General features: G+C 43.2%; 3 protein-coding genes across 3 annotated transcripts; 2 read left to right on the top strand and 1 right to left on the bottom strand.

The window, feature by feature from the left end:
* The first annotated feature begins 5,705 nt into the window (after positions 1-5,705).
* LOC311147535 (tumor necrosis factor receptor superfamily member 9-like) lies at positions 5,706-10,022 on the top strand. Its single transcript, XM_084184285.1, has 7 exons — positions 5,706-6,039; positions 6,706-6,825; positions 6,949-7,092; positions 7,227-7,299; positions 7,512-7,636; positions 7,726-7,881; positions 8,083-10,022. Exons 1-7 carry the CDS (start codon positions 5,898-5,900, stop codon positions 8,193-8,195), a joined length of 873 nt encoding a protein of 290 aa, XP_084040411.1. The 5' UTR covers positions 5,706-5,897; the 3' UTR covers positions 8,196-10,022.
* Positions 10,023-13,165: 3,143 nt separating this feature from the next.
* Positions 13,166-61,060, bottom strand: LOC311147509 (uncharacterized protein). Its single transcript, XM_084184261.1, has 12 exons — positions 60,733-61,060; positions 59,460-59,572; positions 34,972-35,034; positions 34,735-34,870; positions 34,351-34,444; positions 24,242-24,320; positions 19,100-19,218; positions 18,721-18,804; positions 16,539-16,673; positions 16,295-16,389; positions 15,240-15,340; positions 13,166-15,148 (listed from the first exon to the last, which is right to left on the bottom strand). The coding sequence occupies exons 2-12, from the start codon at positions 59,506-59,508 to the stop codon at positions 14,997-14,999; spliced, it is 1,107 nt and encodes a 368-aa protein (XP_084040387.1). The 5' UTR covers positions 59,509-59,572; positions 60,733-61,060; the 3' UTR covers positions 13,166-14,996.
* Positions 61,061-64,191: 3,131 nt separating this feature from the next.
* Positions 64,192-65,511, top strand: LOC311148256 (urotensin-2-like). The gene is made up of 4 exons (XM_084185157.1): positions 64,192-64,315; positions 64,814-64,939; positions 65,063-65,106; positions 65,227-65,511. Exons 1-4 carry the CDS (start codon positions 64,210-64,212, stop codon positions 65,338-65,340), a joined length of 390 nt encoding a protein of 129 aa, XP_084041283.1. The 5' UTR covers positions 64,192-64,209; the 3' UTR covers positions 65,341-65,511.
* The last annotated feature ends 6,578 nt before the right edge of the window (positions 65,512-72,089 follow it).

Here is a 72,089-nt window from a genome sequence, read left to right as displayed (position 1 = left end):
CCCGGTACGTCACCTCCCCCACTCTCTCTATCACCAGGCACGTTCCCACCCAGGCACTGTCCAGCTTTGGGCACTGCCCCTTCTTGCGCGTGAGGTTGTGAAGCCACACGCGTTCTCCCACTCCAAAGTGCCTCCCCCAGTCATAGTGGCGCTTTTGGCGCATTCCTGCATTCTCGAGTTGCTCTCTTGCGAAGGTGTGAACCGCTTCTAACCGGTTCTGCAGACGACGAACATAGTTCGGGCCAGGCAAAACCCCGTCATCGTTATCAGGAGGGTGGCCAAACGTCAGTTCGGCTGGGGTGCGCAACTCACGACCTAACATTAGTAGCGCTGGGGAGCACGCAGTCGATTCTTGAACAGCCGACCTACATGCCATAAGAATAAACGGTAAGTGGGTGTCCCAATCTCTCTGGTGTTTTGAGGTAACGATAGCCAGCTGTTGTGCTAATGTTCTGTTAAATCTTTCCACCAGCCCATCACTCTGGGGGTGAAGTGGAGTAGTGCGCGTCTTCTCCGCGCCTAACCGTCTACACAACTCTGAGAACACCCGTGACTCAAAGTTTCTCCCCTTGTCGCTGTGTATAGACTGTGGCACCCCAAACCGACTGATTATTCCCCCTACCAACGCATCAGCTACTGTTTCTGCCTCCTGGTCTGGGAGAGCGTAAGCCTCTGGCCACTTGGTGAAGTAGTCCATAGCAGTTAGAATCCAACTGTTACCGCTGTCTGTGGTTGGAAACGGTCCAACTATGTCTACCCCTGTCTCTCCATGGGCTCCCCTACTGGGAATTGTTGTAGGAGGGCGTGTGACTGACCTGGAGGTCCTTTCTTAGCAGCACACTCGTCGCACTGCCTGCAAAAGTCCTCGACATCCCTCCTGTGCCTGGCCCAATAGAAGCCTTTACGTACGCGCTTTAACGTTTTGGAGACCCCAAAATGCCCTGCGCCTACTCCCCCGTGAAGCTGCTGTATCACGCTCCCTTGCAGCCTTTTGGGAACCACTACCTGCCACGTAATTTCTCCAGTAGCTGGCTTTTTCCACCCCCTCTGGAGCACTCACCAGTCCTTTGGTGACTGGTGATAGAGAGGCTACTTCCCCCCACGGCGGTCGTCTTCTCTCTTCCACCCACCCCAGCACAGGACGCAGCTCTGCGTCCTCCTCCTGGCGACGCCTCCACTCCCCGACGTCCACAGCCTCAAGCTCCCGGCACTCTGTCACCCTCAGCTGACTCACCGTGGCGGTGACTCCCTCCTCCATGCACAGTTCCCTCTCTCGCTCCACCCGTTTGGCGCAGTACCCACAGCCGTCCTCAGCACACGGGCGGCGGGACAAGGCGTCTGCATTGCTGTGGCGAAGGCCGGCCCTGTGCTCCACCTGGAAGTCATAGGGTTGCAGCTCCTCCAACCAGCGGGCGATCTGACCCTCTGGCTCCTTGAAGGAGAGAAGCCACTGCAGGGTGGAGTGATCCGTCCGCACCACAAACGGCAGGCCCCCCAGGTAGTACTTGAAATGGCGTACTGCTGCCACGACAGCCAAAAGCTCCCTCCTTGTCACGCAGTAGCGTTTTTCAGCCTTATCAAAAGTTCTGCTGTAATAAGCTACTACGTGCTCCCCGTCAGAACCACGCTGAGCCAGCACAGCCCCCAAGCCCTCATTGCTTGCGTCGGTGTCCAGGATAAACGGACGGTTCGGGTCTGGTGAGGACAGGACAGGGGCCTCCACCAGGGCACGTTTGAGGGCCTCAAACGCCCGCTGGTGCTCTTCGGTCCACTGAAAAACAGTGTCCTTCTTGAGAAGGTGGTTCAAAGGAGCTGCTATCCCCGCAAACCCTTTCACAAACCTACGATAGTAGGATGCCAGACCCAGGAAGCTCTTAACCTCTTTTTTTCCCCTTGGAACTGGCCACCCCCTCACAGCCTCCACTTTGTCTGGCATCGTGCTGATGCCCTCCCACCCAGCTGATGACCCAGGAACGCCACCTCCCTTTGCATGAAATGGCACTTTTCCGGGTGTAATTTTAGCCCCGCCCCCGAGATCCTCTCCAGCACTCGCCTAAGTGCCCCCAGTGCCCCCTCAAACGATGTGCCGTGCACCAATATGTCGTCTAGGTACACGACACACTCGTCTCTCGGAACCCCCGCCAGCACTCTGTCCATGAGCCTCTCAAAGGTGGCAGGAACATTACAAAGCCCGAAGCACAGCACCTTGAACTGCCAATGGCCCCTATCTGTGGAGAAGGCAGTTTTTCACGTGCCCCAGGCGAGAGGGGCACCTGCCAGTAGCCACTGCGCAGATCAAGGGAAGAGAACCACGAGGACCCTCTGACGTGGTCTAGTGACTCATCGATCCTCGGTATGGGGTAAGAGTCTTTAGTGGTGACAGAATTTAGGCCCCTGTAGTCCGCACAAAACCTAAGTTTACCCCCTTTCTTAGGCACCATGACGACCGGCGCGGACCATGGGCTATCTGATGGCTCAATGAAATCAGCCCGCAACATGTCAGCAATAGCTGTGGCTGCTGCTTCCCTCTTGGCAAGGGGAATGCGACGGGGCCGAATTTTAATGGGTTGGTTGTCCCCAGTGTCGATGTCGTGCTGAACCAGGTGCGTTTGCCCTACCTCATCTTCCCCCCAAGCGAAGCTATCTTTAAAGTCAAACAGCAGCTGCTTTAACTGTCTCTGTTGTCTCTCATCCAGACCTTGACAGTTTTTCAGCCACACAGCCTCAACGGCGTCGATAACTTCCTCCTTCCCCCCGTCAGGCTGATGGGGTGAAGAAGCCAGTGTGTTTTGGGCTACTGGGCTGCCTGTGCTTGCACCATTATGGGGAGTGAAGGTCGTTGCCGCCGGAGACAGCTGCTGGGATGGCACAACGACCAAGGGAGCAGCCAGGACGACCAGTGGAGTTTCGGCAAGTTTGGAGGAAGATGGAGGGACATCCCTGCCCCCTGCTGGCCCTCCCGAAGGCGACATTCCCACTGTGGGCCCCCCCGACAGCCTCAAAGTGCCCGAAGCTAAGTCCAACTGAGCCCCACAGTTTTTCAAAAAGTCCATTCCCAGTATACAGGGGTCCTGTACCGCTGCTACCCACACCGGACACCCCACAGTTCTCTCCCCCACAGTCACAGACAACCGACACTTCCCTAACATGGGGGCTAGCTCCCCCGTGACAGTCCGTAGCTGGACAAGGGTTGGCTCCACCCGCACCCCAAAAGGTAGTATGTCTGGTCTCACCAGGGTTACTGTAGAGCCCGTGTCGACCAGGGCCAAACATTCCACCCCCTCTACCTTGACGATGACATTGCAGAAGTCCCCAATGGTGGTATGTCCCACCACAACTACCGGACTAGGAAACACGGTGGCAGCTACACCCTGGGGAAGCAGGTCCCCACCCTCTTGCCTGCGCTGCTGGGTACCTCTTCTGCTTACTGTGGGTTCGGGGGGCGGAGGGGTGGGCCCGCGCTGCCCCCTGCGCGAGAACCCGCTGTCGTTTCCCTGGTGACGTGAGAATCTGCCACACTCCCACTGAATGTGGCCAGGCTGGCCACAACCCCAGCAGACAATGGGAGTTGAGCTGACACTGCGATGTTGTCTGGAACCCCTCTCAATGACAAGCGAAGCGCTCTTGACTAACCCGCCCAACTCGTCGACCCACTCTGGTTTGGTGACCCCCGGCACCCCGGCCGCCGCTGCTCTCACCTCTGGTTGACTGGCAACCTCTACTCTCACTCCCTCACCCCAGATCAGCTCCCTCTTCCTGGCTATCTCCACTGCAGCCCGCAGAGATGCTGGGTCCGACATCTGAACATGCTTACCCAGTTCGGTGGGGGAGAGCGCTCTAATAAAACTGTCCCATGCCAGCTCGTCTTGCACCCCAATCGGCATAGTTGCATAAGCCCGCCTGGTCAGGGTCAGAATACCACTTGCCAACGCCTTTAATGATACCCCCTGAAGTCTCTTTTTGTTACTCAGTTCAATCCGCAGCATGTTGGGCTGTGCATCGCTGCCGAAACGGCCCCCCAATGCCTCCACTAGCGCACCGTAGTCGCCCCTCTCGTCCGGGGCTAGCGTTAGCAGGCATTCCGATGCCTCCTCTGCCAGGCTCAGGGCAAGCTGTAACCCTTTCGTCTCGTCAGACCACCTCCCGGCTCTAGCCAACAACTCGAATTGAGTGAAAAAAACTTCCCATTTACCTTGTCCATTGAACTTTGGAAGTTTAGCCGCTACCGTGGCTAATGGCAATAGGGCGCTGCCATCTCTGTTTACATAAGGAGGCCCAGCCATTTCCGCACGCGGTGACGTCGATATCTCCGTCGCCGTGACGTCTGTTCTGGTCGAGCGGTTTGAAGGAAAACCCGCCCGTTCTGCCATCTTGCTGACAATTTAACTTCCGCCATGTGGCTCTCCAGCTCTTCTACAGCCGTCGTCGCCTGACCCACCCGACCGGGTACACCCGAGCCCACAACGGACACTTTGTCCGACTCTTCCTTAATTTTCCGCCTCGCCCCGATCATCATGACGGTAGATGCGAGTCACGCTAAAGCTAACCACGGCCTATACTGAAACAGCTAACTCGCCTAATCTCGATCTATCCCGTCGTTCGAAAGCACTTCTGACACCAATGTAATGACCCAGCTGGGTCATAAAGTAAAAGAGAGACAGGCACCAGGTGTACAGGCAGAACACAGGTTTATTCCTGAATAGGCTATTGTTCAGGCCACAGCCCACGCCGCTAAACCTCGAACATACACAAATATAATATGTCAAGTCAAGGGTCCCGAACAGAAGAGAGAGAGATGAGACCGTAACCCCTATTTAAGCATTCCAAAACCCCGCGGGATTACCCATCATACCCCCCCCAACCTTTCCATCTGTCCTGGCATATTTAACCCCTGCTAGCACCCATGAGAACGATAACACACCCACGAACACAGAACACAATACCGGGTCGTTACAATACTATCGGACAGCAGGAGTTCGAATTTGAATATTGAAACAATGTTACAAATGGCGGAGAGACAGACAGCAAGGTTTATACAAATCTCCGCTGTTTAAAACTAAATGTTATTCTAAAAGAAACGTGAGATAATGTCTAGATGCTTTTTATAAAGTGCCTGACTGGGTTGATGAGACAGTGGATTGCGCAGTCAGATGGAACAGTGTAAATAGGCATTTTAATGCCATAGATTTAGCGGTTGACAATTTGTGGAATAGACACCGGCTGGAATGCGGTTTTAACCAATCAGCATTCAGGATTAGACCCACCCGCTAAATCTAAAACGCTCTATCCAGGCACTCTGCGTCGTGTTTAAGAAGCCCTTTAGCCGTGGTATATTGGCCATATACCACACCCCCTCAGGCCTAGTTGCTTAATTAAGTATTTAGTTGTTGTAGTGGGGACAGTAACATTAGTAATCTTTAAAAATTATACTTTAACAAAAATGTTTTTACATATTTGTAAAAATTGTATTTGTATGTTTAGCTCACATAATATAATTTAAAAGTATACATTTAGGTGTGTTAAATAGAATAAATGTGGCAAAAACGAATGTAAACATTAATAAATGCGTTTCTAGAGCTTTTTTTTTTTTACAGTGGTGGGGGAGTGCCAAAACGGAGGCAAGGTGGTTCAACACAAATCGTCAATCAAATATTTAGCCACGCCCCTTTCAACGCAACGGTAGGGTATTAAGGCAAGGGCAGTTTGTTAGTAACATCTGGGTTTACTGGTACAAGAAGGTGCTTTCAAACAAGAAGGTGCTTTCAAGTAGATGAAATACCATTGTTATTGTCAATTCTATTTGGATTATTATTGTTTTGTAGCACTTGCACTGCTATCATCTGGAATCCATAGCCCTTAGCTATCAATCTACCTGGTTTGGAGGGCTGTGAGAGAATATGCATCTGGTCTTCAGCGTACTGTGTTTCTCTCTGCTCACAATGGGCTGTCTGAGTAGCACTGGTGAGATAGCGATAGGCTGTGAGCAATGGAGAACATCTGCTGGTTCTCCGAATGTCTGCTGTGAAAGCTGCCGTCCAGGTAAGTTTCTAAACTATGCTACTGTATATGGTTTAACTTTAACTGTACTCGATAAATAATCAAGAATTAATGTAATATGGCTTGGATTTTGACAAGTAAATTCTAGTCTTTATCTGGTTAAATGATGGGCTCTATTCAATCTGTAAAATTGAAGCGTTACAGATTCTGCGATAGAAATGTAAAGTACATTTCCGACTGACCCTACATATGCACGGTTAACCGGAACATTGCCTTTAAATTTCAATCACGCTGTACAAATGAATTTCTGGGAGGCATATTGAATAGAGCCCGTGTCTTTCATGGGGATGAATAATCTAGTGTATCCCAGGTTGTGAATTAAATATTATTTCCTCTTTAGTGGTTATACCACAGTGACCCAGTTCATTTTCAGTGGTTTCTATTAGTACCACAATAAAGGGGGATGGATGGATAATGATCAACCTAATGATCAACCAGAGATCAGATCAAGGATAAACTCAGCTCTATGTGGGAGGGGACTGGAAATAGTTTCCTATCAAAAGCATTTACCTTATATATTCATGTCCACTGCAATTGCTACTGATGGAGAGAAAGTGATGTTAATCACCTGACTGAGTTATTATGGATGCAGATGTGCTTTCAATACAGTATGTTCAATGTTGTCTGTCTGTGTGTGTATTTGTGTAGGGAACCGTCTGGTGACTCGCTGTGGTCCAGACCCGAAAAAGCTGTGTGTTCCCTGTAAGAATGAGACCTACACAACTGACACAACATCAAGCTCCTGTCGCAGGTGTACTCAGTGCGTAGGTATGTCACCAGGATATTGAAACTTTAAACATTATTTATTAACCCCTGCACTGAAATGTCTATTGTTCGATAAGTTAAACGTTTAACAATTATTCATTTTACTCCACTTTCGTGTGTGTGTAGGCGGGGCCCAGATCTTTAAGAAGGCCTGTACAAGAAGCAAGGACACAGAGTGTGACTGTAGGGCAGGGCTCCGATGTGGTGATGGCCTCTGCTCCTTCTGTGTCGAGGAGTGTGGAAAGGGCCAGGAACCTCTTCCCACTGCACGTAAGACACACATAACTGTACCTGCAAACACTAAAGTCATACAAGTTATCTGGCATGCCTAATAAGACGCACAAGCTCAGGACACTTGGGAAATGTTCACCAAGTCTCAAACCTCTGCATGTCTGTCTTCATAGGGTCCTGCCAGAATTGTCCAGTTGGGACCTTCAGTGACCAAATCCACGAGAAGTGCAAGCCTTGGAGAACAAGGTTTGATTGAATTTCCCCCTAAACTCTGAGTTTGATTCAATATTGGAATTACATGTAGTACTAATGCCATTGCATTAATCTGCCAACAAATTATTACCGTATGCAGCAAATCTCGGAAACCCAGAACTAAAATCCTGCGCCATGGCTACTCAATGTAATCTGATATTGGAGAGAGCCAATCCTGAATCTTTATTTCTCCATCTCTGTCCCAGCTGTCCCCATCCCCATGAACACATTGTGGCCTTGGGAGATGCAGTTAGTGACAGCAAGTGCGGCATTACCAACAATTCAATGCCCCAAGTGATTACCTTACCTACGAAACGGAGGGACCTTGAAGGTAAGACCTGTGAATCTAACACCATGGCAAAATTGATGTTGTAAAATCACCTTGTTTGAAAGAAAGATGACAACCTCTCTTTCTCCCAGATGGCACAGGGCTGGTTTGGGCTATAACGGCCTCGTGTGGGGTCTTTATCATCCTCATCTTGTTTCTGGTCATCATCATCATCAACAACAAAAAGAAACCAGAGAAGAAGACAACCCCTAATGAGCCAACCCTTATTGTGCCAACACCTCCTACAGGTAATCATGTTCCTCCTCATTATCAGGGGACAACTCATCCATACCCATCATACTGTATCAATATTCTGTCAGCTTTCAAACTGTAGTCCTGAAATGTGGCAACAGCTTTGAGTTTATATTTGAATCTGAGGTTAAGCCAATCTTCTCTCTCCCTGCTCCTCCCTCTCTCCCCTATATCTCCACTCTATCTCTCCATCTCAGATGAGCCGAGAACCCTGATGGAGGTCAGTTTCCACCACCCTCAGCAGGAACAGGGCAGCAGTTCTGAAACACTGCACTCCCAGGACTCTGAGACCAAGCTACTGCCTGTGTGATTGGGAGTGGCAGGGTTATACTGGGTCTGATCTACAGGCCACTACCTCACTGGCACTCTGATGCCTTCCCAGTGATTGGCCAACACATCATTCTGATACTGTTAGACTTGCTCTGATTGATCATGCCACACGCTGGCACTAAGGAATTGAGAGGTTCAGATACTTTTGAGCATTTGTGATCTCTTTAATACCCCAGTATTTGTTTGTATCTTACACACACATTCAAAGATGTGAATATTGAGAGAGATCTCTATGTAACAACTTTTTGTGAAAGTATACCATTTATTTCAGCCAGTAAACTGATATTCAAATGTCAGTAGTGGTGGGGAAGTTTTCAGGGGGAAGAACATTGTCATTATATGACCTATTCATTAGTTGGCTCCCTAGCAGTTACTGTATCATGTGGCTGCTGCTGGATTAGTTCAACTATTTACATACTTGTACATTTCCTGGTTTTATTCATTTTAGTTGCCTGTTAATATATCTAAACGTGATGAAATACTACACTTGACATTTGTGTGAGCGAGGGAGGGAGCAGAGTCATGCCCTGTTTTAGTGTAATACAGTGAATATGGGGTTGCAGCAGCAGCAGTGTAAACCACAGACAGCTAGATGTGACTGCCCACATGCCTCCCACTGGCTTATATCATATTCACGTCTTTCCTGTAAGGCTAAACTCAGCTGCCCACAGTTACTGAGCAGAAGTAAATACCCCTATTTAACATTACTGTAACCCAAAATGTGACATTTAATTGCACAAGAGATGAATTACAGCAAGGACATAAGGTATTTTTCTCAGCACTTTGTTAGGAATTAGATTCATGATAAGAATGTGCCAATGTGATACAGTATGGGACTTGGAGCAGCTTTTTTGTGGGAAAGTACTGCTTGTATTGAATGGGATAAGAGTGAAGGACATGTGTGGGAAACAATATGACGTCATATTATTCTCTATGATACACTGCCAGGAAGGGAGGAGTCTGGACTTTCCTTATAAATGTAGTAGGGAAGGGTTAAGGTCAGGGAATCCTCTCACGTGGGGGTTTCCCTGACCTTTTACCCAGAAGCTTATCGAAGGTCATGGGAACCATAAATTAACAAATACAAATGTTAATTGCACTTGACACGCAATTTATAATGTAGACAATAGGCATTGCAAGGGATTCCAAAGAGCTTTCTTTAACCTAGTTTGATCACATCAAGACCAGAGTTCACTCTTTCACCACTGTAGTTTTGCAATCATAAGCATTGTGTGTGGGTGTTTCTTTGGCTTGCTTAGACATGCATGTTAACTCAAGCCCTTTAGCCCTGATTGTAAATAATAGCTTTCACAAGGTATTGTCTCCTATGTGCTGTTCACGTCAATGGGATGACAGATCCGTGATAAAATGTCTGACACGCGAAACTTCCCCGTGGGCTCTCCGCTAGGCAGAGCTGGGAAAGCCGAGGGATTTTGATGTCATATTAATCATGTAGTACCATCACTTCTGGGAATGTACACAAGGAACGCAGAATGAGACTGGTCTGACTAAAGCTCACGGGATCATGTTGGAATGCTGAATTACTCAGTGCAGGAATCAGAGGGAAGACTGTAAAAATAGAAAAAACATTTCGTAAGAGCACCTCATGCAGAGGATCATGTAGAAACATCGGTCAGATCTGTACTAATGTAACCTTGACTTTTCATGTGGATACAGAGGAGTAGCGTATCACTGGAGTTAGAGTAACTAAGGATGGGTGTCTGAACTATATCTGTATTTACAGTTGAAGTCGGAAGTTTACATACACTTAGGTTGGAGTCATTAAAACTTGTTTTTCAACCACTCCACACATTTCTTGTTAACATACTATAGTTTTGGCAAGTCGGTTAGGACATCTACATTGTGGATGACAAGTAATTTTTCCAACAATTGTTTACAGACAGATTATTTCACTTAATCTCTGTATCACAATTCCAGTGGGTCAGAAGTTTACATACACTAAGTTGACTGTGCCTTTAAACAGCTTGGAAAATTCCTGAAAATGATGTCATGGCTTTAGAAGCTTCTGATAGGCGAATTGACATCATTTGAGTCAATTGGAGGTGTACCTGTGGATGTGTTTCAAGGCCTACCTTCAAACTCAGTGCCTCTTTGCTTGACATCATGGGAAAATCAAAAGAAATCAGCCAAGACCTCAGAAAAATAATTGTAGACCTCCACAAGTCTGGTTCATCCTTGGGAGCAATTTCCAAATGCCTGAAGGTTTCCACGTTCATCTGTGCAAACAATAGTACGCAAGTATAAACACCATGGGACCACGCAGCCATAATACCGCTCAGGAAGGAGACTCGTTCTGTCTCCTAGAGATGAATGTACTTTGGTGTGAATAGTGCAAATCAATCCCAGAACAACAGCAAAGGACCTTGTGAAGATGCTGGAGGAAACAGATACAAAAGTATCTATATCCACAGTAAAACGAGTCCTATATCGACAAAACCTGAAAGGCCGCTCAGCCAGGAAGAAGCCACTGCTCCAAAACCGCCATAAAAAAGCCAGACTACGGTTTGCAACTCCACATGGGGACAAAGATCGTACTTTTTGGAGAAATGTCCTCTGGTCTGATGAAACAAAAATAGAACTGTTTGGCCATAATGACCATTGTTATGTTTGGAGGAAAAAGGGGGTAGCTTACAAGCCGAAGAACACCATCCCAACCGTGAAGCACAGGGGTGGCAGCATCATGCTGTGGAGGTGCTTTGCTGCAGGAGGGACTGGTGCACTTCACAAAATAGATGGCATCATGAGGAAGGAAAATGATGTGGATATATTGAAGGAACATCTCAAGACATCAGTCAGGAAGTTAAAGTATGGTCGCAGATGGGTCTTCCAAATGGACAATGACCCCAAGCGTACTTCCAAAGTTGTGGCAAAATGGCTTCAGGACAACAAAGTCAAGGTATTGGAGTGGCCATCACAAAGCCCTGACCTCAAATTTGTGGGCAGAACTGAAAAAGTGTGTGCGAGCAAGGAGGCCTACAAACCTGACTCAGTTACACCAGCTCTGTCAGGAGGAATGGGTCAAAATTCACCTAACTTGTGGAAGGCTACCCGAAACGTTTGACCCAAGTTAAACAATTTAAAGGCAATGCTACCAAATACTAATTGAGTGTATGTGATGAAAAATAAAAAGCTGAAATAAATCACTCTCCTATTATTCTGACATTTCACATTCTTAAAATAAAGTGGTGATCCTAACTGACCTAAGACAGGGAATATTTACTATGATTAAACGTCAGGAATTGTGAAAGACTGAGTTTAAATGTATTTGGCTAGGGTGTATGTAAACTTCCGACTTCAACTGTATCTAGTGTGACAGGCATAGCCCCCTGAGACGGAACATCTCACATAATTGCCTACATGGTGTAAAATGTTAACCCACACACGGGTTGGGCCTATAACAGTATTAAAGAAAATGGCACTGATTGAATAAGTGATATTGTTGATGTTTTGATATATGATTAAAGAACTAGTAAATACCACTGGGTTGTCTTTTATTGTATTCCTACCATCAAAAAGATCTTGGCAGGGAATGTGCCACAATTATTGTAGCCTACATGAAGATGACTTGATGACGACCCCCAACCCCAAAAAAACTACGTAGTCATAATCAGCTAAATTTACTACAGCATATTTATCGTCAGCATACAGTGCCTTCGGAAAGTATTCAGACCCCTTGACTTTTTCCACGTTGTTACATTACAGCCTTATTCTATAATTGATTGAATATCTACACACAATACCCCAAGTGGCAAAGCAAAAACAGGTTTGACATTTTTGCTAATTTATAAAAAATCTAAACTGAAATATCACATTTACATAAGTATTCAGACCCTTTACTCAGTACTTTGTTGAAGCACCTTGGCAGCGATTACAGCATCTAGTCTTCTTGGGTATGACACTATAAGCTTGGCACACCTGTATTTAGGGAGTTTCTCCCATTCTTCTCTGCAGATCCTCTCAAGCTCTGTCAGGTTGGATGGGGAGCATTGCTGCACAGCTATTTTCAGGTCTCTCCAGAGATGTTCGATCGGGTTCAACCATCCCGGAGTATGTGGTATTAACAACTACATGTAAAATCCCATAGCGGATGCTAGCTAAATGCTAACGGCCGCATGCGAACATTTTATATGATCTTACAAACTATTTGCAGGACAGACATCCCAGCTCATAAAGTTATACAAGAAACTCAAAAATGCTACTAACATTTTTCTCTCATCTCCACAGAGGAACTCTGGAGCTCTGTCAGAGTGACCATTAGGTTCTTGGTCACCTCCCTGACCAAGGACCTTCTCCCCCGATTGCTCAGTTTGGCTGGGTGGCCAGCTCTAGGAAGAGTCTTGGTGGTTCCAAACTTCTTCCATTTAATAATGATGGAGGCCACTGTGTTCTTGGGGACCTTCAATGCTGCAGAACTGTTTTGGTACTCTTCCCCAGATCTGTGCCTCGACCCCATCCTGTCTCGGAGCACTACGGATAATTCCTTCGACTTCATGGCTTGATTTTTGTTCTGACATGCACGGTCAACTGTGGGACCTTATATAGACAGGTGTGTACCTTTCCAAATCATGTTCAATCAATAGAATTTACCACAGGTGGACTCCAATCAAGTTGTAGAAACATCTCAAGGATGATCAATAGAAACAGGATGCACCGGAGCTCAACTTAGAGTCGCATAGCAAAGGGGCTGAATGAATACTTCAGTAAATAACTTTTTTTTTTTTATATACATTTGCAAAAATTTCTAAAAACCTGTTTTCGCTTTGTCATTACGGAGTATTGTGTGTAGATTGCTGAGGGAAAAAAATTATGTAATCCATTTTAGAATAAGGCTGTAACTTAACAAAATGTGGGAAAAGTCAAGGGGTCTGAATACTTTCCCAAGGCACTGTAATTTTCCCTAAGAGAGAGGAAAAATACAATATTACTGCTGAGGTTTCATGGGTGTTAATTTTATTCAGTAAAACTTCAGAGAAACCTACGAGAGCACTAATACCTGTGTATATATCTCAGTGTCTCAATAGTAATATGAACATTTCTATTTAAATAGAAGAACAGAATGAAGAATGTTCATGCTCAGACATGCAAACTCAGCCAGGACAAAAAAATATTTGGACCATAATCTTAAAATAAATTGTGTCCAATGTCAAAAGTAATGTACAAGATTAAATCTAAACAAAGCAGATTGTGTTCATAAGACACTATAAACACAAAACAACTGAATCTATTAATCAATACAAAATAAATGCGATCCAGTTTGAATCAACTGTTCCATACAAAATAACTGGCAATAATATATCACAGAAAATAAGTAAACAACAATTGTATGTGTGCTTAATTTTTTAAATCATGCAATAAAGATAACAGTTCTATCAAACTACAAGCCCAGCAGTGCCTGTCTAATATGTAGTTACTGTATGATTGATGTGTAAAAAATGCAGTTTAAACAAAAGGAACGAAGATGTACAGTACGGAGCTCTGATTGTCTGTTGAATGTCTGTTGAATGCACTCAAATGACAGTTGGAGTGCTGCAAAATGATGGGAAGCAGAGAGTTGGTGGGAAAACTACATTGAGGAAGGATGAATTTTGGTAGTTGAACTTACATAACCACTCAATGTCCAATTCAGGTTACTGGGAGAAGGTTTAGTTACCTCATAGCAGCAGTATGCTCTGTTGACTGAGTTTGCAGTGACCTCTTGTCATACAGTACAGTTTAGTGTTCACAAACAGGCCTTACTGTAAACACTAAAGATGTAGCGTTAGATGTAGGACGGCTACAGTACAGCATGGGGATCAAAGGGATTAAAAATATGACTCGATATTCTACCATAGACTTACTGGGGAAATACTGTATTAGCATAAAGTGACAAGTCTAACTATTTCCCAGTATTTGGGAAACTTGTCACTTTAGCGGGGTGTGAATGACATGATAGTAATGATGTAGTATTGATAGACCTCCTAATGTATTTTTCAAACAGATATTGACAAGAGGGATTGGATGTAATCGCTGTCAGATATGGTTGAAGCCATTTGAATTGGAGTGTTAGTAAGATCTCCCATTAAAGGGATACATTGGGATTTTGGCAATGAGGCCCTTTATCTACTTCCCCAGAGTCAGATGAACTCATGGATACCATTTTTGTCTCTGCGTGCAGTTTGAAGGAAGTTGCTAAATCTATGGGTATCTGCAAGCATGACTGGATATCTACCATAGACTCTTAGTCATTGCCCTACCACTAGTTAGCATTGGCTCATGAATTTACCTTCAACTTCCTTCATAACGGACACAGAGACATAAACATGGTATCTGAGCTCATCTGACTGGGGAAGTAGATAAAGGGCCTCATTGCCAAAATCCCCAAGTATCCCTTTAATAATACTAAATAATAAAACACAAATAAAAGTAACAAACAATCAAACATATACTGATATATATTAACCTTGTCTCATCAACACAGAAGACGAGAGATAATAATTGGCAGGTCAACTATAAATTATTCCCTTTGATAATTATATTGGGTTATATGAATCCAAATGGTTGTCTTATCTACACCAGTAATTTCAACAAATACAAAATCCCCAATTGTATTTCTTAACTGGTTAAAGTGCTAGTTGGGACAACTAAATAATAATACAAGTATCTGGAGATAGTCCTCTTGGGACCAGGTTAAGTAGTGTTAGGAGTGTGTGGGGTGTAAGTGGATATGGGGGGTGAGGTGTTGTTCCCTGTACGCTCAGGCCCAGTATATCTAACTGTGACATCACTGCTGCTTACAGTTCTCCTTCTTCTCTTTGGATTTGACGCGTCCTGATTTGGCGCTTTGCCTCTTGGTGGGCGGGATGAACGTAGGCTCCTCCATGAAGTCATGTAAGCCGGAGTGGGGGATTGGATGAGACTGACAGGAGGATGGGCCTATAAGGAAGACAAGAGAAGGTCCTATAACTGTACATAACCTCTATATGAAGCTACACATTATGGTCAGGTGTTATGTTGTTATTCCTACCAGAAATGGTCTGTCCCGCTCTGATGCTCTCCTTGCCTTGTCTCCTGTTCTTGAAAGTTGGGTCCAGGTCCTCTGCAATGTTTCTGATTGGCTGTTGTGATCTGTAAAGATATCAGTAGCAGGTTGAAATATAGAACTTCTTTCCTAGCCTAATCTATTACAACACATATGATTGCAGCCCATTCAACAGGTAGCAAATCTCTAGCAATGACTTTTTCAAAAGCCCCATACTTAAGCAGCAAATTATAATCAGTCAGGTGCTAAGGAGGGCATTTCCAGACGGGGGTTTCCCAGCATTATACTGTACATTACATTAAAGTGGCACAGTAAGGTTGGTGGTATACGGTATCAAGGGGTATTTTGAAATACCCATGGTGTGATTTTCAATACCAACTATTTCTTTAAAGTTTTTTTATTACATTTATTTGGACTTTTTAAGTAAATACCTGCAGTCAACTTGTGCACTAGGTTAGGAGATAAAGCAGATCGTGTTCTTCATTTTACCGGTTACATTATTTTTCATTATGAAGTTTACCGGTAGGCCTAGTTCCCTTAAATAGCTGAGCCGGTCACGTTGTTTGTTTAGAAAAGTCCAACGACGAGAGACCGGAGACTCGTGAGTCACTCTTACTGTTATGCAGCATGCAGCGCCAGGTGATCTAGTAACACTAAACAAAATATTTGCCAGCTAGATGTGTTATAACTATTACGTTAACTATCTAAAATATGCTAAATACTCTGCAGTTCTGCATTTTGTTTGCTAACTTACTAACTAGTTATCGAAGTGGTTAGCGTCTTGCAAAATCAAACTTATCTTGGTAACTGCAGAGAATTCCATCATGGATCAAGATCCTTTCGGTCTAATATTTGTTTTGTGTGTGCAGAAAAATGTGAGTAGCATTTTTGAGTTTCTTGTATAACTTTATGAGCTGGCATGTCTGTCCTGCAAATAGTTTGAGACCATATAAAATGTTTGCATGCGCTCGTTAGCATTTAGCTAGCATCCGCTATGGGATTTTACATGTAGTTGTTAATACCGCCGAAGTCTAACTCACAGTGTTGTGGAGGTGGGGCTAGGGGGCTGATAGTCTGGACAGCAGTCCTCAGTAGGAGATGGGAGGCCCTCAGAGTCCAGTCTCTCCCGCTGAATCTGATACACAGAACACAACTACAGTTACAATTATAACAGTAATAATCATACTGAAAATATTGTTTTGAAATAAGACACTTAATTACATGTATAGTGTGAATAGTTAATATTATATGTAGGCAATGGCTCATAAAACCAGCAGCAGCTACCGGTCTCTCTCTGACAGTTCTCCTGTCGTGGGGGTCAGCCAGGTCATGCTGTTCACGTCGTGACCCCGGGCCATTAAGGTAATGTGACTGGTGCTTCGACTGCATTTCCTGTTTCTGCATGAAGCGGGCAATTTCCTGACAGAGGACACAGTGACCATAAAAGGGTCAATACACAATAGGCATGTTGTTACGCATTGGACAGGTGGACTGTAGCTGAACCCAAGGCTTTGAGGGCCGCATTGCTGAGCATATGATTTATTTGATGAATATTGAGATTGGTTGATAAAAAGGTCACATGAACTTTGGAAGCACATCCCCTAGTTAATGAAGGTAATATACACTACCGTTCAAAAGTTTGGGGTCACTTAGATATTTCCTTGTTTTTGAAAGAGAACAGGCGCCTCACAGGTCCTCAACTGGCAGCTTCATTAAATAGTACCCGCAAAACACCAGTCTCAACGTCAACAGTGAAAAGGCAACTCCGGGATGCTAACCATCTAGGCAGAGTTGCAAAGAAAAAGCCATATCTCAGACTGCCCATCTTAATCTTTTCTTTTTATTGGCCAGTCTGAGATATGGCTTTTTCTTTGCAACTCTGCCTAGAAGGTCAGCATCCCGGAGTCTCAAACTAGACACTCTAATGTATTTGTCCTCTTGCTCAGTTGGGCACCGGGGCCTCCCACTCCTCTTTCTACCTCAACTAGCCGGTGCCCCCGCACATTGACTCTGCAACGGTACCCCCCTGTATATATAGCCTCCCTACTGTCACTTTATTTTACTTCTGCTCTTTTTTTTCTCAACACTTTTTTTGTTGTTGTTTTATTTTTACTTTTTTTTGTTTAAAATAAATGCACTGTTGGTTAAGGGCTGTAAGTAAGCATTTCACTGTGATGTCTGCACCTGTTGTATTCGGCGCATGTGACCAATAAAATTTGATTTGATTTGGTTTGCGCTGTTCTGTGAAGAGAGTAGTACACAGTGTACGAGATCTTCAGTTTCTTGGCAATTTCTCGCATGGAATAGCCTTCATTTCTCAGAACAAGAATAGACTGACGAGTTTCAGAAGAAAGTTCTTTGTTTCTGGCCATTTTGATCCTGTAATCGAACCCACAATTGCTGATGCTCCAGATACTCAACTAGTCTCAAGAAGGGCAGTTTTATTGCTTCTTTACTCAGCACGACAGTTGTCAGCTGTGGTAACATAATTGCAAAAGGGTTTTCTAATGATCAATTAGCCTTTTAAAATTATAAACTTGGATTAGCAAACACAACGTGCCATTGGAACACAGGACTGATGGTTGCTGATAATGGGCCTCTGTACTCCTATGTAGATATTCCATAAAAAATCTGCCGTTTCCAACTACAATAGCCATTTACAACATTAACAATGTCTACACTGTATTTCTGATCAATTTTATGCTATTTTAATGGACCAAAAAATTGCTTTTCTTTCGAAAACAAGGACATTTCTAAGTGACCCCAAACTTTTGAATGGTAGTGTACCTCTCCTTAAATCAGGGAGATTCAACTGGGGGTCCGCAGCCCCCAAGGTACCGCAAAATATAGAAGCAAAAAATAATAAACAACTTTTTAATTACATACAGTAGAAAATAGTATATTATTTCTAATGTCAACTTTATTTCTTAACTCCTAATATTGAGCAAAATACACTCATAAGAGCCAATTACACTCACTGGAGTATCTGACATAGGCTTTGAAAAAGCACCCGCGAATTGGCTACCAGTGCAGCAAGTGCTGCTGGCTGCTGGTAAGTTTTATTGACTTGGACATACATTTTTGCTAACCTTTGTTTAACCAGATAAATAGCTGCTCTTAGCAAAAATGTGTTTGGAGTTACCGTTCTAGCTAATAGGCTATTTTAGAGTTTACACTTCCTCTTCCAGTTATAATGTGGGGTGGTCAAAATAATGAAACACCATCTACCAAATCTATTCATTTTAAAATGTTTATTACTTTGCCTCGCCATTATCATTCATCTGAAAAAATAAATAATTTAATAACGTATGATGGGGTCCCTGGGTTGTCGGTTTTCCTGGGAGCGGGTGCCTGGGCAAGAAAAGGTTGAAGACCCCTGCCCTAAATCATAGCCTCACTTGCAGTCAGTTCTGTTGGGAGATACTACCAAAATCATGATATTTCCTTTTACAGCTCCGTCTCTTACCTCATCCTGAGCCACTTGCGCGACTCTGAAGTCTCCCTCTGGGTAGGAGTCGTGTTGAGAGTGGGAAGAACGGGCTGGAGGGTTCTGCAATGACAACTCATTTTTTATTTTTTATTTATTAAATTTGTACATGTATTGAAAGCAGTAACTCCCCTCAATGTACTCTGAACATTTCATGACTCTAGGACCAAGAACATATTCAAAATAGCTTCTGGAGTTCATAATTGTATGTTCCTTAATGTGAAAATATGGCAGTTTTGTCCACTTCCTGAAAAGTTTCTGTTTTGAAAATTAAGAGGTTTTCATCAGACAGCGACATTAAGTTACATAGTGGGATGTGAGCTGACACAGTACAGCCAGTAGGAGGATCCTCCCTTACCCTACTCAACAGCTTCTCCTCCTCCTTCTGCAGCCTCCTGGCCAGCTCCTCATCCAGCAACACCTGGTGCAGCTCCTCCAGGTCCAGACACGCCCTCTCCTCCGGCTGCAGCGCGGCTCCTGTAGGAGGAGAGACTTGGGTCAGGAAAGTTTAGAGATATAAAGGGTGTGCTGTGGTATGATTAAAGGTCTATGAAATGACAGACCTTGTGAAGATGAAGATAGATATATACACTGAACAAAAATATAAACACAACATGCAACAATTTCAAAGTTTTACTAAGTTACAGTTCATATAAGGAACTCAGTCAATTAGAATCAATTCATTAGGCCCTAATCTATAGATTTCACATGACTGGGAATACAGATATGCATCTGTTGGTCACAGACACCTTAAACAAAAGGTAGGGGCATGGATCAGAAAACCAGTCAGTATCTGGTGTGACCACCATTTGCAGCGTGACACATCTCCTTCGCATAGAGTTGATCAGGTTGTTGATTGTGGCCTGTGGAATGTTTTCCCACTCCTCTTCAATGGGTGTGCGAAGTTGCTGGATATTGGCAGAAACTGGAACATGCTGTCGTACACGTCAATCCAGAGCATCCCAAACATTCTCAACGGTTGACATGTCTGGTGAGTATGCAGGCCATGGAAGAACATTTTTAGTTTTCAGGAATTGTGTACAGATCCTTGAGTCATGGGGCCGTGCATGATCATGCTGAAACATGGTAATGGCGGCGGATGAATGGCACGACAATTGGGCCTCAGGATCTCGTCACGGTATCTCTGTACATTCAAATTGCCATAGATAAAATGCAATTGTGTTCGTTGTCCCTAGCTTATGCCTGCCCATACCATAACCCCACCGCCACCATGGGGCACTCTGTTCACAATGTTGACATCAGCAAACTGCTCGCCCATACACGCTGTCTGCCATCTGCCCGGGACAGTTGAAATCGGGATTCATCCGTGAAAGGCACACTTCTCCAGCATGCCAGTGGCCATTGAAGGTGAGTATTTGCACACAGAAGTCGGTTACGACGCCAAACTGCAGTCAGGTCAAGACCCTGGTGTGGGCGACGAGTACGCATATGAGCTTCCCTGAGATGGTTTCTGACAGTTTGTGCAGAAATTATTAGGTTGTGCAAACCCACAATTGCATCAGCTGTCCGGGTGGCTGGTCTCAGACGATCCACAGGTGAAGAAGCTGGATGTGGAGGTCCTGGGCTGGCGTGGTTACACGTGGCCTGCGGTTGTGAGGACGGTTGGAAGTACTCCCAAATTCTCTAATATGACGTTAGAGGCTTCTTATGATAGAGGAATGAACATTCAATTCTCTGGCAACAGCTCTGGTGGACATTCCTGCAGTCAGCCTGCCAATTGCACGTTCCCGCAAAACTTGAGACATATGTGGCATTGTGTTGTGTGACAAAACTGCACATTTTAGAGTGGCCTTTTATTGTTCCCAGGACAAGGTGCACCTGTGTAATGATCATGCTATTTCATGCCACACCCGTCAGGTGGATGGATTATTTTGGCTAAGGAGAAATGCTCACCAACAGGGATGTAAACAAATTTGTGCACAACATTTTAGAGAAATAAGCGTATTGTGCGTATGTACAATTTCTGGGATCTTTTATTTCAGCTCATGAAACATGGGACCAACACTTTACATGTTGCGTTTATATTTTTGTTCAGTGTATTTAGAGGAAAGAAACGCATACTGCAAATCATACAGCACATGTTCTGGGAGACAGGTCACGGTCAGCAGGGAGCCTAGCGGTTAGAGCGTTGGGCCAGGAGCCGAAAGGTTGCTGGTTCAAATACCTGTGCTGATAAGATGAAAAATCCTTGAGCAAGGCACTTAACCCGGTTTTGCTCCAGGGGCGTCTCACTACTATGGCTGACCCTTTAGAACAACATCTCACTGCACCTATCCCGTGTATGTGACAAAATCTTTATTTAAGAATAAAATAGGTTCATCAAGAAGAACAACAACAATCATCTCTTGGATCGTTTCAAGAGAGAGATGACAGGACATGGAGATGACAAAGATGAAGGGTGGAGAGGGGTTGAAGAATAGCAGCTAGTCTATAAATGAGGGAAATCCAGATGAAGATATTTCCCAGACCATCAGAATGAACACTACTACAGAGGAAAAATCTAATTTCTGAGAAAAAAAATTTTTTTGGAGGCCCCTCCCTTAAACACATGGAAACCAAGATGGGAGTAGATTTCTCCAGAATTGATTGAGGGAGGATGTGAAGAGGAGTAGATGTACACACAGAGGTTGTTGGGAAAGCTTTGGGTAAAGTTGAGTAGAGTAGCCGCCTCCCCTGCAGGTCTGTGTTTAGAGCGCTGAGGTTCCTGCAGCTCAGGGTGTTACCTGCTCTGGGGGTGTGCCTAGATCTGGCCCTGATGGAGGCCCCTCTGCTGCAGAAGCTTTGGCTGAGATGGTGGACTCTCCGTGGGGGTCTCTCCTCCCTCCTCTCCTCTTCCTCCTCTGAGCTGTTCTGCTCCTCCTGCTTATGCCGGCGATCACTCACACTGCTCCTCACCCTGCGCTCACTACTCACCCTGCGCTCACTACTCACCCTGCGCTCACTATGGTGGTGCCTCTCATCCCTGCCATCCCTCTCCTGGTCCCCACCTGAGCTGACCCTGTTCCTAGGGTCTCCACCACTCCTCCTCCTCCCGCTCCCCCCTCTCTCTCTGCTGAACAGCCAATCATCTCTACTGTGTCCAACATCGACCTCAGTCCCACTACCCTCCTCTATGGTCAGGTTTTCAAGGATTCTTTCTCGCTCTCCTCCATAGCCTCGTTTACTGTAGCCTTCTCTTTGTGAGGCTCTCTTTCTTTCCCCGACATCTCCATGGTAACTGCGCCTGGTGGGGACAGCTCTTTGAAAAGCCCTCTGTTGATGTTGAGAGTCACTATGGGCGACGGCATTTTCCCCATCATGTACTTGGCCGTCTCTGACCTCACCTCTGACCCCCCGTGACCTTGACCCCCCGTGGAAGCTCTGCCTCACGGCCACACCCCTCTCTCTTAAGTCATGGACAATCAGCTCCCATACATTCACCATATGCCTGCTGTCATCATGGTAACTATGACCTCGCCTGCTGGCATCATCCTGGAAGCGGACTTGTTTGTTGTCGCTGGTCTCTCTGTAGGTCCACCTCCTCCTAACCCCGTCTCTATCCTGCACCCCTCTGGCAGAGTCACTAGTACTATTGATGTAGCGCCTCTCTTTCCCCTCCTCTGATCTGTCATAACCCCGGTCATGCTTCGCCCTGAGATTCCTGTCCCAAATCCTATCCCTCTCCTCCTGAACCCCCCTATTCCTGTCCTGCCAACTCCCCCTATGCCTTTCCTCCCTCGCTCCCCTTCCCCCCTCCCACACCCTGTTGCGCTCCTCTCTGAAGCTGATGGGACTGCTGAGACTCCTCTCCGGTGGTTGGTACATGGGAGCCTGGCGACCACTAGGGGCAGTATTGAGCAATTTCTCCAGTCTACAGGGCCGGGATGGAGGGAGGTGTTCAGGGAAAACAGTGTCCGTGTCCTCTGAGCCTTCATCACTCAAATAGTCAGGTGGAGGGCATTGGAGGTAGTTTCTGATGAGTCTAGGTGGATCCGAGTATCCATTATGTGATGATTGTGTTCTGTTATTCTGTCCTGCTGTCCTGTGGGTCTCATACAGAGGCTCGGCAGTAGAGTCTGACTGTGACTGGGTGTTAGAGGTGGAACATTGCCACCTACTGGTAGCAGGCTGATGGTGCAGCCCTTCTACCTGGCTGGGGATGTTGCTGAGAGCAGGCTGGCGTGGGCATGATGAGTGTGAGGCAAGGACGCTGGCACAGTCTTTAATCAAGCCAAACATGCAAACACAAAAGCAGGTTAGTGTGGGTGAGGGTGTTAATGGTTTATATTAGACAGGCACAGTGAATGGTGCCAGGCTAACACAAGGGACCATGCTAGGTATAATGCCATTTTGTAATAATAATTTTTCATATTTGGCCCAACAGAGGCATGTCGTTAAATTATCATAGATTATTTATCTATAAGTGAACATTTAAATAAAAGCTTGACACACAAAACACAATGCATACAGTGCCATGGTCCATGTTATTAACAAGATAGCTAGAGCTAAGGGATTGCCAGAGTGATAAGGCTGCCAGGAAACCTGTGGAGTCAAGTGGATGCAGATGGGAATGTCAGCCTGAGGAGGAGGAGGACAGGCAAGTCAAGCATGCAGAGCAAAGCAGGGTTAGATTAGAGCTCAGTCTCCCCAAGCAAGCTTCAGATCTACACCTACTATGCAGGTAGCCTAGTGGTTAAGAGCGTTGGGCCAGTAACCGAAAGGTTGCTGGTTTGAATCCCCGAGCCAGCAAGGTAGAAATATCTGCCATTCTGCCCTTGAGCGAGACAGTTAACCCTCAACAACAACTGCTCCCTGGGCGCCAATGACGTGGACGTCGATTAAGGCAGCCCCCCCGCACCTCTCTGATCCAGTGGGGTTGGGTTAAATGTGGAAGACACATTTTGGTTGAACGCATTCAGTTGTGCAACTGACTAGGTATCCCCTTTCCCCACACCTACAACCCTGCCACAATGACCCAGGTGTGGCGGGCTTGATCATCATGTTTCATCATCAGACTTTAAGAGTCCAGAGTTTGAAATTAGGCACCACAAGGTTTATTTAGTTGATTTAGATTTAAAGTTCTTCAGTGCCATATTTTGTCCTTGTTATGATCATAAAATAAACAAACAGTATGCACACCAATCATGGTGAAAAGCATTGAGAAGTAACACAGAATAAATCAGGAGGACAGGTCAGAATAACAGGTACCACCCAAAGTAGGATTTAAACCACAGCAATCATTCAACCAAACTTGGTCACCATTAGACATTATTTCAGGAATAAAAGAAAGAAACCACAGATAGGAGATTATAAAAAAGGACCCTACAGCAAATGACCCTGTCAACATAGGGGCCTTTTACCCATAAAGTACACTGTTAGATTATACATGATATTAATGCCTAGGAATAATTGGAAATCTTTTCTGAGGCCCAAACAACAAAACAATGGTGACAGTATCTGTTGCTTCACTATAGAAGAAAATTAACTAAAGTGACCGTACCATCACTGAGGCTCTCCTGCCCACTGCTCCTCTGTCTGACCCTCAGCTCCTCCTCTTCCTGGATGTGTTTAGCCATTTCCTGTGGAAACAAGGTTAGGTCTATTATTGTTTCATCCGTGGAACTGGAGCTGAACAATACACTCAGTCAGCACATGTAAATAAAATCATTTAGAGATTATAGAAATGGTTGTCATCAGTATCATATAACAGAGTAATAGTGATTTAGGGTCGACTTAGAGCCCAGAACAGAGAATAAATATGTTAATTTGATGCTTCACACACTCAGTTTGTGCTCAGTTGCAGTACTGAGTCAGTCAAAATTGGCCCAAAATGTCAGGCTCCAAATGCCTGCCAAGCATATGGGTGAGGTTAACTAGGCTTGTGCCAATGTGTGGGCACACGCTGGCATCAATCACTGTGGTTTTCTATTTTTCTTCCACCCATCTACATTCAAAGAACCTTTGAAAGAGATAATTATGTACATTACATATTAGTACCACAAGGTGTCAGTATAACATGGCCCAACATGAAGAAATAAACAATTTGTAAAGACCCAAGCCCAGCTACCCTAAAATAAAAAGATAGTCAAATCAACCACTAGCAATATCAATAACAGAGAATCTTCAAAGAAATAGGGTTAGGGTTCTTACTTTTTGGTCTTACTTTTTTTTACAAAGCATCAATCAATCCACAGATACATTAGGTGTATGAGCTACATGGTTAGGTGTATGAGTGACATGGTTAGGTGTATGAGCTACATGGTTAGGTGTATGAGTGACATGGTTAGGTGTATGAGTGACATGGTTAGGTGTATGAGTGACATGGTTAGGTGTATGAGCTACATGGTTAGGTGTATGAGTGACATGGTTAGGTGTATGAGCTACATGGTTAGGTGTATGAGCTACATGGTTAGGTGTATGAGCTACATGGTTAGGTGTATGAGTGACATGGTTAGGTGTATGAGCTACATGGTTAGGTGTATGAGTGACATGGCATAATACTTAGACATTATTGGCTCATTGTTCTAAATCAGAATTCAAACAGAATTCAAACAAGGATCCAGTGGTGGAAAAAGTACTCAATTGTCATACTTGAGTAGAAGTAAAGATACCTTAATAGAAAATGACTCAAGTAAAAGTCACCCAGTAGAATACTACTTGAGTAAAAGTCTAAAAGTATTAGGTTTTAAATATATGTATCAAAAGTAAATGGAATTGTTGAAATATACTTACGTATCAAAAGTAAAAAAGTCTAAATAATTTCAAATTCCTTATAGCAAACCAGATGGCACAATGTTCTTGTTTTTTATTTATTTACGGATAGCCAGGGGCACACTCCAACACTCAGACATCATTTACAAACTACGCATGTGTGTTTAGTGAGTCAGAGACAGTAGAGATGACCAGGGATGTTCTCTTGATAATTTTGTGAATTGGAAAATGTTCCTGTCAAACTGTAACGAGTACTTTTGGGTATCAGGGAAAATGTATGGAGTAAAAACTACATTATTTTCTATAGGAATGTAGTGAAGTAAAAGTTGGCAAAAGTAGAAATTGTAAAGTAAAGTACAGATACCCCAAAAAACTACTTAAGTAGTACTTTAAATTATTTTTACTTAAGTACTTTACACCACTGCAAGGATCCAATTGGTCAATCACTCAGTCAGGTGGTTTAGTGGGTTAACTCAAACAAGCAGTAAGGACAAACAAAACATCATCAACTCTTCAGAACACGACACAAATGTGTCTTTGCTTTGTTCTGTGGAAATAACAGCACTACAACTACACCTAAATAGTATTTAATGATGTGTGGAAACTTGCAACATGATAAAGACTGACAACTAGTCTCTGTCATTGTATAGACAGAGTCTGGGTGGCCTGCACTAGAAAGACAGTGGAAGTGTTTCTGAATGCAGAGCCACAGTAGGTGACTTGTCTCCATTATGAGGGAAATCTAGCAGGTCCACAGTGGCTGCTCAGCACAAAACCTGCTCCGGGTTAGCCTGGTCCCAGATCTGTTTGTGCTGTCTTACCAACTCCTATGGTCATTGTGTCAAAACGGCACAAACATATCTAGGATCAGGCTAGCTCCAGATGGCCAGGCTAGGCTGGTTATTTCAGGAAGGCCTGGGGGCTGACTCAATGGAAAATAAGAGGCCAGGCAGGCAGACCAGACCAGCAGACCAGAGACAAACAGAGAAGGCCAACCTTTCATCTCCCTGTGCCTGGCTCTGCCTGCCTGGCTGGGCGGCTGGGCTCTGGTCTAAAAATTGCTGAGAGAGGACTGCTTTACTTTCATTAACACCTTGTCAACTGGGCATGCCAGTGCCACCCTGCACAAGGGCTGCCTCCCTTATAACATTGACCTCCAAAGACTTGTGCTCTGCCTCCTCTGAGACAGTATTGAAGACATGTGCGACAAATTATACGTAACGGAAATGGGGTGCATGTCCATTGATACGTGCAGGAGGAGGTCTGTGAAGGCGACAACAAACCATATCAGTATAACCTCCCTTGATGCCACTTGTAGATCAAGGTTTAGAGGGGGCGGGCCCATCGGTTCAAAAACCTCTAATGACAACAAGTGTTAAGAGAAAACCATAAGAGCCTCTTGCTTGGCTAAATCACAGTGCTTAGCCAGCTCAGCCTTGCCAGCCTCAGCAGGCAATTAGCAGCTTGACATGGCAGGTTAGCTCAGGGAGTGCCATGGGGAACTGGCATTCAGACTGACTGCACCGCCTGGTGCCTTCTGTTCTGCTGCACAATTAAACACACAGTCAGCAGGGACGCTAATATTTAATCAACACACTACATCAGCCAATGTTACATAAAAGTTAATTTGCAATGACCTTGGAAGTAGAATATTACTCTGTATTAGGCTTGGGCGGTATACAGTATATAATGTATACCGGGGTATTTGGAAATAGCCACAGGATGGTTTTTCAATACCATCAACGTTGAAACTATTTATTTGAAGTTTTTCAATACATTTTTAGCTACTTTTTAAGTTAATACCTGCAGTCAACTTGTGCAATACGTTAGGAGTTAAAGCAGATCGCATTCTTCATTTCACCTGTCAAATTATTTTACAGCCTGAATTTAAAATACACTGCTCAAAAAAATAAAGGGAACACTAAAATAACACATCCTAGATCTGAATGAATGAATCTTATTAAATACTTTTTTTCTTTACATAGTTGAATGTGCTGACAACAAAATCACACAAAAATTATCAATGGAAATCAAATGTATCAACCCATGGAGGTCTGGATTTGGAGTCACCCTCAAAATTTCAGTGGAAAACCACACTACAGGCTGATCCATCTTTGATGTAATGTCCTTAAAACAAGTCAAAATGAGGCTCAGTAGTGTGTGTGGCCTCCACGTGCCTGTATGACCTCCCTACAACACCTGGGCATGCTCCTGAAGAGGTGGCGGATGGTCTCCTGAGGGATCTCCTCCCAGACCTGGACTAAAGCATCCGCCAACTCCTGGACAGTCTGTGGTGCAACGTGGCGTTGGTGGATGGAGCGAGACATGATGTCCCAGATGTGCTCAATTGGATTCAGGTCTGGGGAACGGGCGGGCCAGTCCATAGCATCAATGCCTTCCTCTTGCAGGAACTGCTGACACACTCCAGCCACATGAGGTCTAGCATTGTCTTGCATTAGGAGGAACCCAGGGCCAACCGCACCAGCATATGGTCTCACAAGGGGTCTGAGGATCTCATCTCAGTACCTAATGGCAGTCAGGCTACCTCTGGCGAGCACTGTGCGGCCCCCCAAAGAAATGCCACCCCACACCATGACTGACCCACCGCCAAACCGGTCATGCTAGAGGATGTTGCAGGCAGCAGAACGATCTCCACGGCATCTCCAGACTCTGTCACGTCTGTCACATGTGCTCAGTGTGAACCTGCTTTCATCTGTGAAGAGCACAGGGCGCCAGTGGCGAATTTGCCAATCTTGGTGTTCTCTGGCAAATGCCAAACGTCCTGCACGGTGTTGGGCTGTAAGCACAACCCCCACCTGTGGACGTCGGGCCCTCATGGAGTCTGTTTCTGACCGTTTGAGCAGACACATGCACATTTGTGGCCTGCTGGAGGTCATTTTGCAGGGCTCTGGCAGTGCTCCTCCTGCTCCTCCTTGCACAAAAGGCAGAGGTAGCAGTCCTGCTGCTGGGTTGTTTCCCTCCTACGGCCTCCTCTACGTCTCCTGATGTACTGGCCTGTCTCCTGATAGCGCCTCCATGCTCTGGACACTACGCTGCAGACACAGCAAACCTTCTTGCCACAGCTCGCATTGATGTGCCATCCTGGATGAGCTGCACTACCTGAGCCACTTGTGTGGGTTGTAGACTCCGTCTCATGCTACCACTAGAGTGAAAGCACCGCCAGCATTCAAAAGTGACCAAAACATCAGCCAGGAAGCATAGGAACTGAGAAGTGGTCTGTGGTCACCACCTGCAAAACCAGTCCTTTATTGGGGGGTGTCTTGCTAATTGCCTATAATTTCCACCTGTTGTCTATCCATTTGCACAACAGCATGTGAAATTTATTGTCAATCAGTGTTGCTTCCTAAGTGGACAGTTTGATTTCACAGAAGTGTGATTGACTTGGAGTTACATTGTGTTGTTTAAGTGTTCCCTTTATTTTTTTGAGCAGTGTAGATTAAAATGAGATTGTGTGTCAATGGCCTACACACAATACCCCATAATGTCAAAGTGGAATTATGTTTTTAGAAAAAAAAAAGCTGAAATGTAAAACGTTCAAATTCATAGACAGAGCTATGGATGGACTGGCCATTCATGATATCAAAATTATATTGTTAACCATATTTTGAGGCTAGAGTATTTACATTGTTCACAAACATTGGAGTAAAAAAATCTTACATTTGGAGTTCTGATGGGGTACGACAGTTGGACTAAGCTCATGACGCATATACAGTGCCTTCAGAAAGTATAGATACCCCTTGACTTATTCCACATTTTGTTGTGTTACAGCCTGAATTCAAAATGGATGAAAAATTATTTTTCTCACCCATCTACACACAACACCCCATAATGACAAAAGTGAAAACATGTTTTTATAAATGTTGGCAAATTACAACTTCATTGGAGTCCACCTGTAGCCAATTCAATTGTTTGGGCATGATTTAAAACAAAACACACCCATCTATACAAGGTCCCACAGTTGACCGTGCATGTCAGTGCAGAAACTATACCATGAATTCCAAGGAACTGTCCGTAGATCCCTGAGATAGAATTGTTCAGTGGCACAGTGCCTTCAGAAAGTATTCACACCCATTGACTCTTGTTGTGTTACAGCCTGAATTTAAAATTGATTAAATTGAGTTTGTCACTGGCCTACACACAATACCCCATAATGTCAAAGTGGAATTATGTTTTTCAAAAATGTTAATTAATAAAAAATGAAAAGCTGAAATGTCTTAAGTCAATAAGTATTCAACCCCTTTGTTATGGAAAGCCTAAATAAGTTCAGGAGTAAAAATGTGCTTATCAAGTCACATAAAAAGTTGCATGGACTCACTCTTTGTGCAATAAGAGTATTTAACATTATATTTGAATGACTACCTCATCTCTGTACCCCACACATACAATTATCTGTAAGGTCCCTCAGTCGAGCATTGAATTTCAAAGACAGATTCAACAACAAAGACCAGGGAGGCTTTCCAATGCCTCAAAGAAGGGCACCTATTGGTAGATTGGTAAAAAAATAAAAAAATAAACAGACATTGAATATCACCTTGAGCATGGTGAAATTATTAAATTACACTTTGGATGGTGTATCAATACACCCAGTCACTACAAAGACACAGGCTTCCTTCCTAACTTAGTTGCCGGAGAGGAAGGAAACCACTCAGGGATTTCACCAGTTACAGAGTTTAATGGCTGTCAAGGGAGAAAACTGAGGATCGATAAACATTGTATTTACTCCACAATACTAACCTAATTGACAGAGTGAAAAAAAAGGAAGACTGTACAGAATACAAATATTCAAAAACATGCATCCTGTTTACAACAATACTGCAAAAAATGTGGCAAAGCAATTAACTTTTTGTCCTGAATAAAGTGTTTTGTTTGGGGCAAATCCAACACAACATTACTGAGTATCCCTCCATATTTTCAAGCATAGTGGTGGCTGCATCATGTTATGGGTATGCTTGTAATCGTTAAGGACTGGGGAGTTTTTCAGGATAAAAAGAAACGGAATGGAGCTAAGCACAGGCAAAATCCCAGAAGAAAACATGGTTCAGTCTGCTTTCCACCAGACACTGGGAGATTAATTCACCTTTCAGCAGGACAATAACTTAAAACACAAGGCCAAATCTACACTGGAGTTGCTTTCCAAGAAGACAGTGAATTTCCCTGAGTGGCCGAGTTACAGTATTGACTTAAATCTACTTGAAGATCTATGTCAAGACCTGAAAATGGTTGTTTAGCAATGATCAACAACCAATTTTACAGAGCTTGAAGAATTTTGAAAATAATAAATTGTTGCACAATCCAGGTGTGGAAAGCTCTTAGAAATTTACCCAGAAAGACTCACAGCTAAAATTGCTGCCAAAGGTGCTTCTACAAAGTATTGACTCAGGTTAGTGAATATTTATGTAAATTAAGTATATTTGTATTTAATTTAATACATTTGCAAACATTTCTTAAAACGTGTTTTCACTTTGTCATTATGGGGTATTGTGTGTAGATTGGTGAAAAAGAATAATATTTAATCAATTTGGAATTCAGGCTGTAACACAAAATGTGGAATATGTCAAAGGGTATGAATACTTTCAGAGTGCATTCGGAAAGTATTCAGACCCCTTGACTTTTTCCACATTTTGTTGTGTTTTTCAAAATATATTTTTTTCTCATTCTAAAACGGATTAAAAGAAAAAATCCATCCTCAATCTACACACAATACCCCATAATGACAAAGCGAAAACAGGTTTAGAAATGTTTGCAACTTTATTAATTAAAAAAAACAGAAATACCGTATTTACATAAGTATTCAGACCCTTTGCTATGAGACTCGAAATTGAGCTCAGGTGCATCCTGTTTCCATTGATCATCCTTGAGATGTTTCTACAACTTGATTGGAGTCCACCTGTGGTAAATTCAATTGATTGGACATGATTTGGAAAGGCACACACCTGTCTATAAAAGGTCCCACTGTTGACAGTGCGTGTCAGAGCAAAAACCAATCCATGAGGTCGAAGGAATTGTCCGTAGAGCTCCGAGACAGGATTGTATCGAGGCACAGATCTGGGGAAGGGTACCAAAAAATGTCTGCAGCATTGAAGGTCCAAGAACACAGTGGCCTCCATCATTCTTAAATGGAAGATGTTTGGAACCACCAAGACTCTACCAAGAGCTGGCCGCCCGGCCAAACTGAGCAATCGGGGGAGAAGGGCCTTGGTCAGGGAGGTAACCAAGAACCCGATTGTCACTCTGACAGTGCTCCAGAGTTCCTCTGTGGAGATGTGAGAACCTTCCAGAAGGACAACCATCTCTGTAGCACTCTACCAATCAGGCCTTTATGGTAGAGTGGCCAGACGGAAGCCTGTAAAAGGCACATGACAGCCCTCTTGGAGGCACCTAAAGACTCTCAGACCATGAAAAACAAGATTCTTTGGGTCTGATGAAACCAAGGTTGAACTCTTTGGCCTGAATGCCAAGCGTCACATCTGGAAGAAACCTGGCACTATCCCTACGGTGAAGCATGGTGGTGGCAGCATCATGCTCCAGAGCGCTCAGGACCTCAGACTGGGGCAAGGGTTCACCTTCCAACAGGACAATGACCCTAAGCACACAGCCAAGACAACGTAGGAGTGGCTTCAGGACAAGTCTCTGAATGTCCTTGAGTGGCCCAGCCAGAGCCTGGACTTGAACCCGATCGAACATCTCTGGAGAGACCTGAAAATAGCTGTGCAGCGACGCTCCCCATCCAACCTGACAGAGCTTGAGAGGATCTGCAGAGAAGAATGGGAGAAACTCCCCAAATACAGGTGTGCCAAGCTTGTAGCGTCATATCCAAGAAGACTCTGTAAGGCTGTAAAGTAACAAAATGTGGAATAAGTCAAGGGGTCTGAATACTTTCCGAATGCACTGTATATCTGGGGAAGGGTACAAATCAATTTCTAGAGTGTTGAAAGTTTCCAAGAGCAGAGTGGTCTCCGTCATTGGGAAAAATATGGAACTACCCAGACTCCGCACTTCACCAATCTGGGCTTTATGGGAGTGTGGCCAGACGGAAGTCACTCCTAAGAAAAGGGCACATGACAGCATGCCTGGGGTTTGCAAAAAGGCACGTGAAAGACTCCGAGCATTAGGCAAAATATTCTGTGGTCTGATGAGACAAATTAAACTATTTGGCCTGAATGCAAAGCGCTATCTCTGGAGAAAACCAGGCACAGCTCATCACCCGTATAACACCATCTCTACCGTGAAGCATGTTGGTGGCAGCATCATGCTACAGGGATGCTTTTCAGCAGCAGGGACTGGGTGACTGACTGGTCAGGATAGAGGGAACAATGAATGGAGCCAAATACAGGCAAATCCTTAATGAGTACCTGCTTCAGAGTGCAAAGACCTTAGTCTGGGGGCAAAGATTTACATTCCAACAGGACAATGACCCAAAGCACACAGCCAAAGCAATGCTGGAATGGCATCGGAACAAGAATGTCAAAGTACTTGAGTGGCCCAGCCAAAGCCCAGACTTGAATCCGATTGAAAATCTGTGGAAAGACTTAGAAGATTGCTTTTCACCGCCGCTCTCCATCTAACTTAACAGAGCTTGAGAAAATCTGCAAGGAAGAATGGGAGAAAACCCTAAAATCCAGATTTTCAAAGCTGATACAGAAATACCCAAGACGACTCAAAGCTATAGTCGCCGCCAAATGTGCTTCTACAAAGTATTGACTCAGGGGTGTGAATACTTACGTAAATGAATATTTGCGTATTTCATTTTCAATAAATTTGCTAACATTTCTTAAAATGTGTTTTCACTTTGTCATTATGGGGTATTGTGTGTAGATTGGTGAGAAAAAACTATTTGATCCATTTTGAATTCAGACTGTAACACCAAATTGTGGAATAAGTCAAGGGGTATGAATACTTTCTGAAGGCACTGTATAAAAGTTATATTCTTCAAGAATCTGGTATTTATCATTAATTTATAAGTCCAAATATTGATGTAGCAACAAAAGATTCTAGCTTTAAACAGTCCTATACTGACGCACTGAGTGCTTCCTCACACATGTACAACTCCTTCTCTGTGTCTACTCCAGTTTGTGTATATTGTGCGGCCTGGCCTGGCTCCTGTGTGCACAGTAGGGACAGGTCTGGCCTTACAACTGAGGCAGCAGCAGAGAGGTAATGGATGGGATATGTCTGAGTGCTCTCCTTATGTCTGGGTCAGAGGTCAGTTTATCTACAACTCACTGGAGAGAAGCTACATCTATAAAAGGAAGCTCCTTTTCATGCAACTCCCTGATCGCTTTGTCAAAGACCTCCTTAGTAACGCAGTAGATGGAAAATTCCTGCTACTTTTCTACAGTTGACCAACTAGATACATGAACGTGGAAACTTACATGCACCCGTTTCAGACATGATATTGTACAAAGTTGTACAGATAAAGCCTCTGCATCCATCTAGCGTGTTTCTCCTCAGACTAACCTTCAGTGAGACAGAGCAGGAGGGATGGAGCATAACCTGGAGTCAATTATCAGGGAAACGGCTTAACTTGTCAATCAGATTAATAATAGCTCACAGGTTGTCTCTGTGGTGACCTTTGACCCTGCTCAGACTGGCCTCTCCCAGTGTGTTCAGGTTGAGTAGATACATCTGAGTGGGTAACCCCGGGCCCAGAGAGAGCAGCGTTCAGCTCCACTGTGACCTCATTCATTACAGAGCCACATTATACTGTATATAGATTTGGTCCCCGGGGAAACTGAAATTATGACGTTCCATGATCTACAAAAAGCTGGTGGAAATCCACTTAATTAGTGAGCAGTGAGTACACTATCAGTACTGTAGAGAACCACTATGAACCTCAAGTTTCTCCTCAAATCAAATTAGAAGACATCCGCAGCTCACCTCGTCCTCCTGCTCCCTCCTCAGAGCCTCCTCATCAGCACATCTCTGGATGTCCTCCTGGATCATCCGGGCATACTCTGAATCCTGTTCCTCACTGGGTACACAGAAGGGACAGGGGAGATGGGCATGGATTACTGTCTGAGAGACAAAACCACCCTGTGTTTCATATAGAGTATGTACAAAATTGCCAGGGGGTCCACAAGTACACCGATAGTTTAGATTATGTAGGAATTGTTTATGGAGACAGTCTAGATAGTTTTTAAAAATAATGACAGTGTACAGTAAAATAAATGCACAGAGGGTACATGGAGAGTGAGGTGGAAAATGTGTGTGTGTGCCTGCGTGCGAGCAAAGTGTTTATTTAAATAAACACAGTGCCCTTACAGTTGTCTCGACGCCTGGCTCAGGGCTCTGTGCTGAGCTCTCTGTTCCTCCTCCTCATCCTGCAGCCTCTTGGCGATGCGGATGTCATTCTGCACCAGCTGGTTCTTCTGGATGTTGGTGGTGTAGTACTGCTCAACTGGGACAGAGGGGAACACAGGGTTACACAAACACAGCCATGGACCACCTACTACAGTAACTCTGACAGACTACTGTAAGGGGTGTGTGTGATGTACTTACTTTCCTGTTCCTGTAGGTTTTGTGCCAATGCTCCATCCTCCAGGACAGCAAAAACATGGCACACTGAAGGAGAGGACATGACAGTTAGTCAAGAGCCATTTTAACAATTTCAAAGATTTTACAGAGTTACAGTTCATACAAGGAAATCAGTCAATTGAAATAAATTCATTAGGCCCTAATCTATGGTTTTCACATGACTGGGCAGGGGTGCAGCCATGGGTGGGCGTGGGAGCGCATAGGCCCACCCATTTGGCAGCCAGGCCCAGCCACTGGGGAGCCAGGCCCAGCCAATCAGAATGAGTTTTATTTTTATTATTTTTTACAAAAAGGGCTTTATTACAGACAGAAATACTCCTCAGCACCAGCACCACCCCCACCCCTCCCTCAGACGATTCTACAGGTGAAGAAGCCGGACGTGGAGGTCCTGGACTGGTTACAAGTAGTCGGCGGTTGTGAGGCCAGTTGGACATACTTTCAAATTCTCTAAAACGACATCTTATGGTTAGAGAAGTGAACATGAAATTATCTGGCAACAGCTCTGGTGGACATTCCTGCAGTCAGCATGCCAATTGCACGTTCCCTCAAAACTTGAGACATCTGTGGCATCTGCACATTTTAAAGTGACCTTTTATTGTCCCCAGCACAAGGTGCACCTGTGTCATGATCATGCTGTTTAATCAGTTTATTGATATGCCACACCTGTAGGTGGATGGATTATCTTGGCAAAGGACAAATGCTCACTAACAGGGATAAACAAATTTGTGCACAAATAAACTTTTTCTGGGATTTTTTTATTTCAGCTCATGAAACATGGGATCAACACTTTACATGTTGCATTTACATTTTTGTTCAGTGTAATTGAAGAGCAACCAAATATAATTTTTTTGGGGGTGCATTTTAAACTCATATTTCAATGTCATAAAATGTGGCCATATCTTAGGGAAAGAAATGACCAGTTGTCTTTTATGAGAATCAATAGAGCGAGAGAGACACTTGTGGCCACATAAAAATATTCCTATGAGCTGTTTAGATGTACAGGAGCCCAATACTGAACTGAAACAGCATCTGGCCCCGTGGAACAGTACCAAAACATCTGACTGATGCTGGATGGAGCTGGATGGAGACAATGCAGTTGGCAGTTGATGTTTTTGGCACAGCACTCTGTATCCCCTCAGAGCACAACAATAGTTGCCCATGGCATGATGTCCTACACTGCATGTCCCAATCACATTAGAGGGCAACGGAAAGAGTATACAAGTCATTACATAGCCTACATCTAAACAGGCAGCTATTCACAGAAACACAAACCATCTCTGTGCGTTTGGGACAGGTAGATCTATTATTGTAATGTGATGACCAAAGTGGCTGGAGCTGGAGGGCAGCCTAGTGAGTCTCAGAGGAACATCCAGCCTGGAATTGTGCCAGCAGCTGCAGTGTAACGGTGCACCAAACCAGACCAGACGTGGTCGTTAACCGGGTGTGGGCCTGGGCTCCACAGAGGTCTCTCTTTCAATGGCTCTACTGTCACTCCTCTCATCAGCCACAGACTACGTTGCAACAGAGGAGGCTGATGTGAGGAGCTAAAGGAGGATGGGCTCATTGTAAAAGACTGGAATGGAATTGATGGAACAGTATCAAACACATCAAACATATGGAAACCACGTTTGACTCCGTTCCATTCATTCCATTCCAATGAGCCCATCCTCTTATACCTCTTCCCACCAGCCTCCTATGCATTGCAACCTTTTTACACACTCTCTTACACAAAACAGCAATACACAGGGGATAATTTGAAGTGCAGATTGTCATTAATTCAATGAATATGTCAAAGAGAAAAATGTATTGTCACATGTTCTAATAAAAAGTTAAATGTTTGAACTTTTGGTATATTTTTTAATAGGTCTCCCACATAAAGACAGAATTCTCTACACAGACAGTCATACCCTTTCCTGCAGGGGCCAGAGCAGTTGGTGTAAATAATATCTATCTTTAGTACCTACTCCCTTGGCACCCACAGGGGCCCCAAGACATTCCACAGCAGCATCTAAAGACTCCTGACCTCTGACCCCCAAATCAAATCACCCTGCTGCATTATGGTCTGACCGTGTTACACAGCCACAGCTCCCCCATCACAGTGACTGATATATCAGGCCTGGCTACCTGCTGAACATGGCAATACACCAGATCAGTTTACTACACGATTAACCATTCCCCCCAGTTCTTAAGCCACCAGAAAGTAAATACAAGGACACAGAAATATATATATTAAGAGAGTAGGTCACATAGAGAAAGTGATGCCTGATGTGAAGAGAGCGGAGCACTTTTTTACTTTTAAACAGACAGACCAGAGATGCTAGTTCTAGGTCCCAAGAAACAAAGAGATCTGCTATTGGATCTGCCAATGAATCTTGATGGTTATACAGTCGTCTCAAATTAAACTGAAGGACCTCAGCATTACTCTAGACCCTGATCTCTATTTGACAAACATATGAAGAATATTTCAAAGGACAGCTTTTTTCCCATCTTCGTAAAATGCAAAAGTATAAACGTTTTGTCCAAAAATTATGCAGAAAAGCTAATCCATGTCACTTTTGTCACTTCTAGATTAGACTACTGCAATACTCTCCTCTCCGGCTACCCGGATAAAGCACTAAATAAACTTCAGTTAGTGCTAAACACGGCTGCTAGAATCATATTACTCCAGTGCTAGCCACTCTACACTGGATTCCTGTTAAGGCTAGGGCTGATTTCAAGGTTTTACTGCTAACCTACGAAGGATTACATGGGCTTGTTCCTACCTATCGCTCCAATTTGGTCCTGCTGTACATACCTACAAGTACACTACAGTCACAAGACGCAGGCCTCCTTATTGTCCCTAGAATTTCTAATCAAACAGCTGGAGGCATGGCTTTCTCCTCTAGAGCTCCATTTTTATGGAATGGTCTGCCTATCCATGTGAGAGACGCAGACTCGGTCTCGACCTTTAAGTCTTTACTGGACTCATCACTTCAGTAGGTCCTAGGACTGAGTATAGTCTGGGCAAGGGGTGCGAAGGTGAACGGCAAGGCACTGGAGCGACGAACTGCCCTTGCGGTCTCTGCTTGGCCAGCTCCCCTCTCTCCACTGGGATTCTCTGCCTCTCTCTCATATATTATTTTATTTGGCCCTGCTGCTTATCTATGAACGTTTCAACATTTTGAAGAACAAATCTGCCCTTAAAATGGCCATGTACTCTTATAATCTCCACCCGGCATAGCCAGAAGAAGACTGGTGAGCCTGCTTCCTCTCTAGGTTTCTTCCTAGGTCCCTGCCGTTCTAAGGTGTTTTTCCTAACCACTGTGCTTCTACATCTGCATTGCTTGCTGTTTGGGGTGGGTTTCTGTATAGCACTTTGTGACATCTGCTGATGTAAAACAATCTTTACAAATAAATGTTATTGATTGACTTCATGGTTAGTAACAGGATATTAACTGCCCATTGAGGAGGCTGGTTGCTGTTATAGGTTTTAGTGGAGCAAAACATTTGAAACTTTAGGTAGAAGAATGACCACTGTATTGCTCCCCTCATTTGATCTTGTTTTAATAGCATGTTTTAAGAGACCCGTGGGTGGGTTGTTTCACCTAAGTTGTTTACAGCAGCCAAGAGGGTCTAAACATCTCTGCCTGCAGTGAGTTTTTAAAAAACACTCACTCTGGGGCTGACATGGTAAATCAATAAAAATTAACACCACATGCTTGATAGTCAAATGGCTCCACCCAGTCACATTCTCCTTTTCCTCAGTTCAGACAGAAATACACACTTTCAACACAGTCTATCAGGGCTTTTCCAACATGTACAGTGGGGAGAACAAGTATTTGATAACCTGCCGATTTTGCAGGTTTTCCTACTTACAAAGCATGTAGAGGTCTGTAATTTTTATCATAGGTACACTTCAACTGTGAGAGACGGAATCTAAAACAAAAATCCAGAAAATCACATTGTATGATTTTAAGTAATTCATTTGCATTTTATTGCATGACATAAGTATTTGATACATCAGAAAAGCAGAACTTAATATTTGGTACAGAAACCTTTGTTTGCAATTACAGAGATCATACGTTTCCTGTAGGTCTTGACCAGGTTTGCACACACTGCAGCAGGGATTTTGGCGCACTCCTCCATACAGACCTTCTCCAGATCCTTCAGGTTTCGGGGCTGTCGCTGGGCAATACGGACTTTCAGCTCCTTCCAAAGATTTTCTATTGGGTTCAGGTCTGGAGACTGGCTAGGCCACTCCAGGACCTTGAGATGCTTCTTACGGAGCCACTCCTTAGTTGCCCTGGCTGTATGTTTCGGGTCGTTGTCATGCTGGAAGACCCAGCCACGACCCATCTTCAATGCTCTTACTGAGGGAAGGAGGTTGTTGGCCAAGATCTCACAATACATGGCCCCATCCATCCTCCCCTCAATACGGTGCAGTCGTCCTGTCCCCTTTGCAGAAAAGCATCCCCAAAGAATGATGTTTCCACCTCCATGCTTCACGGTTGGGATGGTGTTCTTGGGGTTGTACTCATCCTTCTTCTTCCTCCAAACACGGCGAGTGGAGTTTAGACCAAAAAGCTCTATTTTTGTCTCATCAGACCACATGACCTTCTCCCATTCCTCCTCTGGATCATCCAGATGGTCATTGGCAAACTTCAGACGGGCCTGGACATGCGCTGGCTTGAGCAGGTGGACCTTGCGTGCGCTGCAGGATTTTTATCCATGATGGCATAGTGTGTTACTAATGGTTTTCTTTGAGACTGTGGTCCTAGCTCTCTTCAGGTCATTGACCAGGTCCTGCCGTGTAGTTCTGGGCTGATTCCTCACCTTCCTCATGATCATTGATGCCCCACAAGGTGAGATCTTGCATGGAGCCCCAGACTGAGGGTGATTGACCGTCATCTTGAACTTCTTCCATTTTCTAATAATTGCGCCAACAGTTGTTACCTTCTCACCAAGCTGCTTGTCTATTGTCCTGTAGCCCATCCCAGCCTTGTGCAGGTCTATAATTTTATCCCTGATGTCCTTACACAGCTCTCTGGTCTTGGCCATTGTGGAGAGATTGGAGTCTGTTTGATTGAGTGTGTGGACAGGTGTCTTTTATACAGGTAACGAGTTCAAACGGGTGCAGTTAATACAGGTAATGAGTGGAGAACAGGAGGGCTTCTTTAAGAAAAACTAACAGGTCTGTGAGAGCCGGAATTCTTACTGGTTGGTAGGTGATCAAATACTTATGTCATGCAATAAAATGCAAATTAATTACTTAAAAATCATACAATGTGATTTTCTGGATTTTTGTTTTAGATTCCGTCTCTCACAGTTGAAGTGTACCCATGATAAAAATGACAGACCTCTACATGCTTTGTAAGTAGGAAAACCTGCAAAATCGGCAGTGTATCAAATACTTGTTCTCCCCACTGTATGTACAGTGGGGAAAAAAAGTATTTAGTCAGCCACCAATTGTGCAAGTTCTCCCACTTAAAAAGATGAGAGAGGCCTGTAATTTTCATCATAGGTACACGTCAACTATGACAGACAAATTGAGAAAAAAAAATCCAGAAAATCACATTGTAGGATTTTTTATGAATTTATTTGCAAATTATGGTGGAAAATAAGTATTTGGTCACCTACAAACAAGCAAGATTTCTGGCTCTCACAGACCTGTAACTTCTTCTTTAAGAGGCTCCTCTGTCCTCCACTCGTTACCTGTATTAATGGCACCTGTTTGAACTTGTTATCAGTATAAAAGACACCTGTCAACAACCTCAAACAGTCACACTCCAAACTCCACTATGGCCAAGACCAAAGAGCTGTCAAAGGACACCAGAAACAAAATTGTAGACCTGCACCAGGCTGGGAAGACTGAATCTGCAATAGGTAAGCAGCTTGGTTTGAAGAAATCAACTGTGGGAGCAATTATTAGGAAATGGAAGACATACAAGACCACTGATAATCTCCCTCGATCTGGGGCTCCACGCAAGATCTCACCCCGTGGGGTCAAAATGATCACAAGAACGGTGAGCAAAAATCCCAGAACCACACGGGGGGACCTAGTGAATGACCTGCAGAGAGCTGGGACCAAAGTAACAAAGCCTACCATCAGTAACACACTACGCCGCCAGGGACTCAAATCCTGCAGTGCCAGACGTGTCCACCTGCTTAAGCTAGTACATGTCCAGGCCCGTCTGAAGTTTGCTAGAGTGCATTTGGATGATCCAGAAGAGGATTGGGAGAATGTCATATGGTCAGATGAAACCAAAATAGAACTTTTTGGTAAAAACTCAACTCGTCGTGTTTGGAGGACAAAGAATGCTGAGTTGCATCCAAAGAACACCATACCTACTGTGAAGCATGGGGTGGAAACATCATGCTTTGGGGCTGTTTTTCTGCAAAGGGACCAGGACGACTGATCCGTGTAAAGGAAAGAATGAATGGGGCCATGTATCGTGAGATGTTGAGTGAAAACCTCCTTCCATCAGCAAGGGCATTGAAGATGAAACGTGGCTGGGTCTTTCAGCATGACAATGATCCCAAACACACCGCCCGGGCAACAAAGGAGTGGCTTCGTAAGAAGCATTTCAAGGTCCTGGAGTGGCCTACCCAGTCTCCAGATCTCAACCCCATAGAAAATATTTGGAGGGAGTTGAAAGTCTGTGTTGCCCAGCGACAGCCCCAAAACATCACTGCTCTAGAGGAGATCTGCATGGAGGAATGTGCCAAAATACCAGCAACAGTGTGTGAAAACCTTGTGAAGACTTACAGAAAACGTTTGACCTGTGTCATTGCCAACAAAGAGTATATAACAAAGTATTGAGAAACTTTTGTTATTGACCAAATACTTATTTTCCACCATAATTTGCAAATAAATTCATAAAAAATCCTACAATGTGATTTTCTGGATTTCTTTTTCTCATTTTGTCTGTCATAGTTGACGTGTACCTATGATGAAAATTACAGGCCTCTCTCATCTTTTTAAGTGGGAGAACTTGCACAATTGGTGGCTGACTAAATACTTTTTTTCCCCACTGTATGTATGTATGTATGTATGTATGTATGCATGCATGCATGTATGTACAGTGCATTTGGAAAGTATTCAGACCCTTTCCCTTTTTCCACATTTTGTTAAGTTACAGCCTTAATCTAAAATGGATTAGATAAACATCCTCATCACCAATCTACACACAATATACCATAATGACAAAGCAAAGGTTTCTTTTTTTAGACATTTTTGCAAATTTATAAAAAATAGAAATCTGAAATACATTATTTACTTAAGTATTCAGACCCCTTGATATGAGACTTGAAATTGAGCCCAGGTGCTTCCTGTTTCCATTGATCATCCTTGAGATGTTTCTACAACTTGATTGGAGTCCACCTGTGGTAAATTCAATTGATTGGACATGATTTGGAAAGGCACACACACCTGTCTATATAAGGTCCCACAGTTGACAGTGCATGTCAGAGCAACAACCAAGCCATGAGGTCAAAAGGAATTGTCCATAGAGCTCCGAGATAATATTGTGTTGAGGCACAGATCTGTGGAAGGGTACCAAAAAATGTCTGCAGCATTGAAGAACACAGTGGCCTCCATCATTCTTAAATGGAAGAAGTTTGGAACCACCAAGACTCTTCCTAGAGCTGGCCGCCCGGCCAAACTGAGCAATCGGGGGAGAAGTGCCTTGGTCAGGGAGGTGATCAAGAACCCGATGGTCATTCTGACAGAGCTCCAGAGTACCTCTGTGGAGATGGGAGAACCTTCTAGAAGGACAACCATCTCTGCAGCACTCCACCAATCAGGCCTTTATGGTAGAGTGGCCAGATGGAAGCCACTCCTCAGTAAAAGGCACATGACAGGCCGCTTGGAGTTTGCCAAAAGGCACCTAAAGGACTTAGACTAGATTCTCTGGTCTGATGAAACCAAAATTGAACTATTTTACCTGAATGCCAAGCATCACATCTGGAAGAAACCTGGCACTATCCCTACGGTGAAGCATGGTGGTGGCAGCATCATGCTCCAGAGCGCTCAGGACCTCAGACTGGGGCAAAGGTTCACCTTCCAATAGGACAACAACCCTAAGCACACAGCCAAGACAACGCAGGAGTGGTTTTGGGACAAGTCTCTGAATGTCCTTGAGTGGCCCAGCCAGAGCCCAGACTTGAACCCGATCTAACATCTCTGGAGAGACCTGAAAATAGCTGTGCAGTGACACTCCCAATCCAACCTGACAGACCATAAGAGGATCTGCAGAGAAGAATGGGAGAAAATCCCCAACTACAGGTGTGCCAAGCTTGTAGCATCATACCCAAGAAGACTCGAGGCTGTAAATGCTGCCAAAGGTGCTTCAACAAAGTACTGAGTAAAGGGTCTGAATACTTATATAAATGTGATATTTCAGTTTTAGATTTTTTATAAATTTGCAAACATTTCTAAAAACCTGTTTTTGCTTTGTCTTTATGGGGTATTGTGTATAGATTGACAATTTAATCAATTTTAGAATAAGGCTGTAACGTAACAAAATGTGGAAAATGTCTGAATACATTCCGAATGCACTGTATACAGTTGAAGTTGGAAGTTTACATACACCTTTGCCAAATACATTTAAACTCAGTTTCACAATTCCTGACATTTAATCCTAGTAAAAATTCCCTGTCTTAGGTCAGTTAGGATCACCACTTTATTTTAAGAATGTGAAATGTCAGAATAATAATAGAGAGAATGATTTCTTTCAGCTTTTATTTATTTCATCACATTCCTAGTGGGTCAGAAGTTTACATAAACTCAATTAGTATTTGGTAGCATTGCCTTTAAATTGTTAACTTGGGTCAAAGGTTTCGGGTCACCTTCCACAAGCTTCCCACAATAAGTTGGGTGAATTTTGGCCCATTCCTCCTGACAGAGCTGGTGTAACTGAGTCAGGTTTGTAGGCCTCCTTGCTCGCACATGCTTTTTCAGTTCTGCCCACATATTTTCTACAGGATTAAGGTCAGGGCTTTGTGATGGCCATTCCAATACCTTGACTTTGTTGTCCTTAAGCCATTTTGCCACAACTTTGGAAGTATGCTTGGGGTCATTGTCCATTTGGAAGACCCATTTGCTACCAAGCTTTAACTTCCTGACTGATGTCTTGAGATGTTGCTTCAATATATCCACATAATCCCCCCATTTTCCTCCAAAATAACGATGGTCATTATGGCCAAACAGTTATATTTTTGTTTCATCAGACCAGAGGACATTTCTCCAAAAAGTAAGATATTTTTATTTAACCAGGTAAGCCAGTTGAGAACAAGTTGGCGACCTGGCCAAGATAAAGCAAAGCAGTGCGATAAAAACAACAACAACACAGAGTTACATATGGAATAAACAAAACATACAGTCAATAACACAATAGAAAATCTATATACAGTGTGTGCAAATGTAGTAAGTTATGGAGGTAAGGCAATAAATAGGCCATAGTGCAAAATAATTACAATTTAGTATTAACACTGGAGTGATGTGCAGAAGATGATGTGCAAATAGAGATACTGGGGTGCAAATGAGCAAAATAAATAACTATATGGGGATGAGGTAGTTGGGTGGGCTAATTACAGATGGGCTGTGTACAGGTGCATTGATCGGTAAGCTGCTCTGACAACTGATGCTTAAAATTAGTAAGGGAGATAAGGGTCTCCAGCTTCAGAGATCTTTGCAGTTCGTTCCAGTCATTTGCAGCAGAGAACTGGAAGGATTGGCGGCCAAAGGAGGTGTTGGCTTCGGGGATGACCAGTGAGATATAGCTGCTGGAATGCATACTATGGGTGGGTGTTGCTAAGGTGACCAATGATCTAAGATAAGGCAGGGATTTGCCTAGAAGTGATTTATAGATGACCTGGAGCCAGTGGGTTTGGCAACGAATATGTAGTGAGGGCCAGCCAACGAGAGCGTACAGGTCACAATGGTCGGTAGTATATGGGGCTTTGGTGACAAAACGGATGGCACTGTGATATACTACATCCAATTTGCTGAGTAGAGTGTTGGAAGCTACTTTGTAAATGACATCGCCGAAGTCAAGGATCGGTAGGATAGTCAGTTTTACGAGGGCATGTTTAGCAGCATGAGTGAAGGAGGCATTGTTGCAAAATAGGAAGCCGATTCTAGATTTAACTTTGGATTGGAGATGCTGAATGTGAGTCTGGAAGGAGAGTTTACGGTCTAACCAGACACCTAGCTATTTGTAGTTGTCCACATATTCTAAGTCAGACCCACCAAGAGTAGTGATTCTAGTCAGGCGGGCGGGTGCAAGCAGCATTCGATTGAAGAGCATGCATTTAGTTTTACTAGCGTTTAAGATCAGTTGGAGGCTACGGAAGGAGTGTTGTATGGCATTGAAGCTCATTTGGAGGTTTGTTAACAGTGTCCAGTGAAGGGCCAGATGTATACAAAATGGTGTCGTCTGCGTAGAGGTGGATCTGAGAGTCACCAGCAGCAAGAGCGACATCATTGATATACACAGAGAATAGAGTCGGCCCGAGAATTGAACCCTGTGGCACCCCCCATAGAGACTGCCAGAGGTCCAGACAACAGGCCCTCCGATTTCACACATTGAACTCTATCTGAGAAGTAGTTGGTGAACCAGGCGAGGCAGTCATTTGAGAAACCAAGGCTATTTAGTCTGCCAATAAGAATGCGGTGATTGACAGTGTCAAAAGCCTTGGCCAGGTCGATGAAGACGGCTGCACAGTACTGTCTTTTATCGATCGCGGTTATTATATCGTTTAGGACCTTGAGCGTGGCTGAGGTGCACCCATGAACAGCTCGGAAACCAGATTGCATAGCGGAGAAGGTACGGTGGGATTCGAAATGGTCGGTGATCTGTTTGTGAACTTGGCTTTCAAATACTTTCGAAAGGCAGGGCAGGATGGATATAGGTCTGTAACAGTTTGGATCTAGAGTGTCACCCCCTTTGAAGAGGGGGATGACCGCGGCAGCTTTCCAATCTCGGGGGATCTCGGGAGGGGCATGGGCAAGTTGCAGCGGAGGGTGCAGAGCTGGTGGCCGGGGTAGGGGTAGCCAGGTGGAAAGCATGGCCAGCCGTAGTAAAATGCTTATTGAAATTCTCGATTATCGTAGATTTATCGGTGGTAACAGTTTTTCCTAGCCTCAGTGCTGTGGGTAGCTGGGAGGAGGTGCTCTTATTCTCAATGGACTTTACAGTGTCCCAAAACTTTTTGGAGTTAGTGCTACAGGATGCAAATTTCTGTTTGAAAAAGCTAGCCTTTGCTTTCCTAACTGCTTGTGTATATTGGTTCCTGACTTCCCTGAAAAGTTGCATATCGCGGGGGCTGTTCGATGCTAATGCAGTACGCCACAGGATGTTTTTGTGCTGGTCAAGGGCAGTCAAGTCTGGGGTGAAGCAGGGGCTATATCTGTTCTTAGTTCTGAATTTTTTTTAATGGGGCATGCTTATTTAAGATGGAGAGGAAAGCACTTTTGAAGAACATCCAGGCATCCTCTACTGACAGAATGAGGTCAATATCCATCCAGGATACCCGGGCCAGGTCAATTAGAAAGGCCTGCTCGCTGAAGTGTTTTAGGGAGCGTTTGACAGTGATGAGGGGTGGTCGTTTGACCATGGACCCAATTACGGACGCAGCAATGAGGCAGTGATTGCTGAGATCCTGGTTGAAGACAGCGGAGGTGTATTTAGAGGGTAAATTAGTCAGGATTATATCTATGAGGGTGCCCATGTTTACGGATTTAGGGTTGTACCTGGTAGGTTCCTTGATCATTTGTGTGAGATTGAGGGCATCTAGTTTAGATTGTAGGATGGCCGGGGTGTTAAGCATATCCCAGTTTAGGGCACCAAGCAGTAAGAACTCTGAGGATAGATGGGTGATAAGCAATTCACATATGGTGTCGAGGGCACAACTGGGGGCTGAGGGGGGTCTGTAAGCAAGCGGCAACAGTGAGAGACTTATTTCTGGAAAGGTTTATTTTTAGAAGTAGAAGCTCAAACTGTTTGGGCACAGACCTGGATAGTATGATAGAGCTCTGCAGGCTCTTTCTACTGTAGATTGCAACTACGCCCCTTTGGCAGTTCTATCTAGACGGAAAATGTTGTAGTTCGGGATGGACATTTCTGCATTTTTGATGGCCTTCCTAAGCCAAGATTCAGACACTGCTAGAACATCAGGGTTGGCAGAGTGTGCTAACGTAGTGAGTAACTCAAACTTGGGGAGGAGGCTTCTGATGTTAACATGCAAGAAACCAAGGCTTTTACGGTTGCAGAAGTCAACAAATGATAGCGCCTGGGGGGTAGGAGTGATACTGGGGGCTACAGGGCCTGGGTTAACCTCTACATCACCAGAAGAACAGAGGAGGAATAGAATAAGGATACGGCTAAAGGCTTTAAGAACTGGTCTTCTAGTGCGTTGGGTACAGAGAATAAAAGGGGCAGATTTCCGGGCGTTGTAGAATAGGTTCAGAGCATTATGTACAGACAAGGATATGGAAGGATATGAGTACAGTGGAGGTACACCTAAGCATTGGGTAACTATGAAAGAGATAGCATCACTGGAGGTACCGATTGAGCCGGTCTCCGCGTGTATGGGGGATGGGACAAAGGAGCTCTCTGAGGCTGGTTGAGCGGGACTGGGGGTTCTACAGTGAAATTGTATAATAAGAACTAACCCAAACAGCAATAGGCTAGGCATATTGACATGGGAGAGAGGCATAACGCAATCACAGGTGTTAGTCGAGAGGGCTAAGACAACTGGTAATGGCAACAAAAGTTTGGGCTGAGGCTAAACAGGATGGGGTACAGTGTAAAGGAACAGTCCAGCAGGCATTAGCTGTGTAGCTGAGTGATCATAAGGTCCAGTGAACAGCAATAAGTAAGTCCATGTGCAGGTGCAAACCGTAGTCTGGCTTTTTTACGGCGGTTTTGGATCAGTGGCTTCTTCCTTGCTGAGCGGCCTTTCAGGTTGTTGATATAGGACTCGTTTTACTGTGGATATAGATACTTTTGTACCCGTTTCCTCCAGCATCTTCACAAGGTTCTTTGCTGTTGTTCTGGGATTGATTTGCAAAGTACATTCATCTCTAGGAGACAGAATGCTTCTCCTTCCTGAGCGGTATGACGGCTGCGTGGTCCCATGGTGTTTATACTTGCGTACTATTGTTTGTACAGATAAACATGGTACCTTCAGGCGTTTGGAAATTGCTCCCAAGGATGAACCAGAGGTCTACATTTATTCTTCTGAGGTCTTGGCTGATTTCTTTTGATTTTCCCATGATGTCAAGCAAAGTGGTGATGAGTTTGAAGGTAGGCCTTGAAATACAATCACAGGTACACCTCCAATTGACTCATATGATGTCAATTAGCCTAGCAGAAGCTTCTAAAGCCATGACATCATTTTCTGGAATTTTCCAAGCAATTTAAAGGCACAGTCAACTTAGTGTATGTAAACTTCTGACCCACTGGAATTGTGATACAGTCAATTATAAGTGAAATAATCTGTCTGTAAACAATTGTTGGAAAAATTACTTGTGTCATGCACAAAGTAGATGTCCTAACCGACTTGCCAAAACTATAGTTTGTTCAAAATAAATTTGTGGAGTGGTTGAAAAACGAGTTTTAATGACTCCAACCTAAGTGTATGTAAACTTCCGACTTCAACTGTATATAGTACCAGTCAAAAGTTTGGACACACCTACTCATTCAAGCGTTTTTCTTTATTTTTACTATTTTCTACATTGTAGAATAATAGTGATGACATCAAAACTGAAATAACACATATGGAATCATGTAGTAACCAAAAAAGTGTCAAAAATAATATTTTATATTTGAGATTCTTCAAAGTAGCCACCCTTTGCCTTGATGATAGCTTTGCACACACTTGGCATTCTCTCAACCAGCTTCATGAGGTAGTCACCTGGAATGCATTTAAATTAACAGGTGTGCCTTGTTAAAAGTGAATTTGTGGAATTTCTTTCCTTCTTAATGTGTTTGAGCCAATCAGTTGTGTTGTGACAAGGTAGGGGTGGTATACAGAAGATAGCCCTATTTGGTCCATATTATGGCAAGAACAGCTCAAATAAGCAAAGAGAAACGACAGTCCCATCATTACTTTAAAACATGAAGGTCGGTCAATAAGGAACATTTCAAGAACTTTCAAGTTTCTTCAAGTGCAGTCGCAAAACACATCAAGCGCTATGATGAAACTGGCTCTCATGAGGACCGCCACAGGAAAGGAAGACCCAGAGTTGCCTCTGCTGCAGAAGATAAGTTCATTAGAGTTAACTGCACCTCAGATTGCAGCCCAAATACAGTGAGGGAAAAAAGTATTTGATCCCCTGCTGATTTTGTACGTTTGCCCACTGACAAAGAAATTATCAGTCTATAATTTTAATGGTAGGTTTATTTGAACAGTGAGAGACAGAATAACAACAAAATAATCCAAAATAATGACCCCCTCTCAATCAGAAAGATTTCTGGCTCCCAGGTGTCTTTTATACAGGTAAAGAGCTGAGATTAGGAGCACACTCTTAAAGGGAGTGCTCCTAATCTCATCTTGTTACCTGTATAAAAGACCTGTCCACAGAAGCAATCAATCAATCAGATTCCAAACTCTCCACCATGGCCAAGACCAAAGAGCTCCTCCAAGGATGTCAGGGACAAGATTGTAGACCTACACAAGGCTGGAATGGGCTACAAGACCATCGCCAAGCAGCTTGGTGAGAAGGTGACAACAATTGGTGCGATTATTCGCAAATGGAAGACACACAAAATACCTGTCAATCTCCCTCTGCCTGGGGCTCCATGCAAGATCTCACCTCGTGGAGTTGCAATGATCATGAGAACGGTGAGGAATCAGCCCAGAACTACACGGGAGGATCTTGTCAATGATCTCAAGGCAGCTGGGATCATAGTCACCAAGAAAACAATTGGTAACACACTACGCCGTGAAGGACTGAAATCCTGCAGCGCCCGCAAGGTCACCCTGCTCAAGAAAGCACATATACAGGCCCGTCTGAAGTTTGCCAATGAACATCTGAATGATTCAGAGGAGAACTGGGTGACAGTGTTGTGGTCAGATGAGACCAAAATTGAGCTCTTTGGCATCAACTCAACTCGCCGTGTTTGGAGGAGAAGGAATGCTGCCTATGACCCCAAGAACACCATCCCCACCGTCAAACATGGAGGTGGAAACATTATGCTTTGGGGGTGTTTTTCTGCTAAGGGGACAGGACAACTTCACCGCATCAAAGGGACGATGGACGGGGCCATGTACAGTAAAATCTTGGGTGAGAACCTCCTTCCCTCAGCCAGGGCATTGAAAATGGGTCGTGGATGGGTATTCCAGTATGACAATGACCCAAAAAGGAGTGGCTCAAGAAGAAGCACATTAAGGTCCTTGAGTGGCCTAGCCAGTCTCCAGACCTTAATCCCATAGAAAATATGTGGAGGGAGCTGAAGGTTCGAGTTGCCAAACGTCAGCCTCGAAACCTTAATGACTTGGAGAAGATCTTGGAACAAAATCCCTCCTGAGATGTGTGCAAACCTGGTGGCCAACTACAAGAAACGTCTGACCTCTGTGATTGCCAACAAGGGTTTTGCCACCAAGTACTAAGTCATGTTTTGCAGAATAGTCAAATACTTATTTCCCTCATTAAAATGCAAATCAATTCATAACATTTTTGACATGCGTTTTTCTGGATTTGTTGTTGTTGTTATTCTGTCTCTCATTGTTCAAATAAACGTATCATTAAAATTATAGACTGATCATGTCTGTCAGTGGGCAAACGTAGAAAATCAGCAGGGGATCAAATACTTTTTTCCCCTCACTGTAAATGCTTCACAGAGTTCAAGTAACAGACACATCTCAACATCAACTGTTCAGAGGAGACTGTGTGAATCAGGCCTTCATGGTCAAATTGCTGCAAAGAAACCACTACTAAAGGTCACTAATAAGAAGAAGAGACTTGCTTGGGCCAGGAAACACAAGCAATGGACATTAGACCAATGGAATTCTGTCCTTTGGTCTGATGAGTCCAAATTTTAGATTTTTGGTTCCAACCACCATGTCTTTGTGAGACGCAGAGCAGGTGAACGGATGATCTCTGCATGTGTGGTTCCCACCGTGAAGCATGGAGGAGGAGGTGTGATGGTGCTTTGCTGGTGACACTGTGATTTATTTAGAAGTCAAGGAACACTGAACCAGCATGGCTACAACAGCATTCTGCAGCGATACGCCATTCCTTCTGGTTTGCGCTTAGTGGGACTATCATTTGTTTTTCAACAGGACAATGACCCAAAACATACCTCCAGGCTGTGTAAGGGCTATTTGACCAAGAAGAGTGATGGAGTGCTGCATCAGATGACCTGGCCTCCACAATCACCCGACTTCAACCCAATTGAGATGGTTTGGGATGAGTTGGACCGCAGAGTTAAGGAAAAGCAGCCAACAAGTGCTCAGCATTTGTGGGAACTCCTTCGAGACAGTTGGAAAAGCATTCCTCATGAAGCTGGTTGAGAGAATGCAAAGAGTGTGAAAAGCTGTCATCAAGGGTGGCTACTTTGAAGAATCTAAAATATATTTTGATTTGTTTAACACTTTGGTTACTACATGATTCCATGTGTGTTATTTCATAGTTGATGTCTTCACTATTATTATACAATATAGAAAATAGTAAAAATAAAGAAAAACCCATGAATTAGTAGGTGTGTCCAAACTTTTTGACTGGTAATGTATACACAGACACACACATATATATTTATCACAGAATAACCTACACTACTGATGTCATGATTCTTTCCTGTATTTTCTAAGCAGATTTGCTCAAGATTTAGTGAAACTCCCAAGTAAACAGGAAGTGATATCACTAGGAGGATGGTTTGTGGCAGCGGTCATCTCTTGCAGGGAAAGCCCCTGAGCCAGGAGTTCTCAATTCCAATTTAAACACATAATCCCATTGCTTAACCCATAAACCAGACTGGGCCATGTCTGTGTAAACAACATTCTCAGCATGGATTGGCAGAGCAGAGCCTATGTTAACAGTGAATGACCACTCTCTTCGTCGCTCTCACTGTCTCTCTATCCTTCTCTTCCTTCCCCACTCACTCCATCTCGCTGTTCTAAATTGTTACAGTAGACTTAAGCCTCCGTGTGTTCCTCTGATGAGACAAAATAGCTCCAGGGAACGGTTGCCCTTTAGTACCTACACTACACCCTGTTCTAACAATGCCATGTTACATCTTGGGTTCACACAAGCAGCCTGAGTTCACAGAGCCAGTCAAATTGAGGATGTCTCCCCTTTGTCTTGTTCTGTAAACAGGGAACGGTGGGTGCCCACGGCCCTGGGCCTGTCATACAGGGGTTCAAACCATGCTCCACAAAACAGTGACACCCGGTTGGTGTTTCTTTTTAGTCAATTTGGTAATTTAGGTCAACAACATGCAAACATGTTCAACAACACTGCAAGTCAAAAGGTAACCACTCTTCCTGACCAATAAGCCCAGATACTTTAAGTTCCACCATCACTGTGGATGAATGCCAGTCAGAGTCTAACCAGCATTCAGGGTTTAACCCAGCATTAAACCTCATCCAGACAGACACGCCATTCAATTACAGTTACACCTGCCGTGTGGCTAAAGAGATTATGCAACAACCTGGATCAGCCAGCTGCACTTACAGTTGAAGTTGGAAGTTTACATACACCTTAGCCAAATACATTTAAACTCAGTTTTTCACAATTCCTGACATTTAATCCCTAGTAAAAATGCCCTGTCTTAGGTCATTTAGGATCACCACTTTATTTTAAGAATGTGAAATGTCAGAATAATAGTAGAGAGAATGATTTCTTTCAGCTTTTATTTCTTTCATCACATTCCCAGTGGGTCAGAAGTTTACATACACTCAATTAGTATTTGGTAGCATTGCCTTTAAATTGGTTTAGCTTGGGTCAAAGGTTTCGGGTAGCCTTCCACAAGCTTCCCACAATAAGTTGGGTGAATTTTGGCCCATTCCTCCTGACAGAGCTGGTGTAACTGAGTCAGGTTTGTAGGCCTCCTTGCTCGCACATGCTTTTTCAGTTCTGCCCACACATTTTCTATAGGATTGAGGTCAGGGCTTTGTGATGGCCACTCCAATACCTTAACTTTGTTGTCCTTAAGCCATTTTGCCACAACTTTGGAAGTATGCTTGGGGTCATTGTCCATTTGGAAGACCCATTTGCGACCAAGCTTTAACTTCCTGACTGATGTCTTGAGATATTGCTTCAATATATCCACATAATTTTCCTTCCTCATGATGCCATCTATTTTGTGAAGTGCACCAGTCCCTCCTGCAGCAAAGCACCCCCACAGCATGATGCTGCCACCCCTGTGCTTCATGGTTGGGATGGTGTTCTTCGGCTTGCAAGTGCCCCCCTTTTTCCTCCAAACATAACGATGGTCGTTATGGCCAAACAGTTCTATTTTTGTTTCATCAGACCAGAGGACATTTCTCCCAAAAGTACGATCTTTGTCCCCATGTGCAGTTGCAAACCGTAGTCTGGCTTTTTAATGGCGGTTTTGGAGCAGTGGCTTCTTCCTTGCTGAGCGGCCTTTCAGGTTATGTTGATATAGGACTCGTTTTACTGTGGATATAGATACTTTTGTACCTGTTTCCTCCAGCATCTTCACAAGGTCCTTTGCTGTTGTTCTGGGATTGATTTGCACTATTCGCACCAAAGTACGTTAATCTCTAGGAGACAGAACCAGTCTCCTTCCAGAGCGGTATGACGGTTGCGTGGTCCCATGGTGTTTATACTTGCGTACTATTGTTTGTACAGATGAACGTGGTACCTTCAGGCGTTTGGAAATTGCTCCCAAGGATGAACCAGAATTGTGGAGATCTACAATTCTTTTTCTGAGGTCTTGGCTGATTTCTTTTGATTTTCCCATCATGTCAAAGAGGCACTGAGTTTGAAGGTAGGCCTTGAAATACATCCACAGGTACACCTCCAATTGATTCAAATGATGTCAATTAGCCTATCAGAAGCTTCTAAAGCCATGACATCATTTTCTGGAATTTTCCAAGCTGTTTAAAGGCACAGTCAACTTAGTCTATGTAAACTTCTGACCCACTGGAATTGTGATACAGTGAATTATAAGTGAAATAATCTGTCTGTAAACAATTGTTGGAAAAATTACTTGTGTCATGAACAAAGTAGATGTCCTAACCGACTTGCCAAAACTATAGTTTGTTAACAAGAAATGTGTGGAGTGGTTGAAAAACGAGTTTCAATGACTCCAACCTAAGTGCATGTAAACTTCCAACTTCAACTCTATGTGTCCAGTCTACACAGAATGTAGGATTAGGTGACTGTAGGGCTTTGATCCAGAACAGCTCAAGAGTTTAAGTCTTTCTCCAGGCCTCAACTCACTCACAGAAATTAAATGGACGGGACAAACTCCAGGAAAAATTCAAGTAGGCCTACATTCTTCTTGTAATAAAAAATAATCATGTTAAACAAAGACTGCTCAACTCACTCAGGCCCTAGAGCAGTGGAAGTGACTGAGGCTGTGTAGGTGTGTCCGCCTTGTGGGTTAACTTGTTTTCTGGAACTCAGTCAGCCCTTTAAAAACTAAGCTCAAGTTATACATCCAGGGGTGTGGACGAGAGGGACAGAGAGACAGGTTTTACATGACAGGGCGACTTACAGGAGCAATTACAGGAGCAATTAGGGTTAAGTGCCTTGCTCAAGGGCACATCGACAGATTTTTCACCTAGTCGGCTCGGGGATTAGAACCAGCGACCTTTCAGTTACTGGCACAACGCTCTTAACCACTAAGCTACCTGCCGCCTCAACGAATATATAGTATCAGTTCTCTATGTCTGACAAGTAGTATGGAGCTGCGGCTCGGAGTATTGTTTCTTCATCTTATGTAACGTATTCCCAGTGAATTTGGTCAGTTTTTTTCCGCAGTTCTGAGAAATGAGTCATTAAAGTTCGTAGGTGTATATTCCATCCTACATCCTGATATTATCAGGTTCTGACCAGTAGATGGTGCTGTTCCAGATTTTTTAAAGTTATTTTTAAGAATCCCCCCTCAATGTTAAAAGGATAGTTCACCCAAATTACAAAATGACATATTGGTTTCCTTAACATGTAAGCAGTCTATGGTCAATGTATGACAGCAAACCATGCATTGGTTTTGTTTACCTGGCCATGGTTTCAAATGCAAACTTTTTATCATTTGTGGCACAAATCCAATGCAAGTCAATGGTACCTACATTAGCATTTCACGCTTCATATCCAAATCTTCCTGAAGTGTCTAAAAATTGATTGTGTAACTCAATGATGTTACTTATAGATTATTTCAATATGAAGCGAGGAAATGTTAATATAGGTACCATTGACTTGCATTGGATTTGTGCCACAAATGCTAAAAAAAAGTTTGCATTTGAAACCATGGCCAGGTAAACAAAACCAATGCATGGGTTGCTGTCATACCTTGTCCATAAACTGCTAACAGCGGTGTTTCCCAAACTAAGGGGTCACCTGATTTGAAAATGGGGTCGCGAGAGAAACAACAACAAAAATAATCGTGCTTGGTTCATAGAACTGGGGTTACATCAGTAGCCGCCGGTAGCAGCTAAATATGGTTGTAATAAACAGAGCGGTTTCTGTTTTCTTCCTACAAATGTGGCTCCTTCTTTTGAAAGGTTTAAGCTATAAATTATTATGACCCCATCACTGAAAGATATGACTCTCAGGAACACGTATGAGTCTTGTTTCCCTCTACAGTTCCCACAAGCCTCATTAGAACAGATTGGACAAGACCAGGCCCTAATCAGACTGGGGGGAAAAGAACATCATCAATTATGTTATTTTCTTCACAGAAGATCATTCAAAAGTATTGCCTAATGATCTTCTGAACATCCCAATACCTTTGATGCATTTCAGTCACTTCAAACTCCTTCAGATTGAAATACTGTCAGAATGATTTGTAATAGACTGTCATAGCCCCAACTAAAAAAGTAAACATTTACAGTTGATCACAGTTTTTACATGGTGGGGTACCGATTTTTTTTTTTTTATATCAACATGGGGTCGAGGGCCCAAAAAGTTTGGGAACCCCTGGCTTAAAGGGTAAGGAAACCAATATGCCATTTTGTAATTTGGGTGAACCAGAACCTGGTAATATCAGGATGTAAGATGGGATATAAACCTAACAGCTTCAATTACTAATTTATCTGTACAAAAAAACATCACCAAATTCACTAAGAATACATTACATAAGATGAAGAAACAATACTCTGAGCCGCAGCTCCATATTACTCGTCAGACATAGAGAATGTATACAATATACTCGTTGTTAGGGTGGGATTGGCGCGGGTGTGGGGGGTCCGTGGGTGGCGTTTGACAATTTCTTTGGATTGAATCCTTTAAATTAAAATGGCCAATTTGGGTGCAATCAATTAGCTTAAATTCAAAGTTCAAATAATCTTTCAACCAAATAAATGTTGCAGGAATGCTTATCTTATGTGTCTAACTACAGAAATGATTTCAGAACAATCTCAGATGGTGGGTATCATGGCTTGCTGAAATGACATGGAACGACCCAGGGGATCTTACAGGGGCTCTTTACGTGATTTCACAGGGGAGGGGACCTTAAGCTGCTTTACAAAAGGCACTGACTTGTTTGTTTCATAAGAGGAGTAAAAGATCAAGTGGAATTGGTAATGGCGAATGAAGGAAGGAAGGAAGAATTGGTGGGTAGGGGTTACAAGGGTATCAGATTGTCAAGGTGAGGGAGAGATGGAGGGACTCAAGGGGAGGACATCCAGGGTTTCTTGTAGACCCAAAGGTTGAAAGCGATACAGAAATAGGTTAATGAGGGTTCCAGACAGTCGCCTCTCCAGGGGAGCGGGCTGTAAAAGATTAAGGTTGAAGTGCAGAGCCAGAAGCATGCAGCAATGACCTTTGCGACCTGTGGGTAAAAACACTCTCCCCTATCATTAATCTTCCTCCACTGAGGATGTCAATCATGCATTAGGAAAATGAATGGTGCTTAAACAATCTGAGTAGAATGCAAATCTGTCCAACCAACCTCCAGTGAGAGGAAGCGATTGTTAAAACACAGCCATTTTGCTTTTATCTCCCCAGCCACTTGGCCAGTGGATGATGTAAAGTGGTTGGCAGACAAAAGAAGTGGAGGAGGGAGAGTGGGAGAAAGTGACGAGGGGTTCTATTTTAAGCCAAATCCCCATCACCCACGCATCCCCCTGCTTCCCTTCTTCCTTCCCACTAGTCTGTTTTTACTGCTATTCGCTGTTCTGTAAACCTAAATCACCTCCGCTTAGTCCCTCTCTTTCTGTGTTGGACTGTTTTAACAAGAGTTGGGACCATCAGCTCCTGTGTGCTCAGACACTAATAGAGCGGTCACAGAGAGGAAGAGAGAGAGGGGGGTGGGGGGGGCTGTGTGGACTGGGAGAAAGAGTAACTTGGGGGGGGGGGGTGCATTCCTTATGGAGCTATATTCCCCCTGTGAGGCAGGCTATATCAGGAAAGTAGCCAGAGGAGAAAAAAGGAACCGATAAGAGGGGAGTGAAAACAAAGCAAGTTGATTTGGCTGAGATTCTAGGATGGGGAAGGAGAAGTGGGACACTGGGAACACCACACTTCTGGATATTGATGCATAAATACAACACACAGGACGTTAACTTAACCCTTTTGAGTAAACCTGAAGAAAAATATAAAAACGCAACATGCAATTTCAAAGATTTTACTGAGTTACAGTTCATATAACATGCTTACCACAACGTGTGCGAGCGTTGCAAAATAAATGTACACATACATGTTATTAAATAATTTCATCCAAACTGCTCGCGTGCGTCAACGAGCGTCTGCTTAGCCAGGCGCTAAAATATAACTTTTTTTACGCTTGACGCGCTGCAAGACCCGCATCTCCTCATTGTTTTTTTAGGAGTATATACCCACGTGGGTGATTGAAAGATGAACTGAGGTCCACACTCCAGCATTAATTGTCTTAGAGAACACATGATTTTGTATGACTCAAAATGCGTCAAAATTCTACAAAGATCCAGAAAAAAAGGACCTTGTGCATTTAATGTAAAATAACAACCCAATGTTTTTATCCCAGGACAAATTAGCTAGCAACAGCAAGCTAGCTAAATGGCCATGAATGTTTCATGTTTCGACCTGTTCCTAAATGGCGTGGTTACACATGGTACTGCCAAATTCTCTAAAACGACGTTTGCATGCTCCCTCAAAACTACAGACATCTGTGGCATTGTGTTATGTGTGAAAACTGCACATTTTAGAGTGGCCTTTTATTGTCCCCAGCACAAGGTGCACCTGTGTAATGATCATGCTGTTTAATTAGCTTCTTGATATGCCACACCTGTCAGGTGGATGGATTAACTTGGCAAAGGAGAAATGCTCACTAACTGGGATGTTAACAAATTTGTGCACAAACATTTGGAGAAACAAGCTTTTCGTGAGTATGTAAGATTTGTGGTATCGTTTATTTCAGCTCATGAAACATGGGACCAACACTTTACGTTGCGTTTATATTTTTGTTCAGTGTAAAACAATCAGAACATTGACAAATCATTTCAGTAAAAATAAATTGTGAAGGGAAAGTTTAGTGTGCTGCTATTGTTTTAGTGAATAGTTTATAGGGGTCCAAGAGTCTACAGCTTGCTTCGTTAGTCCACTGCTCGCTGCTTAATGAAGCTCTCTTACACACTGTGCTCATTGTCTGTGGAAACAAGAGCGGAAAGGGAAATGATCGACATCTATTGCTGTCCTGCTCATTAGTTAGCATTTATTCAGAAATGCCAAAGACAAAGCTACCCCACCCAAGCCATTAGAACCCATTGGTAGAAATCAGTAACTTTGTGTCAAATTACTGCAACAAGTGACAACAAAAAAGTAGCAAGTTAAAGACGCCAAGTTTCCTTAACAATACACAGACAGACAGACAACCTTTCCACCCCCAGCTGAAATCAGAGAGGGAGAGTATCTGGAATGGCAATCACACTCCAGGCTCTTATCTGCTGTGTACAGGCCACATGCTACAGACCAGTCTTGGCTTTGACAGTGTACAGTCCTGCCTACCATGTTAAGAAATCACACGAGCACCTCTAATCCCAGATAAAACAAAACAAAGCGCTGGTGGAGAGGGACACGGCAACAACACGTAACCCTCTGCTGAAACACATAACAAGGATGCTGGGTAGCTAACTAATGCCAGCCTTCCTTAATGAAATCCCTCAAGGGTGTATGTAATGAGGGTCTGGCTGTTTTTATTTTCCCAGCAATTTAAAGTCACACACTTGGGCACAATCTTTTAAGTCTTGGTGGGGGACTGTCAGGGAATCTGTGGCCTTTCAAATCAAATGAAGTGTTACACCTTTGTTTCCCCACACACACACACACCTGTTGGTCTGGCCAATGAGTCTGATTCTCCACATACCTTCCTGGACCTGTGGCAGGTGGGACTGATCAATCTCCAGCTCTGTCATGGCTGCTGCAGGAGGGAAGTCACAGCCTCATTGCCCTCAGGGCTGGCCACAGTACAGACAGACCCTGGGGAATGAAGGGTACATGAAGACAAGTGAATCCAGTACCATAGAACAGTCATGTTCAACATTGAAATGCAGTAGTTACTCTTTGTTATAGCAGACATTCAATGTCACATGGAGGGCACATTCAGCATTCAACTTTCATAGTCCTTTGTCCAAATTTGCCTTTTGGCTTACAGGTGTGTGTATATGTATGTATGGACATAAGACTACAGTAGGCATACAGTTGAAGCACACACTATAATGACATAATTCCTTTGAACTCTACTAAGTTTTTATGTTAAACATTCTACAACTATTATGAAGCTTATTGACAGATGCTGTGATGGTTGGAAGACAAAGTATCAACTTGAGACAATGTAACGTTAAACACGGTGCTAGAAATGTAACCCATGTAACACTTGCATGGAGGTTACATACAGTTCGAGAAATTCGCACTAACGCAACGATTTTCTACAGCAGTAGGCTACAACACGTACAGAATTCCATTACAAAGGTAATGCACAACATTGCAATTACGTATTTTTTGTATGATAATGGCAATACAGACAATGTGCTCTGTCAAATGAATATAAAGATCAACAATATTTTAATGCGTGTCTGTCAAGCTCATCAATCGCTAAAAACATGCCCAACCAAAACCAACAAAAATTAAATAAACAAATCCTACAGCTGTAACCTACCTGTATCCGCAGCACTGTCCTGAATATAGTTTGTAGCCTTCGTGCACACAAAAGCGCATCCAACAAGTAAACATGAAAGTGAAGTATAAACTTTTGAAGATTTTGTCGCGGTTCTCTATTTTCCAGACACTTTATCTGCAGTTATCCTTTCATGTTCGCCATTGTCTCCGATACATCCGGTAAACCTATTCCAGGCGTCTCTATTTAGATCTGACACAACTACTATCTTTTTAGTTTATCAATGAAACAAAGCTGATAGTTTGATGGCAAGCCAGCACGGACAAACTTAGCCCGATAATGGACTAAATGAGCCTCCTTTAATAGTCCAAGGACCTTACATGTTCTGTAAGCCAAAACAGCCCAATACTCCATCTAAACGAGAATCGATTGATTCTCAATTGCGGTACGGTTCTAAAAACATAAATCCCTCTACTTTCATATCACATAAAAAATTCTTCACAAATGCAAAATGCATACTTACTGTACACTGTTTTAACCGTTTTTTAAACACAGTTGCCGCTGACAGTATTTTTCAGTGACACACGTTTGTGTCGTCCATCTTCTGTTTACACACAGGTGAGATTCAGATAGATAATTAGCACAGGTAGTCTACGGTCTTCCGTCTGTTTTCCGTAAACACGCGCTGTAACATGGTGATATGGCCGTGTGGGAGCACTAACCCTATAAAGTTGTGTATATCAATTTAACCTTATTTATCGCGGAGGTCCTTACGCTTCCAAAAACATACCGCAAGTGATGCGTGTTAATGTTCAGACCAAGCGTCAGCTAGGGCTCTTAACAAAACTCCCCTATACAGAAGACGCCTTCGTCCAATGACTCTTATATGTAATGTAATGGAACTGAGAGTCATGATCAAGGCCTAGGAGAAGCTTAGCTCACGCACTGTCAAGTTGTTTGGCTGGAGCTACTGAACACTGGAAGTGTTATGTGTTTATCCTTTACATAAACGAATAAATAAAGGTTAAATAAAAAATAAAAAATAGTTTGTACCCTGTAGCTTACATCCGACGAATAAAACTTTAAACTTGTCAAACAAAACTTTAAAATTGTATATTTTTAAAACTTTTCCACAAATTAAATTGTAAAATGAACAGTTTAAAATAAGAACGATATTTTAATGCAATGACGTTAAATGGGTATTTGAATTACTAGGCATTTTCTGCCATCTGCTGGTGCCATCTAAAACCAACAAGTTGTGGTCATGGGATGACGGGTGACAACAAACCAGTGGCATGAGCAAAGATGGTGGATAAATGAAGATAGTTCACCAAGGCTGTTTACCATTGAAAAAATGGCCAGTTCCGGTCTACTTTACTGGGTGTGTAGACACCAATGCGATAGCTGGATTTGGTCTACTTAGTTCATTAACTTTAATTGGAAAAAAAACAGCGAGTGGGGTGTCTCAATTCCGCTTCCTTCTATGGCATGAGTTGTGTGTGGAACAGACAAGGTCAAAAGTCAGCTACACCCCAACATTTAGGGTGAACTGTTTAGGAACAAGCAGATAGTTATATGCATCAAATATACATGAATGTGCATTCTTTATAGATGCAACATGTGTAAACGGGATCTATCGGCTAGTAGACTAACATGTGATCATCTCCAGGCTACTCCATTAATCTGTTTAAAAACTAATTTAGGACCTGCCTCCATTTGAATCCTGCTCCTTTATAAATGCTATACCCTATGCAACATTCAGCTATTTCTCTTCTAAATCTCTTTTAAATCAGCTCTGTTGGAGCTAAGTCCTTAAATATTCCACAGGTCAAAATGGGGACCATCGTTTGAGCCCATGGCACTGGCACACAAATCATTTCAATTTCAACTAAATGCTTTATTAAAAGATGCTCTTTAAACCGCCATAAGACTGAAATTAATCAGATGGCACTTGACTAAAACAGTCTATGATTCGTAATGGATTTTCATGATATACAACACCACCAAACAAATTGTTTGGACTTCCAAGTCCAATGATAAAGTAAATGTCACCGGCCGCTTGCGCCACCTTCATTATCATACGAGAGGCCACAGGACTGACGTCAGAGACCTCTATTAAATAAACAATTGCGAATGGTGACGTACGTTTGTTGCAAAATGTTACCTTCTATGAACACACCCAGCCTGTCTCTCCAGCGTCTCAGACAATGGCTACATCTGCCTGTGTCTCGGCCTATTTTGTATGAACGCACACATAAAGGAGGGTTTATTGCAGGACTAGGCAAAAGTGAAAGCCCAAATATAACATCTTGCTAGAACAAGCTTGGCCATTGAACAGTTTGAGCATCAATCAAACTGATTCAATGTCCAATGGCAAATCCTGCTCTGGCTTAAACTGACTTCAAATGTCATCTGTTCCAAGGGGCCTTCTGGGGCTGTAAAAAAATACTTTATAGACAGGTAACTGCCAAAATAACGGAAACACTTTAGTAAATGAGGGAAATGAAAGGGAATGAGGGATACAAAGTGTATTGAAAGCAGGTGCTTCCACACAGGTGTTGTTCCTGAGTTAATTAGGCAATTAACATCCCATCATACGATGACTATGCCCCCATCCACAGCGCACAAGTGTCATTGAATGGTTTGATGAACATGAAAATAATCCTGACCCATTTCAGACCCAACATTGTATTGTAGGATGAATATCAAAATGAATATCAGGGATGATGTTACATGTGTTATGTGTTAAATGTGATTTAATGTAAGAGCAGTATACATTTTTACATCAGCCCCAATGCAACTGACGAATTGTCCAAATAATCCAATGGGAGACAACATAACAGCTCCTTCAAGAGAGTAACACTGACTGATATTCATAAACACCTCCATCCTCATGTAGGGTGTATGACCTATTAGGCTACATTACTAACTTTAAGCATCAGTTGTCAGAGCACCTTACCGATCACTGCACCTGTACACAGCCCATCTGAAATTAGCCCACCCAACTACCTCATCCCTATATTGTTATTTATTTTGCTCTTTTGCACCCCAGAATCTCTATTTGCACATCATCTCTTGCACATCTAGCATTCCAGTGTTAATACTAATTGTAATTATTTTGCACTATAGCCTATTTATTGCCTTACCTCCATAACTTGCTACATTTGCACACACTGTATATATATTTTCTGTTGTATTTTTTGACTTTATGTTTTTTTACCCCATATGTAACTCTGTGTTGTTGTTTTTATCGCACTGCTTTGCTTTATCTTGGCCAGGTCGCAGTTGTAAATGAGAACTTGTTCTCAACTGGCTTACCTGGTTAAATAAAGGTTAAATAAAAATAAAAATAAAAATAAAATATAATGCCCAACTAACTGCCTTAAATGCATTTTTTAAATCAGCAAAATCACATTGAACTGTGACCAGTGAGTCATGTGTTTGGATGGGTAGCTGAGGTGAGGGAGCTAAATGATATTCCATAAAGCCTGTAAGTCATGCATTGAGTTGGTTCATTTGATGAAAGTGAAGTCACGTAGCAAGTTAATTAATTCATAAAATAAACAGTCATTTCTCTGCCCTAGTCTCTCCACCTGATCCCCCTCCAGATGAGCAGGGCATTCTAAACACCTGGGCAAATCCAATTTACCGATTCAGTTAAACTAGTCAATCAATCTGCCGGGATCGTAAAACACATCTTTGCCCCCGACGCATAGACCCACGGCACTTGTCCTTTTTATAGTTCCCTATTACTCATCTGAGTGACTGGATGTTGATTTATGACACACAGAGAGAGGGTTTGTGACATCAGATGGACCTATGGTAGTGTCACCCTATTGTGGTGACAGTAAAGATGGGGTGGGGACGTGGGGTGGAGTGGAGGCAGTGCATGGGTGTATATAACCCATTGGGGGAGAGAGCAGAGAGAAGATAACCCTCTCCAGACCTCAGGAGAACCCATCACCCACCCAGAAGACCCAGACACAACCGGACCGTGGAGATGATGTGTAACCTACTCCTATCGTGGGCCTTCCTGCTGGTAGCCTCCGGCCCGCTATTGGCCCATCCCATCACAGACTCTGCAGAGATGCCCTACCTGGGTCCTGGTGAGTACCAGATCCTCCACCCTTAGAAACATACTCCTCAACAGGCCAAGCTGCTGGGAAAGGCTGTTGTAGTATGAGGTTATTAGGCAGGGTAGTTCAATAGTCACAGATGTAATTAAGGCCTGTGTGAGTCTTAATTACATTTCAATCTTGAGGATAAATAACAAACATATTGCAATCAGTGACCTTCTGTTCTGGTATAATTGCTTTGAGACCTAGTTCATCTGTCAAAGTGTGATTGTTTCTGAGAACTGAAGCAGTGTTAATATTGAATGTGTAATGTGCAGTTTGATTATGGTGACAATGTTCCATACAGTTAATGCCATCAAAGTGTAGCTGCTACTTAAATTATTTCTCATTAATCCCCATGGCTGGATTAACATAAACACAATTGTAAATGTATCATTGAATATTCAGTTAAGATAGTGACGAGCGAGAGTGAAGAGTGTATTTCTAGACTAGGTTGCTGTGTGTTGACTGTGTTTTCACTGTGTTCAGTATTCGTGGAGGATGGAGGAGCAGGTAGTCCAGACGAGCTGTCTTTCTCTGAGCAGACATATCTTCCCCAAGCTGGCCCTGGACTCAGATACTCATCCCTACTGTCTGGAGATCTCAGCAGAGACGGTGAGATCACACAAACTAGTTGGTATTGTGCCTAAACAGTTACACCATAAATATATAGACTGTCATAATTCAATTCAAGAGAAGTATCACAACATATCCTCTCTCACCCTTTGTCTCTCTTAGGTCTCAGTGCAGCTGGACTACTGGCAAGACAGATGAAGAGAGATGTGAGTTTTTAAACTGAAAGATGACAAGGAGCATATATTGAGCTACTATCACATTCTGTTTTGGGAGTACCGGTTTCATGAAGCATGAATTACTATAGCGGTAATTCTTCTCTGTTTCAGGTGTTGTTGGAGAAACAGAGTCACCTCAACCCCTTCAGCCACTTGTTTGGCATCAGGAAGCAGTCCAGGAAAAGAGGAGGCACCTCAGAGTGTTTCTGGAAGTACTGTGTCTAACCCAGTCAACGGTCCATAGAGAAATGCATTCACACCGTGCATTATGATGAAGAGATGTGGCTTGTACTGAGACACAACCCCTCTCTTGCACACAAAAAAGCATACACATGCGCACATATGTACATGCACACATACATACACACACACAGGAAAACACACACACACAAGGATTCTACACACAGACAGTGATGGACTGAATGGATATTCCACAGGTTGATATATGTTGCAGTATGTTTGCGGACTATTCCGTTTTTATCCAGTTTTCTATATTTCCCTGTCACGCATGTATGTTTCAAATGTTCATAACTGTTTGATGTTACTGAGCAAACATGACCTAGATGAAGAACTAAATGGCTGTATATTAAATAGAAATAAAATATTCTATTTGGAAAAGCTCTCTGTTGGATGTCTGGTCCCTGGAAAAATTACTGATTGAACTACCAGATGCATTTATGCAGTCTGTGATAAAATAAACATTGACATCTCTTCACACATCTCTTCATGCAAAAAGACCAGATGAACATAATATAATGGCTACATGTAGTCTTTATTTGAATCATAAGGGGGTGTGGTTCAGTGTAGAAGACATGCAAAGGAGTCGTACTGTTCACTGTAGGTCAGAGAAGCAGACATTTGGCAGATCCGATTAGTCAGCAAATGATACTGTGGTATAATCTCATTGTGTTGTAAGACAGTCCATCAACCCCGGACACCGTTCAGCCGCTCCATTGGAAAAGCAGGCAGATACTTTGTATCAGACTTTCTGGACAATGGAAAGTTAGAGGTGAAGGGAAGAAAGGAGGGAGAGGAAAGATAGAGATTGTGTGTGAGAGAGAGAGAGAGAGATCGTGAGCGAGAGAGAATATGAGAGAGAGAGAGTGAGAAGGAGAGAGAGAGTTAGGAGAGGGAGAGAGTTAGGAGAGAGAGAGTTAGGAGAGAGAGAGAGAGAGTTAGGAGAGAGAGAGTTACAAGGAGAGAGAGAGAGAAGGAGAGAGAGTTAGAGGGAGAGAGAGAGAGTTAGGAGAGAGAGAGTTAGGAGAGAGAGAGTTAGAAGGAGAGAGAGAGAGTTAGAAGGAGAGAGAGAGTTAGAAGGATCGAGTGTTAAGAGAGAGAGTTAGGAGAGAGAGAGAGTTAGAAGGAGAGAGAGAGTTAGAAGGAGAGGGAGAGAGAGAGAGAGAGAGAGAGAGAAGGAGAGAGAAGGAGAGAGAAATAGAGGAACAGAGAAACAGAGAGTGTCATCAACAGCAATTAAGATCGAAAATGTTAATATACATGGTGGATGAAAACAAATGATCCTTCTATTGACCACTTACAAGTCCACATTACATAATACTACAGTAATATTATTTCTAAATGTTGTTGTGTTTGTCTTTCTGACCTGCTGCTGACGTATGCAGGGTAAGGTCTGTTGTACATAGAGACACCGATCCTTGGGAGATCTCTCTTCTCCAGCTCAGCACTGGGCCGTGCTGCATCCTCCCTGGTTGTCTCCAGCATGGGCCCCTCTTCACCTCCTGGTACCAGATAACCCACTGACTGGAGCAGCTCCAAAAGCTACCGGAAGGAGGGAAGGAGTAGAGAAGGGAGGGAGAGAGGGAGAGAGGTAGGGAGGGAGCGAGGAAGGGAATGCAAAACAAAACACCAAATGACAGTGTGGGTCAGTAGTTCCTTGCCTAGGTAAGATGTTTACACAAGCTAGCTACAGACGATAATCTATTCAATAAAGCAGTTTAAATAGATTAACCACAGTTGTCCCATGACTTGAGCCAGCAACCTTGTGGTTAATGTCATCCGTGTTCATAAACAAAATGTGAGTCAGTAGGATAGGCTCAGTCTCACCTCATTCAGAGTGTCTGAATCGGTCTGCAATGACTTGCAATCACATGTCCAGAGAGACAGCAGCAACAGTGTCAGTATTCCCAGCTTCATCATCTCTCCTATGATATACAGAGGACCATCTCAAATCCATAGTCCTCACTACAAAGTATAGGTTAAAAGGTATTCCCTATAGGCCTTCTAGCATACCTAAGATCTGGGCATTAAGTACAATCTAAACTATTACTTTCAAATACATTCAGTAGATATAAGAACCTAACTCCCTGAGACACATTGACTGTGACTATGATATGACTGCACTACACTAGCGGCTCAGAATTTAGAACTACAGTAAGTTGGACCTCTGGATCAGTTAGTCCACTTAGCTTTGACCCCCATGACACTAGCTTTACTGGCTCCAGGCCATCTATAAATCACTGCTAGGCAAATCCCTGCCTTATCTTAGCTCATTGGTCACCATAGCAACACCCACCCATAGTATGCACTCCAGCAGGTATATCTCACTGGTCATCCCCAAAGCCAACACCTCCTTTGGCCGCCATTCCTTCCAGTTCTCTGCTGCCAATGACTGGAAGGAACTGCAAAAATCTCTGAAACTGGAGACTCTTATCTCCCTCACTAACTTTAAGCATCAGTTGTCAGAGCACCTTACCGATCACTGCACCTGTACACAGCCCATCTGAAATTGGCCCACCCAACTACCTCATCCCCATATTGTTATTTATTTTGCTCATTTGCACCCCAGTATCTCTATTTGCACATCATCTCTTGCACATCTATCATTCCAGTGTTAATACTAATTGTAATTATTTTGCACTATATCCTATTTATTGCCTTACCTCCATAACTTGCTACATTTGCACACACTGTATATATATTTTCTGTTGTATTTTTGACTTTATGTTTTGTTTTACCCCATATGTAACTCTGTGTTGTTGTTTTTATCGCACTGCTTTGCTTTATCTTGGCCAGGTCGCAGTTGTAAATGAGAACTTGTTCTCAACTGGCTTACCTGGTTAAATAAAGGTGAAATAAATAAAAATAAAAATAATAAAAAAACTGCCTGGGCTGGGCAGTATCTGAGGTAACTATGTCTGTGAGGTTGCTTTGCAATTGCGATGACTTTTGAGTTAAAATACCACAGGCGTTTTTATTGCCAAATTCAACTCTACTGAATAGGATAATGCCCTTAATGGGTGTAAAGTGAGTATCAGATAGCCGGAATTGCATTATTAATGATATTACCCATTACTTACAACGGTGCATGTACAATTTGAACTTATAGCACTAAAACTATGCAGTGTTAATATAGGGCAGCTGGTAGGCAGCTGGTAGGCATGTGAGTACTATAGTACAGGCATTGCTGCACTGGAAGGTACAGTAGAAGAAAAAGGAGACAAAATCAAACTTTGTTCGAGTTTTCTTCATTTTTTTCTTTTTTTATTATTTTACAGCAGAAAGAATATAAAGCATTCAGAAAACATCTTCCATATTTTTAGGGCATTTCAAAAAGTTTTGCATGGCTTCAGCAGCTTTTTTTTTAGAAACATATCCATCGAGTCAGTGACGCTTGTACATGCACAATTACAAAAATAAAACTTACAAACAAGAAAGAGAGGGAAGAAAAAGTAGAGAAAGAAAAACACAATAGGAGAAATGAAAATAAGGAGTGGTTGAAATAATAGGGGAAGGAAAGAAAGAGAGGGTCACATAACAGGGAAAGACAGAGAGAAATACAGTTATAGAGGAGAGGAAAATAGCTCTAACACTAGTTCACATGCAAAGTGTCAAGGACCCACGACTTTGTATTAAAGCAGGGCCATTTTTTTCTTCTTGGTTTGGAATTGATGAAAACGTGCAGTTCGGTAAAGGGTGCCATAAACTACTGAATGCTTGTCTTGCAATACTGGCATTTGCATAAGAGTACGTTGACTACATGTGTCCAATCATTTTATTCTTCACTAGGTCTATAGGTCTCCACAAAATAATGCTTATTGCTCTGTGTCCACAAGTGGAAAAGGTTGTGATGTGCCTACCTTCCAGTATTTTGGGTGCATTGACAAAGGAAGAGGAGGGAAGACCATCCAGTCCCTCAGGCCAATTAGCAGAATGTAATGAAGGTAATAAAATCCATATGAAGTGCCTGTTATAGCTAACCTGTCATACCATCCAGAAGATGGCCATTCCTGAAGTGCTTTTTCTGTAACCTAAGATCTGGTCATCTTCAACTACCCCAAAGTCTCAGGAAGACCCCATTCAAATGTTACAACATGTCATCATCCATATCTTAGCTGAGATTAAATGTTGTAGACTATTTGAAACTGTGTGTGGTGTTATTACATTATCATAGATTCACACAGCAAGTCCTTGTTTTAATGAGAACCATCAAGCCAGAGGAGGTCAAAGGTTAAATTGTTATTAGACTCATAAGCATAGTCTATAAAAGAAAGGAAAGCATTTACATAAGACTAAGCCATAGTATCCCATAATGCCTACAAATTCATATCTGTCAGAGCTGTAGCCAAGACAGAAACAATTGACTATACTGTTAATTGTGATAAGCTTGTCCTAATTATAATGATCTATACTACAAATACTTGTATCCCCTAGTTCTTATATCCTGCCATTACATCTCTCCTCAGTTCAGCTTACTTACTTGAGAGGAAATGGATACCAATAATGTATCCATGATCAGTAGTAATTTGCCTGTTTTATCCAGAAAGCTCTGTTGATGGGCCTTACGTCGTCCTATCCTATTTCAATACAGTATGACCTCTCTCTACTCTGAATCACCAATCAATGTCCTGCTCCACTTCCTCCTCCCCATTTTGGCACCCTGAGTAAAATACAGAAGGGAGGTGAGCTGTTCCCTAGGACTAGGAGTAGGCTAGGAAAATAACACATGATGAGCTCTCTCTGCTGAACTGTGTACAAGTGAGACTGACTATGCCTTGACATATCTGGATGTGTGCAGTGCAGTGTACTGTCGCCTGTGTGTGTGTGTGTCTGTGTGTTGTTGCCTAGTAAAAGACTTGCAGTATACTGTCAAAAGAGTGTCCGAACTGTCGGGTTGGGAGCACACTATCTCTAGATCCAAATGAATAAAAATGAATAAATGAATAAAAAAAGATTTGCTTCTAGAAAAAACTTGCCCTCATGCTACCCCTGGAAACCTGGTCAGTAAATACTGCAGATTGATTATAGTTTTGTATTTTTAGGGTTCTCCTCTGCCCTCCAATCAACTGCCCTCCATCTTTGATAGTTCTGTGACATGTCATACAAACGTTCTTCGCTTTACAGAACAGTAAGTCTTTTACAAGTCTATCTGACTACCGATTCTAGAAAAATAAGCATGCTTTGGGTGCAGTTCAGTCACCCAGTTAACTATTTTACCCATGCAAGCATAATAAAACCTTCCCATATTGCCACAGCAGTGCATTAGCTAGCATTCTTACCACTACCGGAATGATGAAGGCAAGGTAATAAAACCACAAAAGTTATGGAATCAAATTCTCATGTTTTCAACAGGCAGTTCCAATAGAAAATAAAAATGCTTAGAATGTTGACAAGACGGAATGCATTCCGTGGTGATACTGGGTTGGTTAAGGGAACACTGTCACCTGACTGAATTTGGTGATGCTTTTGGATTGATATATTGTATTATACTTGATATACAGTAGTCCTAAAGAATTATGGATTCAGGTGATCTTTTTCTCTCCAAAGCCATGTTTTTCTCCCTGACATTGGCTTTGTGCGATCAATCGGGATATGATTAGGCACTTTCTACATAAACACTCTGAAAATAGGTTTACATATCAAGTCTCTGTGAAATAAACACAGCAGTACATAATAATAAAAACATCAGAATAGCTAACAGTGTCTGAGACGAAATTCAGCAATTGAAACAACAAAACATAATTGTCCAATGGCATTCACACCTTGTTTGAATAATGAATGTCATCACTTGAATGGAGAATACGCCACCTGGTTGTTTTGATATGAATATAATATATTTCAGCAAAACTACAAAAACCAGCAGACTATTGGATAGTATATATCATGGATTCACAGATCAAATCAACTGGTATCAATGTGTCTGTTCCCACCACTCACATTTAATTTCATAATCTTTCAAACACGGTCCTCACATATGCCATTATGAGCCAGACACATATTCTTCTTCAGAAGTTGCTATAATGACACTGGTGCATCTTGTAACGTTTACAGCTTTATATATCACTCATTTTTGCTCATTGACTAGGCTGTGCTGATCCATAATGGTTAATGTGTTTCACCATAACCCCATCCCTGTTTAATTATGTTATTTTAGCACCTTAGATTGTTTAAACAAGTGTTCCTCCTGGAAGTAAATTATTAATTTACTTTTACAAAGAATACCAGTCCAGAGACGCTACACATGTACCTCGTTGACTGTGGCCACATGACATTTTGACAAGGAATAATTCTGGTCTGTCCAGACCCTGACAGCATTAGTCAAGTTAAGCCTCCAGCCCACACTTAGAAAAAAGTATTGTCTTGTGTCAGCAGTTTGATACGTTGATCTAGTCTATTTCAGGGTTTCCTAAACTCGGTCCATTTACAATCTTTATATGAACACAATCCATACAAACATGCAAAGAGACACTGACAACACAACCCCTCTTTCTCATACAGTAGGCTTTTTTGCACTTAACATGTTACTGACAAGTGATCCCTGTGTATTTGGTGATGATGGCAAAAAAGCTTGGGTTGTTCTGACGTGTGATAATGGAAGAGAAATGAGAGACTTAAAAGTTGCTGTAGAAATATTTCTCCCTCTGCAATGTGTACCTTTATCTGTGATCCACTGCCAGTCGGGATGGGACCTTGTGGTCTTCAATGCTAGTGTGTATTTCATTGTATGATTATCTGTT

Source organism: Coregonus lavaretus (assembly GCF_964263955.1).
Source record: "Coregonus lavaretus genome assembly, chromosome: 20".
NCBI lineage: Eukaryota > Metazoa > Chordata > Actinopteri > Salmoniformes > Salmonidae > Coregonus > Coregonus lavaretus.
This window is presented reverse-complemented; position numbering and strand designations above follow the sequence as displayed.

Coding starts and splice junctions, on each gene's coding strand:
- LOC311147509 (XM_084184261.1), bottom strand. CDS start 59,508: ATGACAGAGCTGGAGATTGATCAGTCCCACCTGCCACAGGTCCAGGAA. Junction 34,871..34,971: donor AAACCTACAGGAACAGGAAA/GTAAGTACATCA, acceptor CCTCTGTCCCAG/TTGAGCAGTACTACACCACC. Junction 15,149..15,239: donor AGCGGGACAGACCATTTCTG/GTAGGAATAACA, acceptor TCTTCCTTATAG/GCCCATCCTCCTGTCAGTCT.
- LOC311148256 (XM_084185157.1), top strand. CDS start 64,210: ATGATGTGTAACCTACTCCTATCGTGGGCCTTCCTGCTGGTAGCCTCC. Junction 64,316..64,813: donor GATGCCCTACCTGGGTCCTG/GTGAGTACCAGA, acceptor CACTGTGTTCAG/TATTCGTGGAGGATGGAGGA. Junction 65,107..65,226: donor CAAGACAGATGAAGAGAGAT/GTGAGTTTTTAA, acceptor TCTCTGTTTCAG/GTGTTGTTGGAGAAACAGAG.
- LOC311147535 (XM_084184285.1), top strand. CDS start 5,898: ATGCATCTGGTCTTCAGCGTACTGTGTTTCTCTCTGCTCACAATGGGC. Junction 6,826..6,948: donor CAGGTGTACTCAGTGCGTAG/GTATGTCACCAG, acceptor GTGTGTGTGTAG/GCGGGGCCCAGATCTTTAAG. Junction 7,637..7,725: donor GAAACGGAGGGACCTTGAAG/GTAAGACCTGTG, acceptor TCTTTCTCCCAG/ATGGCACAGGGCTGGTTTGG.